The sequence below is a fragment of the Calidris pugnax genome, unplaced genomic scaffold (genome assembly GCF_001431845.1).
Source record: "Calidris pugnax isolate Ruff unplaced genomic scaffold, ASM143184v1 scaffold42, whole genome shotgun sequence".
In the NCBI taxonomy this organism is placed as follows: domain Eukaryota; kingdom Metazoa; phylum Chordata; class Aves; order Charadriiformes; family Scolopacidae; genus Calidris; species Calidris pugnax.
The window spans coordinates 11,472,251-11,543,805 of NW_015090920.1; the positions used below are offsets into that span (position 1 = coordinate 11,472,251).

Here is a 71,555-nt window from a genome sequence, read left to right on the forward strand (position 1 = left end):
TTTACATTTATACCAAGAAAAAAAAAAAAGTAGAATAATTAAAATGAAAGCAAATCTTCATACTCAGAAGTATATTTCTTTGCAACTAAGAACTTGATTTTTTCAGGTGCAATAAATTTACTGATCAATGACATGCCAGTTGCATATTGCAGTGACAAATGTATTTGAAACGGGGAGAAGTGAGTAATTTTGTCAGGGAAAAAGGGCAATATCTATACGTGTTTAAATCTACGTTCCTGAAAACGGAAGTATCAGTCACACTACCCATTCAAAGCCATTTTCACATCTTCTGTTTGGTTTCCCAAACCAAATAAAGAAGTTAAGCAGAGGTTAGAGTGACACGAAAGTACAGCGGCCCTACCTCAGTCACTGGTAAGACAGGGATTAGCCTCTGTTTCCCCTTTTTCTCCTATAAGCACTAGAAGACAAGGAAGCAGGCGTGGAGACCAACCGGGACTTCAGGAACACTGTGACGCTGCAGTGCAGGAACCTCAATAGACCAGGAAAAAAGCAGGAAACTGGTTAAGAGTTAACTGGGGAAGGGGGAGAGAGCAAAAAACCAGTAAAGGTGACAAGTAACGTGGCAGCTTGAGAAGTTTTTGTACACGCTTGTTTTGCTAACTCTGCAGTAGTAGAAGGCTTAATGTCCATTTTGGATGGACTGGGCCTGAAGAGTATATAAAAATCTTTGACAGTTGCCTGAGACTCATTTGGCCACTCATATTTGTGGAGGTTCAAATTTTGTCCACTCAAAACCTCTCTGTCCACTTTGTATCATGCCTCTTGTTACTTTCTAGCAGGGCCAGTCTGGCTTCCTAGGCAAAACTAGCAGCACTTTTTCCTTTGAGAGCACAATATTTAAAATACTCATCTTTGAAAAAGAGGCTGGTTTACACAACATGAAGCCAAGAGAATAACAATTGTTACGAGCTACTTAACATTTTAAAGCTTCTGTTTTATCTTGTGTGGAAGCACCCAAGCGCACCAGGAAACACTGGGAATTACAGGGTTGCACAATATAGTAGCATTTTACTCATCTAATAGTTTTTTCACGAGGACTTACATGCCCACAGACTACAGGAACCTCCTTTCAGTACTCTGTAACTTATCATTACAGCCGAGCTGACACAGAACCTGACAGCTTAAGATAAAGAAAACTTCCCTGCCCAACCAACTGTAATTAAGAGCAACATTTTAAAAAAAAGCGACACAAGACAGAAAGAATTAAGATAAATAAATAAACTAAAAAAGAACTGCCTCAAAATGTTAGCAGCTACCAAGCAAAACCAGGAGGATTCAAGAATTTTCACTTTCTAATCCATTATTTAAAGAGTATCTATATAGATGCATATGACATTCCAGCAAGAAAAAGTAGAAAAACTTAACTCCTTCAAGAAAAAGCAGCAAGACTCCATTCCTTCATAGCAGACTCCCCAGATCAATACAACACAAGTGATCTATCCTCACTAAAAAAAAAAATATTTATAGAGCAGTCACTTTTGAGGGGTTTGTTTTTTTTACACTTGGAAAAAAAAACAATTACAAAAAGCTCCATTTGACAATGATTAGATGCGTTCTGTTCTAGGTGGTGATCGACACTTAGGTGGCCAGGAGATAAATGTGGAAAAAAAACACTAAAAAAGAACTACCTGGGTTACTCAGGAATAACACACCAGACCTGACCTCCTGGTGTCCTGAGCCCTTTCTTTCAAATGTAGACAAAAGGCACTACCTGCTCCGTTTGCCCTCCCTGTGTTCAGTCATAGCACTGGTATGCAGAGATGTTACCACGGCCTTCGCTCTTCAGACATCGTGACTGAGCATCAAACCAAAATCGATTGCCTCTTGGTTGCTGGGGACAACGGGCAGGCTCCAGTCAGAATGACTGCTCCAATTCCACACAGTAAGACACAACAATTTTCCAGGACTTTTTTTTTTTCTCCATATGAACACCATCAAGATTCAAAGATGCACCTGCCGGTAACATTTAGAGCCATCTGTTGAAAGCAGCCTTTCAGCTAACGTGTGACACCCCCAGCTGTATGACAGACTGCTGCAGATGATGAAATAGCCTCCTCTTCTCCCAGAGGCAACGCTCCAAAACTCTACCACCACCTTCCCATCCATCAACAGCAAGGGGGTGATTTTTTTTTCCAATTACAGCTGGACAGTCCTGCAATACACTCTGAATTTACTACAGTACAACACACCTTTGCTTGGATATACAGCAAAAAGCAGGAAAAAAATACACAAATTTTGGACCCTTTTAAGAGTATAAGGGATTTTAAATATGTCCAGGGAAATTCTAGCACAATGAAGCCACTGAAAACAAGAACATAAAACCAGAATCACAATAGTATCTTAATTAGATGATAGGAGCTTATTTTCTTTACTATGTACTGTATGTATATAAACATAACCAACAGTGATACTGCTTTCATGTGAAGCTTTTATCTTGTACTGTAGATTAACTACTCTTCTTGTGCTACGATACTAGTAGGAATAGAAAGGACTACAGGATGACAGTGAGATACATTTTGAATTCCTGTTAACAAGAAAGAAAAAAACCTCACACCTAACTGCTGGGATTTTTAAAATTATTTTTATTGAAAAACATTAAAACCAAAAAAATGATCAAGGTCAGTTTTACAGTAAAATTGAGTCATACAGAATGGCTTCCCTGCTATTTGGATTTAGTGCAGGAACCGTATTCCAATATTTTTGTCATGCAAGTGCGGGATTAAAACCACATTCTCATTTAACATCAAAATGGATTATTAATAACACTTTCTTTAGCCTTAAAATCTGGTTTAAAAAGTCAGTTTTCCAAAGGTTAAAAACATTTACACAGCAAGATTCCTCCCCTTCACAGACCAGCTGATAGCTCTCTGTGTCTGATAACTGGCAGAAACAGACCACATAGCTCATTTTTCCTTTTTGTTATTCTAACCTGAGAAATTTGTTAAATGCTTCTTACTGGGCTGTCATATTTGGCAACATTACTCTAGTTACATAGCAAAGTGTGATTTCTCATTCTCATTAGAGACCAGTCTTTCACTACTTATCCCAAAAGACACTCTCACAAACAGGAGTTACATTAGCATAAATCTGCTTCTGTGAATAGTATGCCCTTTTGGCAAGTTAAACCTTGTTAGTAATACCAGCAGAACACTAACCTCAGGATGTCAAGTTCCCATCAGTTGTGTAATTCCTAGTATTGTGCGCTTTGAAAATATTTACTTTGGCGTGTTAATACTTTGTAGCATAGAGAAGTTGATTTCTTTTTGTGCTTACTCCCCACCTTACAAAATCTGCCTTTTCTCTTTCCATTTATTCAAGCCCTTTCCCTTGCCACCAGTCATCTCCCTGTCCCAGAGCTGCAACAGAAACAAGACAGAAAGCACACAAATACATTTAAAAAGTGAGATCTAAAAAAGTTGCTGAACAGCAGAGAGTGGTCTTGTAAAACACTCTTAGTTTATGAATGAGTTTGTAAAATGTAAACCTCATAAGTACCTTCAATGTAAATACCTTTAAGTATTCAACTTTAAATTTATAAGCTTATATTTGATTTCAAACTTTCCAACATTCAGTGTTTTACTATAGTTAAATGTGCTTCACACTTGATAAGAACATCTATAAAAACAACATCGTCTAAAGAAACAATGAAAAACCACTTGAAACAAGCAATTAAATGTCCAACAGAATATAACAACTTCTGCATTTTTCAGAAAATGTCTCTGTTAAATAATTTGGATTATTACAAGTTGTTGCACTTAGGTTTTACCTGAACTTATCTGATTTTCAAGTGAACCACAATTTCTTCCCAGCTAGTAGTCCTGTCTGCCAGACTAAAACTCAAGAGAATATACACGTATAAAATGAGCTTTGTTTGCTTCATACTCTGCCTATTAAAAACCATCATGCTAACCATGGAGATCAATGAATAATTTGAAAGGTGTAGAAGTCACATATCCCAAGAAATGGATGGATTTTTCCTAGTTTGTTTCTGAGTATCTCTGGTCATTACTATACTAAAATTTAATATTAAAGTATTGCAGTTTTCAGCTTCTCTGCCAATTAGTTTTAAAAGAATGTTATATGAGATTAACACAAAATAAGGTGTGGACAGATCCCACATACAGCTGATGCGTGATAACTTTTTATTCTACTGTAATTTGTTGGCGTGATTGATCCCCAAAGAGGAAACAACGTACTTGTGATTTTCTTAAACGTGTTCATAATCCTAATTTTTTTTTTCCATTCAATTTAAAAAAAAAATGGTGTTGGAAATAAGGAGCTAACCTAAATGTTTTGATACTCCTTAGTCTCAAATACATTTTTAATATTACACAGTGAAACTGTATTTTGCATATCAGCACTGAATGCACTTTAAAAAGGACCTCTGTCGAAATATTTCCAACAGGTCTTTATAGCACCATATAATCTGCTGTTGATTTAACTGCTTAAAATCAGACTTTGTGCCACTGCTTCTAAAGAAAAATAATTACATTTTTATTTCCTCTAGCATTCAAAAAAATAAAGTCTAGAAGAAAAAGTTTTTGTTATCCAACCGAATATATGTAAACAATTTATTACTAGACACTCCATTTTCACTTATTCCAGTTTAGTGAAACTGATCAATGAATTGCTACATGATTCTTCTGGAATGGCACCGCTTAATTCAGTGGCAGAAAGAAATCTCATGGACTTACTGAATGAAAGTGTCTCTCTTTCTCTTAATTGAATTTTGAAAGGCTTTTTGCAAGATTTGATGCTGCCCCTTCTATTATAGCTCATTTTCTATACATAATAGAGAAAATCAGTGACAAACACAAGAGGTCGAGTGCTGGAAAAGCCATAGTACAACACAGTAGCAAGGGGACAAGGAAGCGAGAGGAAACCAATGTACCCGGAACAAACTAGAAATACACTGAACACAAGACAGCATCTTAGCCCTACAGCAAATTTTACATTCTTTCAATACTTAGATTGGTCTGTTTTCAACTGATACACAATTCAGAATTTATTCAGAATTAAAGGAATACACAACGTGATTAAACATGAAGTACATGAACCATTCATGCACTAACAAATGCTGCCTTTTTTTTTTTCCACAGGTAAAGCTGAAGCAAGTGTGTCAGAATGGCATTTGGTTGAAATGAAGGTAATGCTGGTACTTTACCATTTTTGATAATTGTTACCTACAACAGTCAAAGTCAGTGACCATCTACTCAATGTTGCAAGAGGCTTGTTTTCCAAATATGAGTTCCAGTAAGCGGAAGTACAAATGACATCAGTTTGAATACATTATGAAGACTTTTAAACTGCGTATTTCTGAAGAAAGCGGTCGAATGCATCATAAATCGCTTGTCTAAAACAAGGAAAAAAAGAAGATAATATGTGTGATTTAGGAAAGGGCAGATATAAGTGTTGTATTTCCATATATTTACTATCATCAGAATTTCATAACAGCATTCAATAAAAATGTGATATTAGGTAGTCTTTTCTTCCTCACACATTTTTGGGATCTCTCACTTCAATCCATTAATATATTTATGTTTCAGGAATAACTGGGATTGCTTACCAATTTTACTACAAGTGCAAATGTTGACAGGAATTTTCTACTCAAAGATGTCAGGAAATGGGTCAAAGACACAATTTATATAAAGGAACTGCATTTATAAAGCTCATTTACATAACTGTCTTCAGAAAAATCAAGGCCTAGTATTACAAAGGCAAGAGTTTAAGCAAGTCCTACTCATTTGTAGTCAAGCTTATATTTTAACTCTGATCTGCAGTTGCATAGGTTTTTTTAATTCTCAGAAGATAACATTTGCAAAAAGACAACAGCTGCACAATACAACATAAGGGGTCACTGATTAAAAATATTTTCTAGTGTCCAGTGAGCAAACTAAAAGCTTTTATAGGAAAAGAAGAGTGAGACGGATCATTCTCTTGCCATTGGCTTACTGAACAATCCGAGCTGTATTGCCCTTCATCTTTGCTCACAAAATGGAAATTTTGACATTCTCTTATTATTTCAGATCTGATAACTAGTTATTCAAAGCAGTATTTGGTATTTGTTGCTTCAGAGTAATTAGGGACTTGCTTCTAGAAGAAAAATTATTTGTCTCAAAATTACGCTTTTTAGCTCTCAGCTATTTTTAGACTTTCCTGTTTATCTTACCTAAAGAGTCCTTGTTTGAAGAGGTAGGCACTGACATGGCCTCCCTCCAGATATCTAATTTCACATCCAGGCCAGATTTCTTGAAGACTGCGCACCCCAGTTCGAGGAATATATGCATCTTCCTTAGCTTGTACAACTATGATTAAACTTGGGTCAACTGGAACTAAGAAAAACAAATCAAAATTGAATTAATCTAACATAAAAAATAAAAACAAATCAGCTAAAATTTCTGTTGCAAAATTTCTATTTCTAAAAAAATTAAAGTTATTCTAAGCTTTAATAAAATTGCATTTTCTAAAGTCTCCAGCAGAATTTATCTGGTTTTTGACATTACAGTAGTGAGGCCATCAGTAGAAAAATGAACTAATCAACCGCCTTCCCTTCCCTTAAAGCAGAAAACTTCACAAGTCTTTGAGGAATGATAGGAAAATTGTCTTTCCTCTTATCAACAGAACTCTATAGCATCCAAGTCAGTCCTCCAAGTTCTTTTTTTTTCCAGCAAAAAGAACTAGGAGACATCTGAAATTCAGTAGAGTATAAGATTTGTATGATTTTTTTTTTTTTCCTTAAGGAGAGGAAAAAAGAAAACTTTTCACATGGAAGGTCAGACAAAGTGCGATATATGTCCACTTTCTTTTCTATGTCCTACATGTTTTAGTTCCAACATATCGTTATATATATTTATTACTCATAACCAGAATTACACCAATCAGATTACTAACAGGAATAACATGACGTTGAGAAAAATAACACCAAAATGATGTTGCACACAGGACAGTTACCTCTTCACAAAGAATATATTTGACATAGTAAATAGTGATCAGCCAAAGACCTTGAAAACAGGGTGTCACAAATAATTTAGACCCTCTCCTTTCACACATAGATCACGAACAGAGGACAGACTAAGTCTTCCATTCATTCCAGAGAACTCCAGATGTGCACTCACCAGGGCAGAGGGTGAGGAAACCCCTTTCAATGAGCTCCAGAAGACACCCCTGTTTGCATTGGCCTGCAAGCAGGGCCTTGAAAACGATTTGTCCCAGAGGCCAAGAAAGCCAGGTTCATCAGACTTAAGGCTCGCTGGGCTACAGCTCCCTCTGTATGCTATGCTTGTCCTGGGAAACACTATATTCACCAGACTGCAGCATCCCAGAAGGACTTCTGTGCATTTTTACTGGTCAGACTTGTCTAAAAGTACAACCCAAGCTTGGTTCTCAGCTATATTGGCTACATCCCATCTGACCTCGCTACCAGATTTCTGCTTTACGAGATTTACTTGAATCACCTTATTGCCAGATTAATTAGATCTGGATATTACTCACAGAGATGTTTTGTTCTTTTAAATATACAATTTTGCACAAAGTCATATCTGAAAATAGCCACAGCAAGGCAGAGAAAAAATAAGCAAAGATACTGAAAGGCAAATTTTTAATTCACTTTATCAATTGGTTGGCCGTTAAGAAGAAACAGAAAAACAATTAGGAAATGGAGTGGTAAATGGATGCTCATGAATAACACTCAAGATCTTTTCATATTTCAGCTAAGGTGCTAGGAGGTTTACACATTACAGAATGAAGAAAGTACCTTTCCTTCCATCATGTTTTGTTCAGTTTTCCAAACTGCACATTAAAACAAATAAATACATACCTGAGAAGTTAGCTACATGGGTACATTCATCCATTACTCCTTTCATGAACCTTAAGGATTCTCTCTGTAAAGTGTCACTCTTTCTTCTTTTATTTACCCTGTGCCCTTGTTGGCTGGTTAAGTTCTTATTGCTATTGCTACTAGTTGAAAATGTTTGATTTATGCACTGCATTTTAGGAGAATCTTGTATTAAGAGTCTTTCTGATGAGGCACTTAGAGTACTTTTACTCGTGGTAAAGCTGTGAACAGCTTCTTTAGAGACAGTCTTGTTTGAGGAATCAAAGTTGAACATTCTGGATGTCATGTCCACATCCTCCAGACTGTCCACACTGTCTGGGAAGTTTTTAACAAAGTCTTGTCCCATCTTGAAAGAATCCGTCTAAACAGAGACAACAGGTAATTTAATAAGGGGTTTTCCTTTAAACCAGTTGGTTAATCTTAAGATCAACACAATACTAAAAACAATAAAGAAAAGAAGAAGATACAAACAGCACTGCTCACATGACTTGTCATTTTCAGACTGCATGTCACTCAATTAATTAAATTCTAATCATCATAGTCTCTTGATAATTCAGTTCTACATTTCTGTTAGCTTAAAAATGCAGGAAGTACTTATATATAGTAGCTAATGATACAAACATTTGTCTGGTTTTTAATTCTGTATTAAACTTTGAATTTATAATTGCAGTCATTTAAGCTTAAATTTCTGAGCAAATAACTCATAAAAACTATGCATTTCTCAGATTTTTTTTTCCAGTCTCAGAAGAGCAGTAATGTCTTTTTGACAAAGTATTAAAAAATTAGCACTTACAGCAATTTTTCATAGACATGAAGATAAGCAATAGCAGTAAACATGTGACCAGGTCTAATGTTAGGTTTAGAATTGAAAAATCTACTGTCTCTAAATACTAGGAAGACACAAGCTGAACGTCTTGAAACATTTCTTCTTTATTTTAAAATCATATATTCACTTAGATTGGAAAGGACCTTGAAGATCATTGAGTCCAGCTGTTAACTTAGTACTGCCAAGTCCAACACTAAGCCACATCCTTAAGGGCCATGTCTTTTAAATACCTCCAGGGATGGCGACTCAACCACTTCCCTGGGCAGCCTGTTCCAGTGCTTGACAACCCTTTCCGTGACAAACTTTTTCCTAATATCCAATCTAAACCTTCTCTGGCACAACTTGAAGCCATTTCCTTTTGTCCTATTGTTTGTTACTTGGGAAAAGAGACTGACCTTGCATCTCACTACAACCTCCTTTCAGGTAGCTGCAGAGAGCGATAAGGTCTCCCCTCAGCCTCCTTTTCTCCAGGATGAACAATTCCAGTTCTCTCAGCTGCATCTCATAAGACTTTTGCTCTAGAGCCTTCAGCAGCTTCACTGCCCTTCTTTGGACATGCTTCAGCACCACAATATCTGGTAGTGCCAAGCACAGGGGCACAATCACTTCCCTAGTCCTGCTGGTCACACTATTTCTGATAGAGGCCAGGATTCTATTGGCCTTCTTGGCTACCTGGGAATGCTGCTGGCTCATATTCAGGTGGCTGTGGACCAATATCCCCAGGTCCTTTCCAGCCAGGCAGATTTCCAGCCACTCTTCCCCAAGCCTGTAGCGTTGCACGAGCTTGTTGTGACCCAAGCACAGGACCCAGAACTTAGCCTTGAAAACTTTGTCTGCTGCATCAGTGTGCCTGGAGAGTATTTTACTTAAAAATGGCAAGTGCCTAAGTAACTATCTCCACCCTAACCTCTCTTCTCCTGTCATAAATTACTTGAAAAAGGACTATCACAAAGCAAAGAATCTCAGGAAAAAAAGTTCTTTATGAGAACCAGCTAGAAGACAGTGTTGCAACATATAAGCAATTCTCAAAATGTTATCACTCCAATCTAAAAGAGGGGTGAGGCAATGAAATTCCCATCAGCAAGAATCTTTCAAAAAAAGTCAAAGGCAAAAAAACCATGCAGACAATAAATTGCATTTCATCAGGAGCAAGCAGCAAATTACAAAAGGTCTACCTCATGGTTAACTGCCTGTGCAATAAAAGTCTAAAACTGAGGAAAGGCTACCATCGCACACAGAAACAGAGATACCTAGAACTCTAAACAAACTAGAAAAGTAATTTAATGTTGCTACATATTAACATATTCTACAGCATTGTATAATTGGAAGCAATTGCTTCAAAGGGCAATAAATCATGCTTTTATATTCACACACCAGGCTATCAGCTTTCCAGACTATAAAGCCAGTTAGTGGGAAATATTATCTATACTTTCAGTGGTTTTATTGAAATCATTTTGTTGCAGACTACACTAAGTGGGATCATGGAAAAAGCTTGTAGCAAGGAATATACTTAGCACACATTATACAACAAAAATACTAGCTTCTGTTTTTCAGAAGGTTTTCCTTCAAAGATTAAATTTATCAAAAGCATAAGGAAACAAAAGACAAGCATGTTTTAGCTAACAATTGGCTGCTTCTACTGGAAGTAAAAAGAATTTATATTATTTGTTAGATTTGCACATGTAAACATTAACAAATAGGGAAAATAAATTATACTTACACCACAGTATTCAAGCATTTGAATGATTTCTTCTTCATAAACAGTTTGTGTAAAATACTGTTTCTCTAGCTCTCTCCAGTTCACTGCCTTGCTCAACACACCCTGAGATTATAAACATAAGCGTCCAGTACACAAGTAAAACTCAGAGATCATTCTAAAATAATGATATACAGAGAAAATTGATCTGTTCCTCTCTGTGACTTGGATTTTTCCAGTGGACTTCTGCCCAAGTTTCCAGATAACCCTTAGAATTACTGGAATCAAAGCATAAGCATATATTATAACATAGGACATGGAAACTGACCTCCCTTTAAAAAACAAACAAACCAACAAACAACCAGAAAAAAAAAAGAATGCAAAAATCAGTTCCACTTAGGGTCTACCCACATCTAGACTGGGCTAAACCAACATTGGGTATCAAAGCCAGTCTATTCATTCACCTACCCCAGCAGCTGGAGTGAAAACAGATACCCCTCATGGTAGTAGCAGTATTATCACCCAACTATTTCAACCAGGGTTTGAGCAGAAGAAGTCTTGTTTTCACGGCTTGCTTCCTCACCTTCCCACATTCAGATCAGGACTCTAATCATTATCCCAAAAACCAGCCCCAGTCTTTAATTTGGCACATGACCCCCTGAAGTAGCTCAAAGCTACCTTCCTTATCATGCACTCTATATCCTGAGCAGGAAGGGTGGGTTTTGCTGCTAGTCACTAAGAGAGGCTGAAGGGTGATGAAATGCCCTAATTGAAAAGGTGAACATGCCCAACCCAAATCTTTTAACTTACATAGCTGATTACATTCTAGATTATTAACAAAAATATATGTTAATTACCGTAGTAAAGACTGCAGAAGCTGTTGACCAGGAAAGACATGGAATCAGTGGCAACGGTTTAGGCCAGTTTGTCACTGCCAGTGAAGCCATCTAGAATCAAAGGCACTTATTACATATTTTAACACTGAATTCACAATATGGGAGAAAGATATATCTCACCTTCCATTTATTTGTTTACAAGGCATTGAACAAATACACAGTGTCAAAGTAGTTAAGGATTGTGGCAGTTGTATATATTTTCACCTATTTTAAAACACAGCCTATTCTTCACTGACTTCCCTAGCAATAAACATTGCCATGGATAGGACTAATTTCAAGGTGGAATGGATTTTTATTATAAGAATTCCCAATGGAATATTTATTTTGACCTTTTAGTTGTTTAAAACCATGAAAAACATCTAAACCCCCTTTTTATCAAGTTCTTGCAAGCTTATTTCAAGGCAAAATGAAGGCAGTCTATGGAAGGACTATTTAAAACTCTATACTTTTAAAGTTTGTATACTGGAAACAAAATGTGGAAGAGAAGTAATCCAGCATGTTAGGTAGACTCTTTTTCTGTCCTTTAAATTACTACTTTTACATCAGTTCTCAGAATGCATTTTTGTGAATACTCTGTTTATCCCCCCCCCCAAAAAACCAGCAAAGAAGCTTAATGTAGAGAAGTTCCCCTGTATGGTATGTTCTTGCCAAGTTTTATTTGATTGCTCTAAACTGAAAAACAGTCTAAACCCCCGGACACAAAATGTTGTGTCTGTGCCAGATCTTCTAATAAATGGATGTATACAACTGAACTATAATTCTAATTGTTTTTTATTAATAAAAGGTTAAAAGAACACCACATACCTAGATTCTGATAGCCAGAAAATCTGACTTCTCTCTTTTTAATTCCACCTCTCACCATCAGCAGAACTGAATTAATGCTACCTACCTTCTGTTGTAAAACACATGCTAAAGATGATCAACATAAAAGATTATTTATTTCCCTGGTTTTAAATTGTACCAGAAGTCCTGTAAGTCAGGATTAGCCAAAAATGTATTTCCTGGACTAAGAAAAAAGATTTCCAAGCTGTTTCCAAACTCAGTCTCTCAGATCCTGCCTCTTTCTACACCCATGCTGTACATCACCATTGGTACAGGATACAGTACACAGTTATTACCATAGCATTTGCACAGCATTTGAAGCGTCCTGCAGGGTTAGTGGTGCATACACCAGTTTGAGAATTCCAATCCAATTTACAAATAAGACAGGGAAGACATGTTTAACACAAAAATTGTTGTTTCAACGGAGTGATATTTAAGTAAATCAATGGTGCTTTGTACATTTCTGACATTAAGAGTTATTAAATTGTGCTTTGGAGGAAAACTATTTTCCTTACCAGTATACAATACCATTACCAACATTATTTATTTATCCCCAACAACAAACAAACAAGAATCAGCAAAACAGAGGTACGGTGTTTTAATAAGCTTCTACCTATACCTCATGGATCAATGATTAACTGCAGAGACACAATAGTAATATTTTAACTTTGTGTTAGTCTTTCAAGCATCTTATTAATACACTGCTGGTTTAGCTTAAATATGCAGAGTGTCACACACAAAATATTATCCATTTCATTGCAGAAATCTTCTCTAATCAATACCAATGATTGGGGAAAAAAAAAAAGTTGAGAACAGAACTGACGCCAAAAGTCACCTCAATTACAACATGCCTACAAAGAGGAGACATTTCACACAATGCATTCAAACAGAAAAGCTTTAGCAAGAAGAACGGAGGAAAAGAGGAAGAACCAGCAATTGATCAGTACAGACCTTCTTTCATAAAGTATTTACCTCCCCCCTTTCCCTTGTGGAAAAGAACATAATTATGTGAAACGATTATATTCGTATTAAGCCTGTCAGGAGCTGGCTGACAAAGGGCTCTACGATTTATCAGTATTTATTGAGGATTATACTAATTCAGCACCACAGAACACGAGAATTGCCAACAAATTGTTTCTCATGACTCTAAATGTTTATTTTAAAGTACTTCTGAGAGGCACACTATAAAACAAATTGTTTCTGTATGCTAAACAATCAAATGAGAAGTTAAAACAATAATTACTGAACAGGAAATATAAAAGCTTACATGTCCTCCCATGGATATTCCAGTCATCCCTAGAGGTCCATATCCTTCTCTCTCTAGCCAGTGCAAAAGAGCTGCCGATTCTAGAACAAGAGCTCCTCCCATCACAAACAGGTCCGAGACATTTTTTAAACATGACCGTCTTTTCTCCCCAGAAAAGGAAAATATAGGATTTATTTTCTAAGATTAGATTTTGACAGTTCTCATCATTCTAAACATACTTTTATACAAAGCCTGATCACATTCCCAGAGAATTTTGGAGCTCAACCCCTGTTGATTCAACAGGAGAAAAAGCTAGTCCAGATTCTCTGGCACTTGCACTTTTTCATCTAAATGAGTACTAGGGATAGACACCTGCTAAGCTTCTAGCATAATATCACTGACAGCCTGGTCTTCTAGATATTACCAACATTACAATCTCATTCATAGTAACCTTCTGTCCTGTAAAGTTATAAAGGATCTTTTAGAAATAGAACTGAAGTGATACAGTCCTAGGCATACTCTATCTCATTTGAAGAAACAATTCTTTTTTCTTTTTTTTTTTTTCTTATTTACCTGTTTTACATCATTGAAAAATTGCACACAACATTTGAAGAGTAATCAGTATGTCAGCTTTGGAAGCACTCATCAGTGTCACTTGTAAGACTGAAATTGTAAAGTGGGAAGTTTGTCACGGTACTGAGAAATTCATGTAGTATACTACAAAGCATTAAAATACAGAAGAAGAAAAAAAAAAGTAGAAAGCTATTCGGCTGAACCACCTGATGGACTTTCAAAAAGGGAAAAAAACCAACGTATTTTACAGAGCAATTAATACATCTTTAACTTGGGGAGGGGGACTGTGTATTTTCAGTACCGCACAGTCAGGTTACAAAAGACTACTGGCCTGTTGTGCCAGCGTACAATCACATTTGAGTCGCTCTGGAGCACAAGGACAAAGCTTACCGTGCGAGCCACAGAGCCATGAACAGAGCTGCTGCAGAGCAGTATTTATAGACTAGCGTAATTCTTTCCTACAGCTTTGTTAGGAGAGATTCCTCAGCCCTCTCCAGCTGCTGTACTTATTAAACACTGTTACTAGCACATTAACTGAAACCTCTGCTGCTGGTTTGTAACCTTGTATCAAAGAGGTATTACTGGTTGGGGTATTAGACTGAGCACTCCCCTTCTAAATTATCCTGTGTATACTAAGCTGTCAAGCTAGACAGCCAAGAACCAAGTTAGAAATACCCTTTGTCAAAAGATTTAACTTATTTTTCTACATCGGATCCTAAATAACTGGAAAAAAAAAACCACACCAATGGATGTATTCCAACACACACACTCTCTTGTGACTTTCCTCTTATCTTATGCTTTTAAATGCAGTAGTAAGTATATAAACATTAAGGTTTCCTATCAAAAAATAATTTTACAACTATCATCTTAGTTAATGTAACTCACTTTTTTTTTTAGTGGTTTTTATGTCAAAATAAATAAAATTCAACATCTGCTTTGGAAAAAGCCTAGAAACTATTTTTTTAATTAAAGTTTTCTTTTTTTTTAAGCTGAAATCTAAATAAAATCTAGAATATCCAAGAATCTGTAGTGTGCTCCCAGTGAAGTAATAATACAATGGACAGGTTTAAGAACTCAGCTGTAAAAAAAAAAAAAATAAAAGTCTCTTTCTATGCACCTTCTACTCATGTTAAATAACCAAGTTATGATTAAAAAGTATTAAAACACCAACTCGTATTTGGAAATATTGGTAAAGTGAAACCACAGCTTTGCCTCAGACACATGTCCTATTGAATTCTGTTTGCACTCCAGGGGTTCAGAAAATGTGAAAAGAAAAGAAAAACAGGACTGCCTAACTAGGCTTCTAAATTCACCCTTAAGAAACCAATTGAGGGAGCCAAGTCCTGTAAAATACTGAAAATTGCAGTTTTCACTGACTAACAGACAAGCAACATCAGATTCATTTACACGTGTGACTGCGGTCCCCTTAAATATCTTGGGAAAGCACACTCCTAGCAATTGTAACAGGAAAGTACACTCTCTGAACAAAGCTTATTCACAGTTGACTGAAATACAATTGCAGCATTTGTACATGCACAGTTGTGAATTACAACAAACTGACGCTTGCATTCACACTCATCTCACTCAATACCCCAAGTTCATCTTCTGCAAACTTTCCTGATCACAAGAAATAACAAAGCAGTCTACCAAAGAGTAGACAACTTCACATTAGCAGGTTATAAGCAGTCCATGCTTGAGATTTTTTTTTTTCTTAATAAGCTATCAAAGTTTACACTATTTTGTGCTTCTTGAGGAAAAAAATAAAGCAGCAGTATTTCGAAAAGACAGTATCCACGAATGTAACAGTAATACTTACAATTGATCCTTAGGTTTTCTGCAGCCATGTAGAAGACTCAAGTTAAAGAAAGTAAAAAATTTCTATATAAAAACTGGAAATTAAAATAAAATAAATAATATACATAAATACCATACTGCTTAATTAAAATTTGGAACTTAAATTTCAAATGCTGAACTGGAACTAAATCAAGTTAAATGTAGTTTGGCAATGTACTTTGCAACATAAGATTTTGTTTTTGTCAGGCATATGGGTAGGAAAAAAAGTGTAACCAGAGACCCTATTTAATAAAACAGGGTAAGAGTGTTATAGAAGTTATGAATGAGTTGTTGACAGAACAGAACTTAAGTTTTTTTTTTTTAAAAATCGTAAATGGTAGCAATAAGTTTCTCAGAAGTACCTGAGGTACCAAAGCGTTGCATTGAGAAGGGAAGGCAGGAAAGGTAACTTTCTTTTCTGTCATTAATACATTCAGAAGTCACATAGTATAATACAGAATGAAGTCATGGTTTTCACTCCGTCATGACTAAAGAAATCCTATCATTACTTTGATGAGCACACAGATTCATATCAGAACTTTTACTCTAATGACTACAGTAGGAAGCTGCAGAAGACATTTTCAAAAAAACTAGAAAAGCAATATTTGGTGTAAAAGTATTATATTAACTGTTTTCGCGCAATGGTCATACTTTGTTTCTATCCACTGAAAAACCCACTGGAAAGCGATACGCAATGTAGATACTATACCAATGCAATGAGTCTTCTACCTCTGTAGAGAACACTGAGAATGAGCACGTTGCTTTGCACAAAAGGATATAATAAGGATTTTCTAGCAATAGGGAAGCCATACAGGCTTCTTTAATCATTGGGCGTGCCATTAATGTGCGTCTCCTCCAGAAGTGCTAAAGATAAGATGTACAAACACATATTAAGATAAAATGTGATTATTTAATTTCTTGATAATGATCAATTTTACATTTTACATACTCACATGATCTCCAGTGCCTGCTAAATGAATGCACACAGGTCTGTGCTTGCTATTCCATCTTCTGGGTATGATGAACTGAAATCTATGAGAAACAAACACCTATTTTAGCAAAAAAGTACATCTATATAGAGGCTGTGCCAGATAAATTAATCTACATGACAAATAAAGACAGAATAAAGTATTTTCGTAACCCATGCAGGCAAACTGCCAGCGATTCAGCAATATTATTTTTCATAAACACATCCAGCAAAGAAAGGAATCTCAAAGTAGGACAGGATAAATGCCAAACAAGAAAAGAAGCCAAGCTGAAAGATCATGTTCCTAAAAAAGACCACTACCTCATCATGAGAGTTTAAATTTTGTGGAGTGGAGAAATGGAACTTCAGATGAAAAACGGCCTAAGCAAGAATGACTACCTCTCCTAGGCAGCATTGTTACTTTTCTCCTGAGGGCACAACAGCTGAAATTGAAGATTAAGATGAGCAATACATTTAAATTAAAAAAAATAAATAATTAATCAAAACCCAACCAACCAAACCATGAAACTATTCTATACACCCAACATCAATCACCTCATGTCTCCTGCTGCTACTCAAGTTATTTACAATCTAACTACTAAGGGGGAAAAAAAAAAAAAAAAAAAAAAAAAAATCACTTCTAAGCCACTAGTATTTTCCCCACAAGATGGAGCACTGCTACCTACAACAGTGGTACACTTCAGAAAAAAATATTCACACCATGTACAACCATCTTAAGGGCAATTTGTAGAGCATTTCAAAACTGTAACAATACTGTCCAATGCAATGGTTAGCATAACTTGACTACAAACTGTAAGAGAACATAGATACAGAAACAATTGTTCATTTCTAGCATCCTGCTCATTTAGAAAAAAAAAAGCAAAAAGAAAGACCTGCAGGGCATTCCATGGCTTTGTGCAATATGATTTCTACACTCAAAACAGGCCCAAAAAGTGCCCTAGCAAAGGACATACTTTGCTATGGGACTTTTTGTTTAAATTTATTTACACACAGATTAAACTACCACATGAATAGGACTTATTTTCACTTTTGAGATCAAGATCTATCTCAACACATTAGCACAAAACCAGTTTGAAATATTTTGCAGATAATTTGTATTTCAATAAATTAGTTTCACAATAAAACTACTTGTAGACCATTCTTATTTCTCTGCAGTACCAGTTTCAGAAAGAAAATACCACTTGGCTTCTCTTACCTTGCTACAAGAGACTCGACTGGCAGGATACCTGGGACATAATGAGCCATTGGGGAAATGAAGTGCCCCTCAAGGATTTTACAGTCGGATTGCTCCTCAACCTACAGAGAGAATGGAATAATAACAGCATATTTCATATCAGCGTTTAACTTGCTCTGAAAGCCAATCACTTAAAGTAAAAGAATTTGTTACAGGATTAACATGTACTTAAAAAAAAAAAGCAAACCTGAGGTTTACTTCAAATATAGGGATACACATTACCAACACAGTCAAAACATTTGTTTCAAACTTTGCTTTTACTAAATGGTCTATTAAAAGAATCAAGGAATAAAGTATAATATTTTTCCCATTTTAATGAACTTCCACAACACATATTAAGTTTTGAGCATTTTTTGAGCTTCAAGATCTGACATCCCACCTCCCCAACTGTTTTATTACTTGGGTAAAAACCAAAACACTATCTGTTCAGCCACTGCTTTATTCTCTCAGTTTCCTTCCGTTCTCCACTAGGAGCCAACATGACTGCTTACTATCCCATTTCACATATTTAGCCATTGCTTCCCGATTCTATCCACAGCAGCTCAATTTTAAAAATAAAAAATAATTAAAAAAAATCAGACTAGCAAACTGTTAAAGCATTTAGCTTGCCATATCATTGACCACCACTGCATTTATTTGACTTTAGAACTACTCCTCATTTCTGACCCCTTATTCACACTTTCTAGATTGAAAAATCTTGAGGGGAACGATTACTTCTATGCACACCTCACTCAGAAGCACAGGACCTCCTTTTTCCAATCAAGAGCATTTGAGAACTCACACCACATTGATTTCTTTTTCCTCTACAGCCTCACTCCTCTCACAGATAAACTCTAATGTTCTCTAATGAAGAGCATTCAATTCTTTTATCCTACAAAAGCAGTCCGGTAAGTCGATTTCACCTTTAGGAAAATTTAAGTTTAATTAAACTGCATCATCTCTTGCTTTTAAGTACCTTGTCAATGAACACTGGGTAATCTTTCGAAACCAGCGTCTGGCATTTTTCCCTGTTTCCAATAATCTTTCTGAATTCAAATATTCTGTTGAAAGGAAACAAGTAGAGAAGATTCAACTTTTAATCTAAAAAAAAGAGAAAATATACATATATAAAATTTCAGGAGCTAAAGCAAGCCACTAAGAAAATAAAAGTTACAAATCCAGGTTTACATTTAGAGATTAATCGGGCTACCATAGGGTAGGTATATAAGAATATTTTTAAGTTAAAAAACCAAAAAGGGCTTAGGTACATTGTTTGCAATCACACAGTTCTTAAATAGCATTTCCCACCTGATATGTTGAAAATTTATGTCATTTTTCAGGGTCAAATTAAGACATGGCAACTTCCTACACTCACACATCCTTGTAGGTACATTATGGCAACACAGACTGAACTGGTGAAAAACAGCCTGGAATGCCACTATCATCACACAGCTGTCAATGACCTAACTAGAAACAAGTCACTCGCATCACTTGGGGAAGTTCACGAATGACACAAACCGGAGGGTGAAGCTGACAACTGGAAGGTAGGGTTACCCATTCAGAGCAAACTGGATAAGCTGAAGGAACAGGCCAACAAACATCCTAAAGCTCAACGATAAAACTGCAAAATCTTGCACCTAGGACAGACCAGCCCCATGCAAAAATACAGGCTGAGAATTTCCCAGCTAGGTAGCAGGAGAAGGCATAGGGTTTCCAGTGAAGAGCAAACTGGACACGAGTTAGCAGCACATCTTTGCAGCCAGGAAGATCAATGGCATACCCTCTGCATTTAGCAAGGGAGCAGACAACAGGTCAAGCAAACGGGGTTTGCATTGCCCAGGGAACAGAAAGCCGAGGAGCAAATCTAGTTACGTTCTTCTGCGATTTAAACGGGCTGCAGAGCCTTACAGAGCAAATGAAGCAAGACCTTCCTCAGAGGTATACAGGGAGAGGACAAGAGGCAATAGTTGCCTGTTGCAACATAAGAAACTCCTACTGGAACACAGTGAAAGATTTTTTTCAATGTTAAGCACCGGAAAAGATTACCCAGGGAAACCATGAATAATCCCCACCCTCACGCGACTTTGGAAAATCAAACGGATGGGGTGCCAGGTAACTTGAACCAACTAAGAAGTTCGCTTTGTTTTGAATAGGTATTTGGACTAGATGCCCTTAAGATGGCCCGCCCAACTTTAAACACTCTATACTAAAAATTAATTCCTCATTCTTATGGTTGTAAATACACACAAGGATGGTACCTGACCAACCAAAACAGCAGATCTGGGTGAAAAGTACAGAACAATAATCTAACAGAAATTATCATCTTCCCAACATGAGAGAAAACCAAACCAAAAGGATGGAAAGAAAGTCCAGTTTACCACCATATCAAAAATAGCTCTACTATGTACCTTTTGCTTTTCTTATACAGAACAGCAGGTACATGAAGCACTTGAGAAAAAAATAAGGGCAAAGGTGTGAGACGCAAGTATGGAGGGCAAGCTAACGAAGAGATCCCGAAATCCTCTAAAAATACTGCATTTATGTATTTCCTCTGTAGTTAGGAGGATACTGAAGGTTAAATCTTGCATGTGTTGAGAAATTTCAACTCTTGGTAGTGAGTTTAAGATAAAATATTAGGATATCAAGTCATCACATAAGGGCGTGCACGTAGTCTATAATATAAGTCAATCTTAGTTAATGCTTGAAGTATAACAAATTTAATTATTTCTTCTAATGGAGCTTCACAGTGATTTGTTTAAAAATAATTAAAAAAAAAAAATACAGATGATGCTGACACTGTTTCTGGCATGATAGGGCATGCAGAGTAGGGAGTGGTACTTTCTCCTCCCACTAGCAGTGTGAGGAGTCAGGAGGAGGTAGTATTCTTCCTTCTTCACCCAGGTGAAGCCAGGCTGCTGGGGAACAGCTCACCTTTTTCCTATACAGGGGCAATACACAGAACAAGCTCTCCTTCCACTTGGCAGACCAGCAAGCCTGCCTCCTGTTTCCCCCACAGGTTGTGATCTCACCTGAGAGATTTTTTTCCCCTACTATGAAAAAGGAGGGGCCATAGCTAATCCCATTATTACTACCAGCAATGCTGCTTTATCACTGTTTGTCATTAGGGTGATTATCCTTACAGCCCCCACACAAGAGAAAAACCTTGCCTACTACTGCAATAGCTGGCAGCAGAATTAATCAGAAGTTCCCCTACGTATTAATGGTGTTGGTGGGAGACGGGCAAGTGAAAGTTCATCATGTCTCACCAAGAGCCTAAAAGTTTTTAAAAGAGGGTTTTGATAACATTACAGTGTCCCATTTTGGATATGCACACACATAATAGCACACAGAAACGCTGCAATCAAAACAGAACCCACATTTTTTTTGCTTTTTCCAACAAAAACTAAACATATTAAAAATCCAACATTCTCATTTCGCAGGAAAGTCTGCTTCTTGAGAGAAAAAAAATCAACTGAAGCCATACATACAAAGCAATCCAAGTGCCATTTCAAGATTAGATGATGTAAAGCTAACCAATGTTTCACTTGGACTTAAAATCAAAAACAACCCCCCACATAACTCCACTGCTATCCACAGTGATTAAAATTTCAGGGTTTTTTTTTTTAATTTCTTTATTGATTGTTTCAAATACATATAAATTATCTTATTAAATGCAGATTTACCATTTCCTATTTAAATACTACATGATGCACAATATACATATTCAGTCAATTTTTAAACTTAAATGCAAGTGCTTAAGTATCAAGTGCTACTACTAATAAAATATATAACTAATAAAAATCAACAAATATTTAAAAATTAAGAGGTACTTCCTTTTTTTGTTATTTTCAAGGGAGTTTACTACTTTGGGCTATGACAGAAACTTCTGATTACATCTTACACTTTTAAAGCTCATTATTATTAAGAAGCTACAGAAAAGTGGCAAGATCCTCTTGAATGTTAAACATAACAATTCCTCTGCAACAAGTTTTGGTTTTAGAAAACACTTTTCTGAGGTGCTGCTTGAAGTACATAAACATATATGTTTAAGTTGGAAAAATGTAGTTGGACACATACACATTCTCTCAAGAAGAACCTCTTTAAACACAAACACTTAGCAAATCCTTTTAAGATTCGTTTCAAATCCAGCTCCTCCCTTGGTATGGAAACACATGATTTCCTGAACAAAATGAAGTTTAACACTTTTTTTAAAATACAGGATACTAACACTTGTTGGCACTTCAAGTGTTGCCTTTTTTCATTTAATATAAAGCACTGTTTATGCTGTTATTTTTTTAACAAGTCACCTTTTCAGATCCTCTGGCTTTCCCCATCCTCTGATGAAAAGTTTAGTGAGGAGAAGCTTTCTGTACAAGACATCTAATTTACTTACACCCATTAGCAGCAAACTGACATCTAGAAAAAAGAACAGGTAAAAACAAGGCATTTAAAGATGTTAACTTGAGTGGCAAGTTCATTGATTGAAACAGAAAGTAGATTATTATTCTGGTATCTGTATTAATGAAGAGCCATACCATTTTATTGCAATGAAGTAAACAAGTATCTTATCTACTTTTTTTCCATTTTTTGCCAACTAATTTCTTATAGTTTTGAAAATTATGCTCCCACTCCCTTCAGGGAAGAAATCATGCCATCAAAATCCTTACAGTACAATTTTTCTTTCAGAAAACACACTAGCTCAAATATAGCCAAAGTCAACAAGGTTTTAGGCAAGTTATTATTTTCAAAGCAATACTTACTGAAGTGAACAGGGAGCCACTACTGTGCTCTTCCAATGAGGAAGGAAGGAAATTAAAAAAAAAAAAAAGAGAATGCAAATCTGTTTTTTTGGTCAGCAGGATACAGCTTATTCAATTAAAAAATATCCAGGATCTGTGTACACCTAAGAAAAGAACAGATTTAATAATCACAGACTTGGTTAGTAAGTTACCTTTAACTATTTTCTAGTGTTTCCAGATCCCTCCATAGTAAATGGTCTAAATAATTTCATAACACTCCAAAATAGTGTAATTTAATTCATGGTGGTTTGGGTTTTTTTTTCATTTTAATCCAAAGTTCATTTACTCTGCCACACTTTAATATGGTCATTTTTAAAATAAACTTGTCTGAATAAAACAAGTTAAAATTGTGGTCAGATTAATAAATACATTCCTTTGTACTTCTAAGAAGCCAATACTTAAGAATCAATATACAGAAAAAAGAAAAACGCTTTAACACCTAGAGTAAGTTACTATCAAAACAGAAATTATAGACAACTTAAGGTACTTGAATACTAGAACAAGCATCCTAGAAAACCACAATGGTTATAAGTTCAGTCGTTACAGGGCAGAAAGAAATACCTGAAATCACCAGGAACTGAAAGTGGGGCCCTTCTATTTTAACACTGTAGAAAGTTTTACTTCCTACTTCACCAGTCCCAAACAGCTGACTGTAATCTTATTATTCTGATCCATATCTGCTTGGTCAATACAAGCTTTTTCCTTGCCCATTCTGGAGATATCCATTGACCTCACATGCTGTTGGGGTGTCAGACAGGAAGTGTTTGCCAGCCTCTGCAAGGTACCTGCTCTGCTTTTTGGAGTAAGGAAACAGCTTGGTATTTTCCTGGTGCTAGAAGAGAACTGGGAGGGGGAGACAAGGACAGGAATACAGAGCAGACTGTATTCTGGGCTGAGAAAACACTTGAGAGCACACACAAGAGTAAATCTATGCTTCCAAAGACATACTAAAACTAGATTTGCAGCTGTATCAGTACACTGCTTACCATTAATTGTGAAAATAAATTTTAATTATTGATTTGATGCTTAACAAAGCAGCCTTGCATGTTTTGTTTAGTTGTTTGTTGGTTTGGGCTTTTTAAAAATAATTTCCAAAATAAACACCGAATAGAGAGAAAACATGGAGATGTTGATTTTGCTGTCAGTTCAAAGGCTGGCCTGATGAGCTCTCTCTGTTGCACCAAGGGAATGCCAAAACAAGTTTCTAGATGAGTGCATTATATTTAAATGCAACATTGATTGAGGTGAAAGGGTTGTCTCATCCTGTATTCTATTTCATTGATTGAATAAAGACTCTAAAGTAATTCAGGATTTTTCATTTAATCAGATTCAAGATGAAACTATTACTGGAAAGAGTACAGGAAACACTAAAACAAAAAAATATTCCAAGTACGTGAAGTATGTTGTATAGAACTTCTCAGAAATACTACTGAGATACAATTGGGGTCATCCTCCCATTTTGTTTATCTTAGTAACAAAAGGGTAGGACACGCTTCAGTCACTGCCATCAACGTCTACATGGAAAGACAATTATAAATACTTCTACTGTCAGAAAAGGCAAATCCAACTGTTGGAGACTGAAGTTTTAGAACCTCATAGTAGAACTAATGAGTGTATTTTTGCAGTGAGAGTTTGAACTTGAGAAAAGAACCACCAGAGCTTCAGAATGTGACTGGATTTCCACCATTTGATACCACACGTCACATCACAATCCATTTCTAAGACGGGTCAGCTGGAAGCAGTGACCTGATAAAGATGCTGTACAGTTGTGTGCCCCAAGAAATAGTACCTGTGTTATGAATATTCAATAAGTATATTGCTAAAACGGTAAGCTTTACATAATTGCAAGTTGCAACCAGAAATTCTAACAGATACAAAGGCACATTAAGAAATGACCTACAAAAAAAACCCAAACCCCAACACCCACATTTTAAAATATTATTTTCCAAAGAAGACTTCAAGGAAACCTAGAGGTAAATTCTAACTCGGCTCTTGCTCTGGGAAGACAGTTTTTCTTTGCTTCCAGAACCCTCACACTGCATACTAACTATACTTTTTTGTTTTGTACACTTATTTCATAGAAACAGACACAAAAATTAATCCAAAATCCAACACATAAAAGGTCAGCTATTCCTTTCCATCCAGTGTATTCAACTTCAGACATAAGAAAAACAGCACTGGAAAGTACATGAAGACTTCATTAAAGGCCCAGTCTACTGCTTCTATACATAGAATGGTTTAGGTTGGAAGGGATTTTAAGACCATCTAGTTCCAACCCCCCTGCCATGGGTAGGGACACCATTCACTAGACCAGGTTGCTCAAAGCTCCATCCAACCTGGCCTTGAACACCTCCAGGGATGGGGCATGAATATTAAACAGCTCCCACCAAGAAGTTAACCGGAAAGAGCCAGGAAGGTATATCCATTTCAGAAGGCTGATTCCTTAACTTCCCTGCCCTATTACTTTAAAAAAAAATATCCCTCTTCCAATTAATGTCAGGTCAGGCTTTTTTTTTCTTTTGCCTCCAATAGCAGACGATTTAAAATTTAAAAAAAAAATGAAGAAGCCACGGCGACCAGTCAGAAACAGGCCCCACAGTAATTTCACCCACAGAGGAGCCTGTGGGTAAACAAAGGGGCCTAAGCCAGAAACTGAATTCCACCGAGCAGCTGCCCACCGGCCTCTCCTCTCGCTCCCTGTGCGGTTACCTGCGGACGGGCAGCACAACCCGAGCACTGCCTGGTACGAAGCGCAGGGCTCCACAGACGGTGCCCTGCCGACCCGCAAGCTGCAGGTGACACCCCCCCACCTCCCACTGAAACCTCACCGGCGGATGGCGGAAACCCCAGAGCCAACGGTGGGAGGTGCCCCCGGCCCAACGCCCGCGCCCCCTCCAGCTCCCGGGGCGGGTGGTTAGGACACCCAGCCCGTCCCCACAGCCGGCTACCGACCCCCTCTCCTGCCACAGGACGAGGCGATCCCGCCTCAGCCGGCGCGAAGGTCACTCACTCACCCCTGGGGCCGGGCGCTGAGGCAGCGAGCGGGCGAGCGGGAAGGCTGAGGGGAGGAGAGGGGCGGGGCCAGCCTCACGCGCGGGCGGGCGGGCGCGCGCACGTACGCAAGCGCTCAGCCGGGAGGCGGGTGGCCCCGCCCCCTCGCGCGTGACCCTGGGGGCGGCTCAGGGCGGTGTTGGAGGGCGGGGCGGGAGGCTTGGGGGCGGGGGTGGATCCCGGGCACGGCGGTGCTCGGGAGTAGCTGAGGTATGGCGGCCGCGGTTTGTAGTCCGGAGGTGTCTGCTGACGGGCAGGACGAGCCTTTGCTGAATGCCGGAGAGGTGGAGGAGGAGAGCAGGTAGGGGATTAGTTTCCTCCCACCCCCAATCCTTTCTGAGGCGATTCCTTGCGCCGCGGGGAGCTGCGCCAACGGCCGCCTCCGGTTCCTCACAGGCGGGAGGGGGGCGGTTGAGGCGATACCCCCGTGAGTTGCTGGAGGGTGGGAGACGAGTCCGTCTTCCCTTCTTCGTGGGTGCTTTATCCCGCCAGAGAAGCGCAAACCTGAGGGAAATGGCCGGGCTGGGGAGCCGGCGGAGGGCTGACAGATGCGGCCGTCTTCCCCGGCCGCGCCACTGGCCTCCCGGGGTCTGGGGCCGGGCGGGCGCTGGATCCTTCTGCAAAAAAAAACCCGAACACCCTGGCTCGGGAACTTCCATTATCGTGGTGCTGAAGTCTGGGTATTTCGTAGCACTCTTCTTCACTTGTTTTCTTCCTTCTGTCAGGAAAACAACAGTGTCTTGAATGTGTAGGGGTGGCTGCTGCTGCCCTCTTCGCTGGAGTGTTCGCATACTTGAAGCGTACTGCTGGCTTTAACTCAGATCTTGAAAACATAGCATACACGTAGCATATACAAGAGCTTGACAGGCTTTTTCCTACTCATGACGGGCAATAGGATTACAAAGTGCACTTAGAAACGACATTTATGTGGTTAAAGTTTTTTGGAACCAAGACGCTTCAGTGGTGTGAACATTTCTGAAGAAACAGATATACAAATCATCCTGTGGAATAGCTGTATTTGCTTTAAAATCGTGTGTGTGCCTAAGCCTATGTATGAACCTACATAAACAATGTTTGTAACCTATGTTTGGGCATATATAGCCCAGGTCTGCATTTTTTGGACAGAGATTATTTTGTTTAGAATACTTCAAAAGAAGCAGAGAACCCTGAAATGTTCTTGTTTCTGAAAAAGTGTGTGGGTCTCAGAAGGTGCGTTTGAATTTTAGAAAAAGGAACTTACTGCTCACAAAGTTCGTAACTTCTGTTTTAATTCTTTTTGCAGCCCTTACAACCTTCAACAGTATTTTTACACTATATTTTCTCAGGGGTAAAAATAGACTGGCCATACCTTTTCCCCTAAGCAGTAGTTGTTCAGGTTTGGGGTTTTTAAAGTCACAGTTCTGAGAAGACGTCTGGGGTTTTATGGCTTAATACACACCTAAAGCCTTTACATAATATCTGTGATGCTCCAACGCATCTATACAAAGAGATTGCAGAATTGAAGGTCTCTCTAGATAAAGATCTCTTTGTGTAACATTTGAATGCAATAGTACGTGATAGTTTTTCTACTAGTTTTTTGATTTGTCGATGTCGTATTTTTCAGTGAAAAATCAGCTTGCTTCTAAAACAATTTCTTTGTATTCTTTGCTCTGTGAAAGTCCATTCCTGCATAACAACTTACACAACTGTATTGAGAGGTTTGTGAAAAATGTTTTCAGTGTCCTGTGGGAATGACTAGAAGAGTACCTGGTAATGATTTACTTTTCTCTCAACTTTTGGTTCAAAAACAGGGATGTTGTGGAAACACAAGAGCATTATAAGAGCAGGTGGCGATCCATCTGGATTATGTATCTTACTATGTTTCTCAGTAGTGTAGGTGAGTAAACTCAGGTGGAGTTCAATGTTATTTCCTTAATGAATATATATTGTGGTTTGAAAATTGCAGGGTTTTCTGGACTGCAACTCCATAGCTCCTTTAATGCTACTGTTCTTTCATAACTTTAAAAAGGTGCATTTTCTGATGCTTCAAAAGAAAAGATATGACTAGCAAATCAAACAAATAATTACATTTAATAAGATAAATTAAATATTACTCTGGGTGACATATTACTTAAATCTGTGCTTTATGGGTGTGTAATAGTTCGGGGTAAAAGGTAGTAGCACAATAAGGTTATTGCTCAGAACCAAACAAAACAAAGGTCACCCTTATATCGTCCAAAGTGGAACTTCTAGGGAATGAAAATAGAAGTAATTAGTTCTTAAGAGGTAAGATCTTTGTAGTAGTATATGTAGTCTATTTCAAAATGTGTATGAGAGCTAGAGTGTAGAACAATTTACTGTTGCATTCCTAAATAGCTGCCCCTGGCAACAAGACTTCTGTTGACTTTTGACTTCTGGTGATTTTCTGTGGGCCTAGAAATGATCTAGAAAATCATAGGATACTTAAGTGGTTATTATTTTTTAATTTGATGAATTAAAATGTATTTGATAAATGAATACAAATATGTCAGTATATCAAGAAATTCTTTTCACTCTGGGGACCTTGTTGTCTTTCCATTGGGAGGAAGAATCCCATGCAGTTTGCTTGGTGCATCAGTGTTGTTTTTATTTAGCATGTACACACACCTATAAAATGTCCTTTTTAAAATAGTTCCTCCTGTTAGGAGGAACTATCACTTAAAAAAAAGCATATAGTACATATTTTTTTTCAGGTGACAGACTGATGCACAGTTTTACACTATAATACACTTAGTGGCAGAAGAATGAACCTGTAATAACTGTTTCATTAAAGCAAATACTGATAAACACAGCAAATGAAGTAACTTCAGTTATGTTTTTACTGTTTTGCAGGTTTCTCAATTGTAATTATGTCTGTGTGGCCGTATCTCCAAAAGGTCTGTAAATATGGTTGTTGGGGTTTTTTTAAGTAGTAAGAACAAGAAACTCCTGCATAGAAAGTATGTAATACAAAACTTGGCATTTTATTTATGAAAAGAAACAGCAAAGGGAAGCGTATGTTTATGGGACTTTTATTTTGCCATCCACTTGGACAGCTTTCATTATTTCATGTAAAATCTGTCAGTTGATTTCCTGAGTTGATAAAGGTACATCATAACTCAGAAACATCTGGTTTTCCAATATAATTTCACTGTTTTCTTGAACAGTGAATCAATAGAAGTTTCTTTAACTGAATTCATTTGTAGTGTTAAAACATAATATACGTGGCTTTCAAGGCTTGTAAAAAAGGAAGCTGAAGGTAGAAGTTGTTGTGTAAATGTCAGATTGTTGCACGTAGACCTTCTTGATATTCTTAACAGGTAGTTGCCTGTGTTTCTGGATAGTGCTTTTAGGTTTTTTTGGTTTTTTCCCCTCTATGTTGCATTCTTCTTAAAAGTGGCATAAAAGGTCTCTAAAACTTTAAGTTAATCTGTGCTAGGATTTTACTGTTCCCAGAATTGTAGGAGGCAACTTCAAATGCAAATTTGGAAGAAAGCATCCTGGGCAGGGTCCTGGAGGTATTGTTAAAATTGAGGCTGGTGCTGAATTCTTGGAAAAGAAAAGAAAATGCGTCATCAGCCTTGTAAATTGGGACAGATTTGGGCATGTGCAGAGGTGACTTAGGTGACTCCTTGCTCCTGGCATGTAAACTGTGTACAGTACTGCTTAAGTTATGTCTGCAACCTATAACATCAGCAGCGCTGTATGAAAACTATTTGAGTTTGCTGCAAGCGAGCCTTTTCCAGTCTCAGGAGCAAAGCACGTTTTATTGGTTTGGCACATTGCTGCAGAGAGTTAGCCAAGGTTTATTGCCCCAGACGAAGTACTATGTGGAAACAACTGCTTCTAAAACCCAGAGTGGTGCTTTTATATTGAACACTGCACAATGCCATCGTGAGTACACGATAGCTTAGGTTTGACACTGCATTGCGTAGTGCCATGTACCCTCAGAATTACACGTAGATACTCTGGTACTGATCCTAAAATGGTTTTGTTGATATTATAATATACTATAATACTTTTCTCATAGAACTGATTAATTTGTTTCTGCAGATTGATCCGACAGCAGATGCGAGTTTCTTGGGCTGGATAATAGCTTCATATAGCATTGGCCAAATGGTCGCCTCTCCCCTCTTCGGCGTGTGGTCCAATTACAGGCCAAGGAGAGAACCTCTCGTCGTTTCAACTACTATTTCAGTAGCTGCTAATTGTCTTTATGCCTACGTCCATTTACCTCATTCACACAACAAATACTACATGCTGACTGCACGTGCTCTTGTGGGATTTGGAGCAGGTAACCACAGCAGAATTTACATTTCTGAAAATTATTACATTCTATGCCTAGTTAATATGATATTTTGGTACCAGATTTACCATTATGTGAATGATAACTTACTACTTAACGAAGCAGAGTGAGATGATACTAGTTTATAATAAATTTGTGTAGTTGTGCTGTAGTGTATAAATATTAGAGGGAGTGCTGGGTTTTATTTTCTTGCAAAGTTAGAAAAAAACCCCTAAAATAAATGTAACTGGATAATGTAAGAATATAACTTGGTTTTTACATGAACACTTTATTGGTTTTGTTTTTCTTAAGGAAACGTGGCTGTAGTTCGATCATATATTGCGGGTGCCACTTCTCTTAAGGAAAGAACAAGTGCCATGGCCAATACCAGTGCCTGCCAAGCAGTTGGCTTCATATTAGGACCAGGTAAAGCATATCTTCTTTCCTCACTTCTCTAATGGTTTTTAGGATGAAATTTGGCATCAGAAGTAGGAATCCTCAGCAGCTGTATGTTGGCGATTTTAAGGCAGTTTGTCAGTGGTATCAAAATTGAATAAATGGGGGACACTCATATGTTTGTGTATAAATGATATGTTCTTGTCCAAAGAAATTCTGGTTGGTTGTGGTTAAAAACCAGCTGTTTTGGATTGCTGGCTACAGGAAAAACAAGTCCCAAGATGCTCTCTTGTACCAGTACCGCTAAATAGCCTATGACCAATTGTGCTTTATTGATGGAGACAGAATTTAACATTGCTGTACTCAAGAAAACATTTCCACCTTTCTGAAATGACTGAAAATTTCAGCTTGCTTCATATGTTGTAGAAAATAACATCCAACGGATCCTGTAGTGATAATCACAAAGTCTTCATATTGGCAAAAATTTTAAGATAATAGCACAGGTATTCCAGAGAGCTAAGGGAACAAAGAGCTCAAGGTTTGTTTGTTAGATGAGGTTTTTTCATTAAAAAAACACCCCACACCTTATTTTCTCTTTGGCTTGCCCTTAAAAAAAAGGATAGTCCAGTCCCAGGAGCAAGGCTTTCCATATAGAAGGAAGAAGAAAAAGTAAATCAGCTGTCTGCATATGGCCAAGAAAGTTAACCATCGGTACACTTAGAATTCAGTTCCAGTTCTTTAAGTGTTGTGGTGTTACTTATACAGTGTATTTGTTTGTAACCAAGTAGTTTTCTGGCTAGTTGAGATCCCACTGGTATTCCTCAGTTGATTGAGAGTAGGATTCTCAAAATGTGAAGGGTTTGACAGGTATAATATTTAAATTTTACTTGGCAATTAGAGCAACTTTGCTTATCCAGTATTACATGTTTATTGTATATGTGTTCTAATATTTTATTAATGATTCTTAAGATTTTCTTAATGCATTTATCTTTTTAAGTTTTTCAGACGTGTTTTACACTTATTGGAGAAGAAGGAATAACATGGAAATTAATTCATCTTCAGCTGAACATGTATACGACACCAGTTTTATTTGGAGCTCTCTTAGGAGTTATTAATATTATTCTCATCTTTGCCATATTCAGGTAATCAAGTCAAAAAAGAGAAATATTCTACCTTGTTTTAGTAGGTGGCTTGTAACAAATAATAAGCTGCTCAAAAGGACGAGTAGTAAGCCTGAAATCTGGAGTGCTAAAACTATAAGCTGTTATTAATTTTTCAGGGTTTCTGCCTTCTTTAATGCTTGTATTTTTCATTATGCTCATAAATGAATCATACTGATGTTACGGCTAGAATGTAAACTGATAAAGAAAGTTAGAACTGTTAAGATTATTAGCTTAGCCTTGATGTGTTTTTAATTTTGATGGTTTCTGGCTGTGTTTTTTCTCCTAAAGAGAAGCAAGGTTAGCTTTTCTGTAGGTTTCTCACTGTCTGTGTCGTTCCTTTGAGAATCTTGAGGGGGGATTTTTATTCATTATCCCATTAGTGGCAGTGAAGGGAGGGGAGAGATGCACACAGATACGTCATATTCTCCTACTAGAATATTTTCTTTCTTGAACGTGGTGGTGTTCACTGCAGTCAAATGCAGACCACACAGATGATGTTTAAAGGAGCTGGGAATAATTAGAATTTAGGATTATGCCATTTAGAATTATTTTAATAGAAACTTGACGCAATAGTAGATCAAATATATTGATTAATGAAAATAGTTCTAAATTTCTAGAGAGCACCGAGTGGATGACATGGGACGGCAATGCAAAAGTATCAATTTTCAAGAAGGTACCTATGTTTTCTTGAAAACTTATTCTGTGATTATAATTTTGAAGTACTGTCTTATTACATACAAGCATTTAGAAGTGTTCTAAAATCTGGTGCACTGAGAACTCGAGATGGAAAATAGGCTACATCTCTTTGTAACTGATCCAGAATATGGACATAAAAAAATCTCCCTTCTACTCTGCGGTCATACTTCTGTTCTATATCATGCTGAGTAATATTGTATATCAGCTTTCACGTACAGCATCTTAGTAAAAGGTGTACATAGTATAAGTAAATTTGGTTGGTGAGACTAAAGTACGGTAAATGTCACACATACTGCAACAGTTTATGTTCAATATATATCCTTTTTCTACGCGGTTGAAATTTTTTAAAATGTTATGAGTCTCCCTTTCACTTGAAGAAGTATATGAAAGTCATTTTAAACCTCTTTTTAAATTGATAGAAGTCACTGGTTTCAGTGTTGTATTATTTTTCTGTTTTAAAAGGGAACTGTATGTGTGCACCACACATGGGGGTTTTGTGTATGAAAACACTATCCCCAGGTTAGAGGAACAAAGTCTCTGTGGTAGCACAGAGAATCCACTGTGTATTTTTGACCTTGCAAGAGGAACAGAGAATGTGTTGGTTTCCATTGTTAGAAGAAGTTTGCTTATTTTACTGTCACTCAGGATTTGTCAGTCCCAGCATTACAGTGGGACAACAGATTACACAACCCATTTGGAAATAATTTTCCCTCATCGTCAGAGAAATTGCAGTTTCAACAACACCATTTTGATTTTAAAAGATTATTCTTAGATTGTCAAAATATAACTGCCTAGCCACCCATCAACCTGCATGTCAAATACTTAACAGAGTAAGGAAATCATTACTCTCTTTGATTTCCGGTGGTGTACAAAAAAGCTCAGTTTGCAGTTTAGATTGTTCTTTTCTTTCGTTGCAGAAAGTGGTGGTCTGGATCAGGACACAGAAGGAAACATTGACCATGTTGCTGTGGTAGCAATCAATGTTCTTTTCTTTGTCATCTTGTTTGTGTTTGCTGTCTTTGAAACGTAAGTTTGTCTCTTTTCTCTCAAAATGCTTAGGCATGTAGCATGGTTAGACTGGGTGTGCAGGTAAAGGCTTTTCTGTTGCACTCATTTTCTTAACTTCTTCATAAATAGAAGTCCAAAACCATATGCAATGAAACTGATGTGTACTCATACAGAGTAATAAATTAAAGATCAGTAATAACTGAAAATATGTAGCATACAGTTTTTGGTATAGGAAACATGAATGTAAAAGCTTTTGAATGGATGCAAACCCATACCCTCAACTTTTTAAGCGTTGAAAAAAAGAGTTTAACTTGGGCTACCTAAAATCTTCAGAGAAAACTGTGTCTTCAGTTGAGTACCTTGTTCTATACTTTTTATTTTAATTTTGTGTAGTTTCTTAGTGGGATTCTGATTAGCTCCAAAAGCTCCAGTGAAACTCTTACTTCAGTAATGATTAAAACAGTTGTTTGATATAGTTGGTGTAATTGTATTCATAAATATGCTATTTTACATGACTGGCTTTTTTTTACCTAAAGAAGTATGTTATTCACTCCCAGATTTTCTGTGTTCAAGAAAATAAGTAAAACAACAATATTACCTCAGACTGAAGTATACTTCACTTTTTTAATTTATCACATTCTTTGAGGATATAATATTTATTTTCTAAGTACTTTTACCTCTAACATAGCTGAAATTTCTTTTAACAATATGGCTTTGTCTTAATTGCATTATTTTTAGAAAACTGAGTTCCTAGAGACTGGTTTGTTGCTAAAACTGAAAAATATTAAATGTTTATAATTTGTATACTCGTAGGGCCTGATTTTTTTTGTCTCTGTTATTCTTGCTTTGCTTTAACTCCATCATATTTTCATTAACTATCAGATGCTTCAGAGTATGGGTGGTGTAATACAGCTGTGAGTTTTGACTAGTTGATTTAGTTTTAGTTATTGATGTGTGAGAGAATCAGTGTATACCTAACCTGTGTGTTCTGATGTGCCTGTCAGGAGGAAGGGCTTCTATACCATTATGTTTGATGTTTGGGACAAGATATGAATGGAAATGACTGTATAGAAGAAGCTTTTTTTTAATTGATGTAATTTTGTTCTGTCAATTTAGTATAGCTACTCCACTGACGATGGATATGTATTCCTGGACCAGGAAACAAGCCGTTTTTTATAATGGAATAATCCTTAGTGTGGTTGGCATTGAATCGGTTATCGTTTTCATGGTGGTTAAAATGCTATCTAAAAAGTAAGTTTTTGGACTTTATCAGAATTTTGTTACTTATGGTAGATACGTGTGAAAAGCTTTATGGCAAGGTCAAATCTTCAGTACTTTAATCTTTCACTTGTTAATGAATTTGTGTTTATTATGATAATGAAGTATTTCCAGTTTTGACATGAACGTGATGCTGTGGTTGTTCTTTATTCTGTTAACGTACCCTCTTCCTTCTCTGTCTTACACCCTTGAATCACGAGAAAACAGGGTTTAAGTTACTGGGATTTTATAATTTTTGTTGTGAGTCTTTTGGTCAGGCATCTTTTCCACAAACTAATGGGCTATGTTGTTAGCACCTTCATAAATTTTACTTTAATTAAATGATATATTTAATTGTAATGTCATTGTTCGATAGGACTGGTGAGCGTGCCATACTCCATGGAGGCCTGCTAGTTGTCTTGGTTGGATTCTTTATCTTACTGCCTTGGGGAAAAAAACTACCAAATATCCAGTGGCAAGGTATAATTCAAGTCATACCAAACTATCATTGTAATGTTTTATTGAAAGCTTTTTGTTGTATTTTTTTTCTTAACAGTATGCATAACTTGGTTTTACAGAAATAAAGAATAACTCCATTCCCAGAACAACTTCCATTGAAATGCTGATGCCTTTCTGGAGTTTGCAAGCACTGGAGCTTCCGTCCAACCACACAGCGGAACCCGTGGGCTGCCCCATCACACAGTCCTGGTGCCTGAACACTCCAATGATCTACCTGGCCCAGTATATCACCTCGGACATACTCATAGGATTGGGCTATCCGGTTTGTAACGTCATGTCCTACACTTTATACTCAAAAATTCTAGGACCAAAGCCTCAGGTAAGCACGATGCCTAAACACTTTATTTCATTTGCGCCCTCTTTATTGGAATGATGGATCTAGCTGAAATTCCTTTTGTCATTAGCTGTATAATAGCATGTTTCAAGTGGGGCAGATGTTTCCAGGAACTCTAACCTTTTCTAAAATCCAAGGCAAGTCCCTAGAGGAATTGGAAAGTAAAACTTGTACTACAATATATAGCAAATCTTACAGCGTGAAAATTTCAGAACGACTAAGGCCAAAGCTTGTGACTTTCACGACTGTCCTAGAAGAGTCATTTTTGTGACAACCAATGATATATTTGCAGTATCAATACAGGATAATGTTTTTCTTGCTAAGTATTTTATATAAAGACTACAAATGCTGTGTCCAGACCACAACATATGTGTACCTCCAGTTATTGACATTTTACAGTGGTGAAATACATGGCAAGCTGATATTACTGCTTAACAAATATTTTCTTCCTTTTTTACCACTTAGCTCATTTTTTCCATGTTATATTTTGCTGTAAGAGACCAAGTGCTTTGGGCCAGAATGCCATGTTATTAGAATCCTATAGGAGTATGGAGCTCAGTGGAGCCTTCAAATAAATGCTTAGAGAAGCTGAGTAGTGCTCTTGGAAACCAAGTACTCAGTGTCTTAATGAGTTAAGAAAGATAAGCAATTGCTTAAACACTTCTGAATTTTCTAATTAGGCTAATTGGTGGGAATTATTGGCTAGCCAAATAATTCCTGTATCACTAACATAAGCTTTTGATCCTCTGTAGGGTGTCTACATGGGATGGTTAACTGCCTCTGGAAGTGGAGCACGGATACTTGGGCCTGTTTTTGTGAGCCAAATATACACTCACCTGGGACCACGCTGGGCATTTAGCCTAATCTGCGGAGTTGTTGTAGTCTCTCTCTTGCTCCTGGAGATAGTATACAAGAGACTAATTGCATTTTCTGTCAGATACGGAAGGATGCAAGAAGAGAATTGTTAAATATTTATTAAAAAAAAAAAAAGAAAAAAAGTAAACCCAACCAGAACTAATACTTTAGTTTATTACTACTTTTTAATGAGGAGTACCTAACCACTGACCTTGTTGGCTGAATACTGAAAACTGTAGACCTGTACTTACACATTGACAGGACACGTAGCTTGGTCGTATCCTAATACATGGTCACACCTGCTGCAACAGAGCTTTTGTGTTCAGCTTTTCGAGCAGTGGAGAAAGGGATGTGAACAAGTTCGATCAATACAATGGTGCATTTGAAGTGTGTACAGTGTGTAAGTGATGCACCTGTGTACTGAATGCAGCTGTGAAGGTCACAGGTTATGTGCATCCTTTCCAGAAAGAAGTAAAAGAAATATTTATCTTGATTCTGTGAATCAGGATTAGTAACTGTTTTGTAACTACAAGATCAGTTGATCCGCATGCACTTTGTATGGAAACATCACTACTTCAGTGACCCTTCGGTTTGCTAGCTTCCAAGCACTGGTTAATACAAAATGTCTCACTTTTTGGAAACTGTTACATGTGGGTACATCTTCTCCAGGATTTCAACTGAAATGTGACAGGATTGTGGAGGGAAGGAGGTGCCTCCTTCGTTAGCAGTTTGTGTGGGATTTGGGTATTTAAGTGGATTAAGAGCCATTGAAAATCACAGCCTCAGTGGCTGTTACTTGAACTACAGTGAACCATGTGTGCAATTTTTCTCCTACTGTTTTGTTGAATGCCTTTTTGTAGCAAGAAAGGTAACCTGCACAGTGTTGAATTAAAAGCTTTTCTTAACTTTACTACAAGAAGGAAACACTAAACATGATAGTTTACACTCTTCTTGTCATTGGTGAGAACGCTGAGCAACAATTGTTAATGTTATGTAAAAAGGAGGAGACTGGCTCCTTGGGTGTTGACTATTATTTGCAGGCTGATTTTTTTCTCATGTGGTATGAGAAACAAGAATTTACAATGTTTGAAACGTTCAGGGTTTATTTTTAAAAAGTGAAGTAATAATTTTCCTTCATAATGGGGCCTAAGCTTATCTGTACGGGTTTGTTTTATCTGTCTCAGTACTACTGGGGAAAAAATATCTGGAATAACTCCAGTATGAGAGTTGTAACTGCTGCTTAATGTGTCTAATATTTGATGCCTACTGAATTTATTAAATGTAATTAAGTATTCCTATGTAATCAATTGTTCAAGCACTAAAAGACTATTGAATTAAAATATTATTTTTTCAATACTGACTGAAGGGAATACAGAAATTTTATTCTCTCTCAGGCTTTCCTGCTGCAGAATCACAAAAAGTTATAAGAAAGGACCTCGTTTTTATAAACATTTCTTCTATATGCTAATTCATAATAAATAGTACCAGAAGTACCATTATTTTGGTGGTGAAAACAAACTGCAAAGTGAAATGCTTAGTTACAGCAACCAGAAGTTACTTCAGTCAAGAGAAACTGGTGTTACTTTAGACATGAGAAATGCAAGAGTTCTCAACGTGGCTAACACAGGTGGGATTTTGTGTGGGTTTGCACTGAATGTATGTACGTTGTAGTGTTTTGATTACTGTTGCTTTTCAGGCTAGCTAACTTCCAGTTTAAGAGTGAGAGAATGTTTGGGTACTTGAATCTAGTTTTATTCTTAACCCTTTAAATAATTACAGGTAAAATAATCCAGGTCTCCTTTTCTGCAGTGCATACCCGTAGAATACAGAATATCACTAAAAAGGGGTAGCCCATTCACATTAATGTGCATAATAATTGAAATCATCATTATATAATACTTAAAATAAGAAAGAAAGGTTTGAAATTCTTTGGCCCCAAGAATTTTTATTTTATTTGTTTTAAGCTATGACTTGTTTGTTCTGGGTTGTCATCCTCTTACTCTCTTACAAAACGTGTTCTTGTATTCAGAGGTAGAGCTTCTGGTTTTCCGTTTTTATTCCCGTAAGCAACGGTGTAATGTAACTGCACTGAAGTCCCACCGTTCCTTACAAGCCCCCAATTGTTCTTTCCAAGCATTTATGTCTTTCTGCCCTCTGCTGTCACCCTCTTAGGCTTTCTTCAATTATTTGTACGTTTAGCTTGCACATCAAGCTAGATTATATTATGTTAAAAGGAAAGACAATGGGTGTGGCTGATAACACAAGTTTTTAACATGCAGTGCTGACCCACATCCTAGCAAGGCTGACTTGCTACTTATAAGTCAGTTGATTTAAGTACTAAACCAAATTGGTTTTTTTAAGAAAGTTGTATTTCTGTTTGCATCTACAGGTGTATTCAAAAAACCCTTTAGAGTCTGCAGAAGAGCTCTGCGTACTACTTCGTTTATCAAAGACACGTAGTAGGTGTTTTACCAAGCAGTCATTCCATCACCATACGAGGTACACTTCTTAACTGAAAGAGCAGTTTTAAGTGCTACTTGTATGTCTTTCTTGAGGTCTATAGTGCTAAATTCTTTATTTGCAAGCTAATTCCTTGATTGGACATGACAAAATAATCAAGATTGTTTCTATTAGAGACTAGATGAATAAGGAGAACTGACTTGAGGTCAAGGTTATTTCAGCTCTAAGCTGAGCCTGCAGATTTGGAAAAGCTGTATTGAAACATCTCTCCCCTGAGGGTTTTACAACTGGGTTTATTGTGCCTAGTCCATATGTGCCAGCCACCTTCAGCTCCTCTGAAACTCCATCATCCCCCCCGTGACACCTTTTTGGATCCCACTCGTCCATGCAGACTCAAGCCTTTCTCCTGCCTTATAATGATGTTGGAATATTCTTTAAGTATGAATATAAGCACCATCAGGAGAGTCAGCATGCTTAAAATGCTTTTAAAAAAAAGCAGCAAGCTACTGTTAGTGCTACTAAGTGTGATTTGTAATGTGTAAGACAAGGTAAAAGTATCTAAAGTTAACTTTGTGCAGCAGTTTTATACCATTTCTCCTGAAACTTCACCCAACCCCTACACTCCCACCATAGGATGCTGTAAGATACCAGATCAGCTCCTGTTATAAATTGAGCTTAAGTGTTAATAAGAAAAGGCTCTCAAGAAACCAGTACTTGAACATGAAACAAATAGATCTGGACAATTACCACTGCATTTATTTTTTTTATATATAAAATGCTTGTGCAGGGAAGTTAAAGCTGCTGTTACAAAAAATAAAAACAAACGGTTATAAAACATATACATATTTACATATATTACTTATAAGATGTAAAAATATAAAGTTATTTACAAATACTTCAACAGCACAGATGCATTTTCCTTGATTGTTGGCACTGAGCAAGCAGTGGGGGAAGTAAAAAATATAACAGATTCAGATTATTTCCAAAACGTTGATGCTATCTAGAACCAAATTGCTCAAAGTTTTGCTTGAGCAAGTTTATCCATCATTTTGACAAAAAACATGTTTTGTATGACACTTTACAAGCCATTTGCTACATACAAACAGAACAACCCTTCCGTTCCTTTTTTCTTTTTTTGGAAGAATTTCTGCATAAGCTGAGTAAGATCAGTCACAGCACTTGAAAGTCAGTGAGAGTTTATTAAGCTCTTGTGTCTTGACACCAGGTTTGCTTTGATCAGTGAGGACCAGCCGGATTGGTAAACATCACAAGAATAGAAGACAGACAATGCAGCTTCTCTTTGATGTATTCTGGCAACTTATCGTCTTCTCCATATCTAGAAAGGCAAATAAGCATAGAAAAATGTAGATACTTGAAATAATTAATTTTATTTCAGGACAGTATAATTATTTCCGAACTTGCCTGTAAATAGGTAAAACACTAAGTCAAGTAGATTTTAAGTGTATCCAGACACATTAATTGGAGTTTGATTGCTTAAATCTAGCCCCCCGCTTCCCTATATGTATTTAACTGAAAAAAAAGTGTTTAAGCAACATTTAAAGCTGCAATAATATCTGAACAGACTGTATATTACTGTCTAAGACGTTGCACAGAGAAAGCATGTTACTGAGCAACTGTAATTGTACGGGGAGTGCCCACTGTCCAAAAGATACACAAAACCTCACCCGAGCACTTCAGGTCTCCGTGTCAGTGTTGACATGCTAGCTCCCTAACCTAGCAGTGTCTTGAGGGAAAAAAAAAAATAAAAAAAAGAGTATTAAAGCATTACTTTTCTCCCCCTCCCTCTTTGGAGGGCTATACATGAATAGTGGCTGGAGCTAATCAACTGAGAAGTGATTGAAAAAGCTAAGTTTTAATACTTACAAAACAAAATGAATAGCAGCTACAAAGCTTAGCTGACAGTAAACAGAACTATTTCTCTAGCAGTTAATAGACTCACCTAGTTGTCTGGCCATCTGGAGACGTGTAAGTGATAGAAGAAACACCTGCCTGGGCTACCAGTTGGGATCCATCATTAAACTGAACCCATACGGCTCCACTGGTCAGCTAAGGAGATTTGAAGACATAAAATACAAGATAACATACCTAGAATTTTTCTAGTAATTGAAGATGAAATTATCTCAGAATTGCTGCAGTGATTTAGGAATCTTGGTCAGACTTTTAAAAATAAAAGTTGCATGTATTCTACTTCGGAGTAAGTAGTCTCATGCAGTCTCAAGAATCAGACTTCCTAAGGTTTCAGATACTCAGCTTTAGTCATCCTTGCCAACAACAGTTAAATCAAGAAGTACCTTTAGCTCAACTACTCCTACACCAATTTTAAATAGGACCAAACATAGGGTTTTTTGTCAGCTATTTTTTCACAGCTATTTTTTTCACAGCTGTATGCATTTTAAAGTTTATATATATAAAGCAAACTTTTTTGTTATGACAGGAAGCTTACTTCATCTGGACTGCAGAGAAACAGGTTTTAAATCTAAAGCTGGTCCCACAGAAAAGCAGAGAAAAAATTTCTGTTAAAAACACTTTGTCACAACACCTTTACATCTGAACAGACAGAAGCTTAACTAACAGCTTCCACTTTTTTTACTAGAGTCAAATCTAAAGACAGAACACATTAAAATAGGCAATAATAACCCCAGGAAAATTGTGACAACCTAAATGCTGAACAACTATTTTGGCTTCTACTTAACGTAGTTCAGCACGGTATCTAAGACACTTATTTGGAAGAACCTTTCTACATACCAATTTTTGGATTTGCACTGTAGCAGAGCACAGCTGAATGTATTCCTCACAAATCAAGTTCAAAGTTAAACTTGAGATGCATGTTTTTAAGTCATTTATAGGAAAAAAGAACAGACTTCCCCCCCACCCCTTATCAGCACTCATTTCTCACCTGAGAAGCCCAACCAACATTTTTCACAAAGACAGATTTTAGAAGTTGGGCTGAATTTGGACTGCATTCCGTTTGATGAACAGAGGAGCATGTACCTTCAGCAGTGTTAGTCATAAATGCAGGCTTTTCAAACGACACCACCTAGAACCCAGAAATGCAGAGTATTAGCAGCCTTAGTATCAATCCAACCGATTGTGTACCAACTACAGCGGTCAATTAGCACTTGTTTTAATCTTTTCATACATACAGACAGATTTAGCCTATATGCTTCATTTAGCAGTATTATATTATAAAAACCCCACAGGATTTCATATGACTGACTATCTCAGTATCATGACAGTTTTTCTACCACTTCTCTGTACTCACAAAGGAATCACTTTCCCTAAGCAGACTTTTTCTACTTAAACCCTATTTTTCCTTACTGACTGTCAGAAAACCATCTTCAGGAAAAGCATCCAGCACATGTTAGATTCAGCCCTCATTCAGATGACAACTTGGCCAATATTTTACAAAAATGTGGACATTGGTATTAATTGGAAATAGACTATGAAACATGAATAGAAGAATTATACAGCACATTCAGAGTCTGATACAGGTTTAGAGAGACAAAAGTGATGAATGAAGAGTAACAGAGGAGCAAACATCAGAGGCCTTTAGGACACCACCACTACTGTCTAGGAGAAACACCTCTGCTTCTAGACAAGTTCTACTTCTTCAATACATCCTCCCATAGTCCCAGAGCTGACAGAGGAGGTGGTGTGTTTAGCAGTATTTAAGAGTTGGGGTTCAGTGAAAACATGCAAGGGGGTGTCTCTGAAATAGGAGAGCTCAGTCAGGAAAGAGATCGGGGTCCAGATAATTAACAGAAACCTGAAAGAAAAAAATAAGCTGCACCTCAGGATATACAGATCTAGTTCAAGTATAAAACTGCTAAAGAGTCAAGAATAACATGGAAAGGCAACCAGTCACCTGGAGAAGCTGTGTCAGGGCTGTGATGGAGCAACTGAAGCTTGGTGGGTCTTTTAAATGAACTAGATGAAACTGCACACAAAGCCTTGTTGGCTATACATATATCTACACTTAACACTTTTTTTTTTTTTAAATACACACTAACCCTTGATTATTTCAGAACAGTAGCCTCAAGTGCTAATATCCTTCGTGACTACTATTTGATATACAAGCCTGAGGGCACATCAGAGCTCACCAAAACAAACTGAAGACTCTGCTGTGTAACATAGGTAAGCAATTTTCAAATTATGTTCCAAGGAGTCATTTGTGTTAAAATTTTAGAGGATTTTGATTTTCCAGATGATTTAAATCCAGATACCAAAGTTAACATTTCCAGTCGAGATGCTCACTAATAAAAGCCTATGGCCATACAAATGTAATTCCATTATAAAACAGCAATATTTGAATTCCTACTGGACAGCAGTCTCCACGGTATGTTCTTGTGTACTTACAGGAGGAGTACAGTTCAGGGTTTGAACTGGAGTAGAACTGGCAGCTATATTTTTATCCAGCACCATAACTTCTTTTGAACAGTTTGTATTGTCCAATAATGGAGGTGCTACAGCCTGTGGAGATTCAGTGTTGCCAGGTTTTCTGGAAAAATAATGACACAAATTGGGAAAAAGTCTGACCAAAAGGGACTAAAGAAACAGGTGAGGAGACATAGCTTTTCCTTCAGTTCCTCATGAACTGTACAAAGCACTCGATAGCATTGGTCTTCAACATAATTGTTTTTACACATGCAAACTGTTAGCCTGGTTTAGTGTAAATCCACAAGTGTATGTTGTCCTAGTATCAAAGGAGGCTTTGCAGGTCCAAAATAAGGTGTTCATACATGCCATCAAGTTACTATTATCTTGCTAATGACTGTCAGCCTCTGTTAAACAACGCCGGCCACTGCAAGCATTAGCTACTTAGTGGGAATATTCAAATGCAGAAGTATTTTCAAGTGAAAATATTACCTTCCAACAATTATTGGAAAAAATGGAACACTTTCACTCCTTTTTTCTTCTTCCAAAACAGCAGATTCCAGTGCAAGGCATATACGATGTCCCTAAAATTAGAAGGAGCTTGTTAAACTTTTTAGTTGGAAAGGGTGCAATTATTTCATACGTGTTTAGCAGGGCAGGTGAGTCTACATAAGGAAATGCTTTTTTCAGTGAATATCAATAATAGCTGCACTCATGTACAATGAGACTCCATCGTAACTTCAGCATATCTGGTATTACGCTCTTAATAATGTCTCCTTTCCTTTCAGCAGGACTAGATGGGAGATTAGAAGACCCCTGAATTCTATTCTAGAAAATAACAGAACATAAGGAAGACTGAATAGGAAAATTTATACGGTATTTTACTGTTTCCTAAGTTCATAGACAAAAAAAAACAACCACAAACTACGCTTATGACTGCTAATTGGGTGACGTGAAACAAGAGATGCAAAGCCCAGCAGGTATGCCAGTTAAACACCTGGCAGGTTTTTGTGTTTGGGTTCTTCTGGGGAGTTTGGGGTTTTGTGTTTTATTTGGCTTTTTTTTTTTTTTTTTAAAGTTGCATAAAGCAGCTTCATCTGTCCTGATTAATCCTTTTCCCAGACAGGCAAACATGCTTTACACACTAGTAAGAATTTCCTCTAACAATCTTCATTGCGAGGCATTGTTACACTTACCTTTACATTAGCATTTGCTCTTCCAAAAAAACCCCACTTTGTCATCCCTCCTTATTAATGTAATGAAAAATATGAAAAAAAACATCAGAAGCACTTTTGTTTAAGAGAAACTGAGTTTTCAGAAAGTTACTCTGCACTCGAAGAGGTCTATATAAAACAGTTTACCTCATTTGCATGATCCATATAAGCTTGTATTTCCTTCTTCAAACCTGCTTCGCTTTCTCCTTTCAAAGTGAAGGATTTCCCTGATTTTTCAATCACTCGAGTTATACCAGCTGTCTTGTGTATCTTTGCTCCTGTAAGAAAATGCAAAAATTTCTAGTGTGAATTGTATAAAATACCAGCATCTATAAAACACAGATTTCTGCCATTACACTTCATTAGAGTAGAATGTATCTCAGTGACTTAAGACTAAAACCAGTCCCGTTTGATCTCTCTGTCTACCAGAAATAAAAAGGTCCTTCAGTTGGGACTGCGATGTTAACAGAATGCCCTCTGTGGCCAAGGATCACTTTGTAAACAGGCCAAATTATTAATAAATATACATTTATTACATATTTTTAAGAACTACCTTTCTAATGATTCATCTGAGACAAAATTAACATCTCTCACAGCATTGCCAAAAATTGGCTAAGTGGGCTCTATGAATACTTGAATATGGCTTTAAAAAAAAAGCTGCCCATTCTTTCAATAGCAGTTCCACACCGAATCACAGAGCCGTTATGTCATTTTTTTTTGTCCTAAGTCCTGTTAGAGTCCATGTATGCATGTGACAAATCACACTAGTGGACAGCAGTCTATAGGGAGAAAGAATTGTCAGTGCAGTCTAGTTTATGAAAGGCAGAGTTGGAAGAGGCAGCAAATTGCTTTCTGCAGTGAGTGCTCTTGGTGATACCATTACCTCTGGTAACAACGGGAAGCTTGGAGCCGGGACGTACCTGTCACTGAGGAGGTTAACTATCAAACATAGATGCAAAAAAGAGCTCATGCATAAAAACAAGGCATAATTTAAATAACACATTTGCAACATGTACTCCCTGAAGAAGATATCAGTAAGGAACTAACAAATTAAATAAACTGATCTGCAAGTACTAGAATAAAGGCAGAGTAGCAAAAAAAATAGTAAGTGTTTCTAATAATTTCTTCAACCTGAAGCGTTCCTTGTTTAGAGTTTGGCAGTATTTTATTGCAGCTTTAATAACATGACATAACTATTTGCATAATTGCAAAAATTAATACATACCATCATAAAAACAAATTTCAACATCTGCAGTGGGTGAATTTTCCATCAACATGCACTTGGCGTATCTTGTGTAGAACGTAACTTTGGGGGTTTTTGTTCTTACCAACTGCACAAACTTAGCTGCATACTGGTATTTTTTCCAGTACTTTTCTGGAAAAGAGTATTTAAAAACTTGTATCAAAACCTCATCAGATTAAACACTGTGCACCAGCTTAGAGAGAAGTAATTTAAAAATATGTATTTTATAGCGTTGCAAGTAGTATTTAAGTACTTTACAGAAGAATGTGCAAAGAAACTGACTTGTTTCCACCAACTTTTACAAAAGTGAACATCTTCAATAGCTTCACCTGAATAGCTTCAATTAAAGCATTTCAGAACCTAAACAACATTGTAAAGTGCTGCATATACCATTTAATTTGATAGCATGGTCAAGCTGGCTTCAAGTAAAACCTGTCTGTGATCTCTAATTAGTAGAGAAGTCTGCTTGTCTCTTAAGATCTTAGCTTATATTTATTTTTCATCTGCCTACATTAAATACTCTGCCGAGACTTTCAAATATATATTTTCCTCTTCCTCCCCAAGTTATGAGTGTTAGGAAGCATCAAGTAAAGTTGATGTCTTAAAAATGACTTGATAATATTTCTTCCACTCATATTCAAAATAGCTTCCAATATGAATGAGGAAAAGGTTATGAAAGCTTTAATTTTACTACACTGCATTGTAAAGGGGCAAGTGACTCCTTATAACTTCCCTACAAAATGAATTAAAACCTGTGGATTTACACTTTCTCGTGAAGGTTCAAAATAGTTTCCAGTTAAACTGTAGTTTGAATCTTATTCTGAAAAGATTTTTATCTTCACAATTATCTTAAAAGTAGTGGCTAGAAGCTAAAAAGTCCCAAACAAGATTCACCTAAAAATCACATTAGTCATCATAATTTTAAAATAAATTTCAGGTTACCTGGCAAGTTGTCAAAATTATACATACAGATGTCTTCAGGAGGAGCAGGTGGTCTGTCATCAAGAAGGAAACCTCTTCCTTCATTTGGATGATAAACTGCAATCTACAAAAAGGGGAAAAAAATGTGTTTACAGTTGCAACTTGCTACAGCACTCCCTACTTTTAACAGGTATGGAAATAAGTCATAGCTTAATTACCATAATTTACCATGAACGCTCTATTCCTTTAAGTAATTATTTAACAGGAGCATTTTTTCAGCAATACTTCACCTATTCCAAAAGTTAACTCCAATAACTGCTTGCTTACCTATATTTGTATGGCTGTACTATGGCGGGATGGGGGGGGGAATTTATACCTGTGCATGTGCAAACATTGCATTTCCAAACAAATAATCATTTACATGTCTAGTCCAAGCCCTTTATACAACAGTGAAGAAACTGAAGACATACCACATTTCCGTCACAAGATATTCTGAGAACTTCTTTCACAAGTTCTTGTGAATGGTGTTCTTTTATAAACTCCATACACACTTCCCCAGTATCTAGAATGCTCACCTAAAATACATTAAATATACAAGTTAAACAAAAAGACCTTTACTTCCTGGTAATAAAAGATATCATTTCTTTCCACAACTGCTTTTAAAAATCATTTTCTTCCTCAAATGCATCGCAAACTTATAAATGCTTCTTACCTTGGCTTTTGCTGTTACTGCTATTAAAACACAACAGTTCAACATGACTGAAGCTTATAAGCCCAGTCAGTGAAGGTGTGGCTTCTTAGGTGACAAATCAAACAAAGACAGGTCAGCTCTATTATGTTCTTTTTTTAAAAAAGAAATTGGGGGTGGGAAACAGCAGCATGAGTGAGACTGTAAGTAATGGAACAAAAGGGTAAAAGATGATGCCAGGAACAAGCCACCCAGAAAATTTACGTGATCAGTAAGGATTAACAGAATTTGTTTTGCTTTCCCACCAACAAGAAAGGGATAAAACAGGACTACAGGAAAAAGACTCAAGTTTTTACTCGAGAGCAAGACTGTTTACATTTCTAGTCCAGTTATTTATCAAATGTGTAAAAGTGTTTTACATAGTCAAAATTTTAAAAGCAACTGTACAGCCAAGCAGTACAGAGTTTTAGAACTGTAGGATGCATTTAATGTTTGTTATCTCTACCTACAGTTTCTTTGCTTGTAAGCTAAAAGCAATGCCATCTCACTATTTGCCAAAAATTAAGATGCATCTTACTAATATAACTTATTATAGACTAAGTTTTCTAAAAACAAATGCTTCTAGTTTACCAGATTGTTTTTTTAATGAGATAGTCACACTATATTTAAGTTGCTTCTATATTAAGACCTGATACATACCACTGCATTTTTTGTTTTTTGCCTGATTGGTTTTAGCCTGTGAGCACTGAGAGGTGATACTATACTTCGCAGTGTAGGTTTCTGATGTGCTGGTGGTTCTTTGCCCCACGTTTGGTTTTGTTCTGAAGTTGACCAAGGGCCACACGTAGAAGATGATAGCTGAATTTTCTCAGGTTTGCAGAGAACTGCAGGGACATATTTTTTTGGGTTTCTCTGGTTTAAAGAACGGGGACAGTCGACGGATGCATCATGATTCCTTTTGTCTTTTAAGGTGTTCCATGCATTTCTCGATGCATCTTGCTGCACATCCAGATGATACTGAAAACCTCCACGTGCATTACTGTTGCCAGTTAGCTCTGCAGGTGGTCTCAGCGGAACTGAAAGCATCAGAAAGGTACATTGTAGATTCAAAGAGTTACAGTCAGAAGAAAAAAAGCTATTATGTTTTTAAAAGCTTTTTCAATATATCATCTTAGAAGGCTGGCTTAAGTGGAGAATGGGATTTCTTTACTCCTCAACCCAAATCATTAGGCTATGACTTCAGTACCAATCAATACCAACGCTAACAAAATTCCAGTGCTACTTAAACTGTTACTAGATTTCAGTTATGATGACCTTCAGTCTTAACACATATCAAATCATTTTGCAAAACCATTTATAAATACTAATATTTCAAACAGATATTTAAACAAGAATTAGTTGACAGGAGATAGTTTAATCTGTTGAAACAGTTTACTTGCTGCTCAGATAACTGCTAACAGCAAGCTTCATTTAAGTTTCAACATATCTAACTAGTGTTTTAGCATCAACAAGAAGTTTTCGTAGTCAAGGTATTAAATACACAATCTGAAACCCTTGTTTTATTTCCAGTCACTTGTTAAGAGACAAAAACCTTTTTTTATATTTAAACTTCCTATAAAAATCAAAAGTAGGGAAGCAGTTAAGACCTTGATCAACCTTCACCTCACCCACAGAAGTACTGCACTCCTCCTGCCATGTTGCAGAACAGTTGAGAAGGGACTAAAAATTAAATAGGACTAGTCAGACCATATGTTACACGATTCCAATTCTCTGTAGACAGGAAGGGAAGGAATCCAGTAATATCAAAACAAAAAAAGGCCAGAATGGATTTGTGATTTAGTCTTATGATTAAATTACATCATTTACAAATAACGTAACATGATGCATGACGAAGAACACCTCCTTCCCTTCTGTGTCTTTTGTCCTTTCCTCCACCCCTCCTTCTGCAGCCTAATTATCTCATTCACTGAGGTCCCATTTTCTCTTAAGGCATATTTGCACAACTAAATTAACACTACTTTTGAACCATCTGACAACCTTTTGTCATGTACTTATACTTACACATTTCAGGTCATAGCTGGATAATTAGGGCATGTTCTAGAATTGTGTTTTCCTCTTTTTTTTTGCTAAAATACTACAAGAGAATGACCTCATTTTACGAAGCTAAGTATTCAAATTCAATGCACAATTTCTTCTCTCTTATGAAGTCAGTTGCATACAGTTCATTATAATGACCCATCAGCTTAAGAGGAACACTAACTAAAAAACCTTCTTAAATTAATTCCTACCTCAGGAAACTAAAATGTTACAGTCTAGTCCAAGAGAGAAAACAAAACCGTTCTTTCAATGGGATAGATCTTTCTTCAGAATGAGCCTACAGATCAGTAATGCTGGAAATCATTTGCCTCTTTCAATAATGTGTCAATTTTTTCAGTGACAAATCAGTGTAGAGCCTCTCTCATGCTTTTAACTCAAAAAAAGGTTGTCTACAGTAGCCTCTGTTAGCTCCATTTGCTTATATTTAGGCTGCCAGCGTTATACTCTGATATCACAGTTACTTTGCCATACAGATACCCCTTCAGTCATGATTTTAAAGAAATAAAACAGAGGAAACCCCACAGAAACTGTTGCAAGTCATTAATCCAACTTGAGTGCAAAAAACAGACAACTGATTAGTAACACACCATTTGTTTGCATGCTTCCAAGCCACTGCTGCATTGTTTCAGCCTGGGACTTCTGCTCTAACAAACCAACCTGGGGCTTCATGGGGCAGAGATAATTCGAGCTGCAAAATAAAAGTTATACATGTAATCAAGATTACATCAAAGATACTTGCACAACAAAAGTTAGGACGTTAGAGCTGCAGAAGTCACAACACTTTTAGAACACATAAGAAATACAGGTGGCATTTTGCAGCTCTATACAGCTTAGGCCATGGTTCTTTTTTCATGGGGAACATTCATCGGATAGAGCATAAAAAATAAAATACTGTTTCCAAATGGAATGAAAAGTTATTACTAATTTTTAGCACAAATTTGAGCTTGTTAGCATTCACCATTAGACTCTTGGAACTGACATGTGAATGAAAAGAGCCCCTGATAATACAGCCAGCAGTGGCTGTTCTTACATCTAGTTCTTAATTCACAGTATAGGAGACAACATCAGAGAAGACACAGGGATGACACCCACGACCCCAGTGGATCTCATTCAGCATAACAAATATGCAGCTGAAATATGTAGGCAATCACCTAAAATAATTCGAGTTTGTATAAATACAGTAAATCCCAACGATTATAAAAATTTTTGACCATCTTTTTAGAAAATTACCTATGTGTAGTCAGAGATGAACTCAAGCTATAATCCACATGGTTGAACAATAAAGAATACACACAAAAATAGTTATGGCAGAATCACTATCTGTTGTAAATTCACACTAATGTCGTATGAGATTTTCTGTCTCCATGGCCTGTACCTGTCTGTGCTTTCTGTCTGCAACAATCACTACTTTAGCATTGGTAAGGACTCAGTTATCACCTGAGACCCTCACCCTCCCTCCCTCAGGATATAAACATCTAATTTAGGTCTTACAACCTTGCATTTAAGATCGCTGTGCAGGCTAACTATAGATGCAAGAGGCTCTCCTATACATAACTATCTTAACTTTGTTTGTTCTTTTTCCTTTACCTTGTCTAAGCATAACAGAAAAAAACCAACCAACAGAGCAGCAAGTAAAACCATTGGTACTCGCATTCAGAATGCCTTCTACACTGGTCTGTGTCTCTTCTACAAAGAACAATTAGCAAAGCTCTCTACTACAGTTACTGCAGGGAAAGAAATACTCAACTTGCCACACATGGAAATAAGTGAATAGTTATTGCCAGCATAAATAAAGGCTATGATCTATCTACCTGATGCGCTGCATCTATGAACTTAAAGACAGGGACAGTGAGAGGATAAACCTCTATAGAGCAACAGCATCAGTGATCACACCCTCCTGCTTGGTATTCAAGCTACAAGCATAGATACTTTTGGCACTTATTATGGCTTAGCTACAGGAAAAATCATGCAATTAACATAAGGCAGCTGTAAATTTCATCTTAATAAAAACTGATGCTTACTGTGGTTGATCTTTTACAGGTGGAGATATTTGACCATCAAAAGAGCCAGAACCACTAGAAGTCTTCTCCTTAAATATTTCTCCTATGTCACTATAGCTGTTTGCAGGTGAGAAGTATTCTGTATTTTCCCTTGTTCCTACTTTAGGCTTAGAAAGCAGTTCCATAGAGTGACATCTCTCAGCAATATTCAGTATGCCTTGAGTCTGACTATGGGATGTGCCAGACCTATCTGAAGAGTGGGCTCTTCGGAGGTAGCGGGAATGTGGTCTCTCTTCAGCAAGCTGCATGGTTCTTCCCCTACCAGTTATGCCAACTTCTTTTCCCTGAATTCCCCACTGATGAAAAGAACCACTTCCATCTACTGATAAAGCATCACTGGAATTCTTGTTTTTAGGGAAAAAAGTAATTTTATTTGGGAGTGGTTGTCCAACTAACAGTTTCTTCTTCTCCTTCAGGCAACCACTGGTACTGATGCTGGAAGAGCCTGTAAAGGTTGTAGAGATGGTAGCATTTCCACTGTCCATGGAATCTTCTGAAGTTCCTGAATCTTTACTCCGTGTTGAGCTACACCTGGACATAAAAGGATGATCCAACACTGAGGAAAGACTCAAACGATCTGCTGGATTTTTGCGAAGTAACCTATGTATAAGGTCTTGCGCCTCTCTCGATAAGAAGGCTGGCATTTCATAATCTGCTAATACTACTTTATTCAGCGTGTTCTTGACTGTGTCAGTGTCAAAAGGTGGCTTTCCAATAAGAAGAGTGTAAAACATACAGCCCAAAGACCACACATCAGATTCAAGTCCATGTGGACTCCTTGTGGCTATCTCTGGAGAAATGTAATTTGGAGTTCCACACATGGTGTAATGCTTTTCATGAGGCATTTTCAGCTGAGTTGCTAGTCCAAAATCAGCAATCTTGACATTCATGTTATTGGTGAGTAAGATGTTAGAAAGGGTGAGGTCCCGGTGCAGTATTCCATGAGAATGAAGGTACAGCATACCCGTGATAATTTGATGCAGGAAGTGTCGGGCTGTCAAAACACAAAAACAGATGGTTTAGTCATATAACTGGAATCATAGCTGTGAAAATAACAACTTTTTGAAGTCCGCTATTGGTCTTGCCGTTATATTTTTTAAATAATGAGGATGTTAGAAGGATGTTTAAGTGCCATGCTAACAAGATGGAAATTAACTTTCTGCTTTTTTGCTTTAAGCAATACAGCATGACTATGTTTTAAAACAGTTCATAAGAGTTCTGTAATACAGTAATCAGATTTGTTTCTTTGCTAACAGAACCATGTAAACAGGACTAGAGATTTTCAATTGGCCTAAACTTTTTAAAATTAAGATTCTTAAGAATTTAAAATGTTAAGTCACTCCACACTTTCAGAAACAGCAACTACACAAGATCAATCAGCTTCACTATGTGGAGATTACAGAATATACAAAACAATCTGGATTATATTTGTTTTATCGTTAGCAAACTGGCACAGGTACTATTATTTCAATTTCTCAAAATCACGATACTGGGATAGTCCTACTGCTCTATTACATTAGAAATTCAGGGAATATTCAAGAGCTTTAGCTTACAGCAGGAATAACAAAACCTCATCCAGGCTGAAACAGCATCATTTATCATGATGTTGCAATTACAGCAATTTTCAGAATGATTTTCTCTAAAGCAAACAACTTACAATCCTTCTCCTCTTTGCAGAGGGCAAAGACAGGCGAGTAAAAGCCATTAGTAGTAACCATTCCTCAAGAGGAAGAGACTTCTTTATCCAGGTCAGTGGTTTCATCAGCTTTTACAACTAAGATACCATCAGATGAACTATTTTTGCTGGACCAGATCTGAACTAAACAGATGGTGCCTGTACCCCTTTAATCCAGTCCAGTGATCCGGGTTCCATAAAATATGTATAATAGTTTCACAGAATTAGATTAGAAACTGATAGAGAAGCAGGTAAACTGGAAGGACTGTAGAAGCAATGACCAGCATGGTAAGTCTGGAAACAGTAGAGGCAATAACCACTGAATCTGGATCAGCTTGTTTGGCTGTGCCCTCAAACATTATAGACAGCACCTTGCATTGCTATCTTTTTTTTTTTTTTAATTGCACTGTTCTGGTTAGGCTCTCAGTGGTCCATGTTCTAACTGAAATCCACTCACTCAGCTGCAAGAAAGTGAAACATTAGTAAATTCCTAAGTGCAATTAAGTTTTGTTTTTTGGGTTTTTTTTTTTGCAGAACTGCTTTCTCAAAACTTTATTTAAAGGACTAACACAGCCAATTTAAGAAGTTTTAGAATTATTCTTACAATAAACTCTCAAGGAAAGATTGGATTTTTCAGTACTTTCTATAGAAATGAAAGTAAAACCACAGTAGAATTTCTCCTCAGTTGCCAGTCCTTCAAAAAATCTAGATGGATTGTCAAATTGGATATTTCCTTGCTGGCCCAGCCTTAAAGCAACACTGTTACCTGCATTATCTTCATTTCCAGACAGCTTGGAACACAAGTAATATTGTTGGAAATAGTTACTAAGGCAAACTATAATCTGGAAGGCTTTCTAATTGGTGACAAGTAATACAGTAATACTGAGGCGAAGACATGCAAAGCAAGCAGAGCTGTGGACGTGAAGTTGCCAGTTTTCCTCTGTGGACTTTCCCAGTCTTGACCTATACTTCAACAGAATTTTATGTGCAAAGGTAAGCTCTACCTTTTACATACCTCTGCCTTGTAAGTTCACTGCCTATTCTTTTAAACCTCAAATAGCACAAACTATCGTAAAGTGACATAAACAGAAGCAAAAGTATACAGAAATTCACAAGAGTATGTGTAATAGTAATGAGATTATCGCTTATCACAAGATTTTAAACTATACAAACTGGTTCAGAGGGATGGTAGTTTTAAATATCCTTTCACTAGAAGTAAATATTTATTGAATAAGCCAAAATATTAATACAAAAGAAAGCTACACAGAAAAAATATATCTCACCTTCTTCTTCTGAAAAGGGTTTCTTTCTGTTCTTTATGTATCTGCTCATTTCCCCATTGTGACACATCTCAAGTATCAAATACACGTAGTTGCTATCCTCAAAGTAGTTATAAAGCTAGAACATAAAGCAATAAAAAGATTTAAATACATTTTGTAGATTACGTGGCAAGCCCCATATACAGTCCCCTACAAAACCACAGTTCTTACCTCAAGTATAGATGGATGCTTTAGCTGACAATGTATCTTCACCTCATTTTGAACTCTCTGTACCATTCCAACTTTGTGCATGGCTTTTTTATCTATCTGTAAATGGATCACAGAACATTTTTCAAGCACTGCAACACTGATTACATACACATTAGTTTCAAATTAACTTGAAATTTTAGATGTTCAATGTGTGTTTGCCTGATAAGTTCTAAATATAAGCAAGTATTCACATAGTTTAACCTACTACACGCTTTTAATGAGCAAGTATCATTGATAAGTGGAAGAACACAACAACTGTCTGAAAGCAGACAAGTTTAACATTTTCCATACTAATATTAATCAGAATTTTTTCCTGAAATGCTTAAGCAGTGAAACCTAATTCTGATTTTGCCAGGCAGATATGCTAAATATAGTTAATACCAGAAAAGTTGCTCAATAGCAGCACTATAGATAAGTGAATATGACAAAACACCTGTTACGTACAAGTTTCCTTCACAAAGTTTGTCCTAGCAGTGAGGGAAATTTTTCAAGGCATTTTTTTCCACGACCTCTCCAGCCACAGTGATTCTAAATGATGTCTTTGTGGTCACAAATTTCTGAATTAGAATTATAGGGCTGATTGGGTGTGGACACGTTGAAGATTTGGGCTTAGGTTCTTTTAATAGCACTGTAAACATTTAATAATCAATACAGATATTTGGTTGTGCTGTAGGATCAAATCCTAATCTAATCTAAATATCAGTTACATACAAATAAGCAATCCAGGTACGAATGCCCAACTGCATAACCTCAGCCAGCTGCTGGTTAACTTGCTCGTTTGGTCTCTGGGAAGACAGAGGTTTCCTTGGCCGGCTTCCTTACCATTTTGATAGCCACTTCCAGACCGGTTTTCAGGGATATTGCTCTGTAGACCCCTGCGAAGGAGCCCTTCCCCAGGAGGTTCCCCACCTTGAAATCCTGCAACACAACAACAAACCACAGCCGTCATCCCAGCCCAGGCTTTGAAGAAGAGACGGGGAGGCTGCACACCCCCGATGCCGGGGGCAAACCCCAGGCGCCCCCAGGGGGGTACCTGGACGGAGCTCTCCGGGGCTCGGCGGCTCAGCATCATCCTCCTCGCCCGGGTGGCCGGTTCGCACTGGCACTGCCGCCACCCGGGGGCGGCTCGGCGCCGCCACCTTCCCGCCCTCTCTCCCGCCGCTCGGAGACCCGCCCCCGGCTCCCGCTGTTATGGCAGCGCCTGGGCAACGACCGGGCAGCGACCGCCACTCGCCCCGCCAACACCGAGCCCTTTCACAGCCCAGCCCCAAGGCAGCTGCCCAGGGCCAGCTCCCTGGGAAGGAGCTGCGCTCGCCGCCCCCGACAAGCGAGAGAGGGACGAGCCCCCACCTGGCCCGTCCGGGCAAATGGCGGAGCGCCCAGCGGGCGGCCTCCTCACCTCTATTTTCTCGCCGATGCAGGTCGCCATGGCGCCGGCCGCTCTCCCCGCGTCCCGCTAGAGGCTCTCCTCAGGGCCGCCGCTCCCCATCACGGCGCCCTCCGCCGCCCGCCTCGGCCCAGGCCCGTTCGTTCCCGGGCCCGGCGGCCGCTCCCCTCCCCCAGCGCCTCCATTTTGAAAAATCGCGCCGTTACCCACCCCTCCCCGCCCCGCCCCAGGTCGAGGCTGCGTCTGACGCAATCGCGCACACTAGGGGGACGCGGCGCATGCGCAGGGCGGTGCGTGCCCGTTTCCCCGGCAGCCGTTACGGCGCACGCGCGGTGGGGCGGCTGAGGCGTTGGTGGCGGCTGAGGCGGAGGGTGTCCCCTGTGCCCGGTGGCTGTAAAATACCCCCTTGCTGATCGCCTGGCGTGGCTCCCGGTATTACTCCTCAGAGGAGGGAGGGTCTCCAGGCTGCTCTGTGGCCCAGGGAGAGCTGGGCTCCCTGGCGTCCCCGTGCTGAGGTGGCCGTCGAGGTGGAAGCTCTGGGGCCTGGCAGATGGGCTGAAGCGAGTAGGCGGGGTCAGCTCCTGCTTGATGGTGGACGAACGTGAAGTGTCCTAGTAAAAGGAACAGTGCTGCCCTGATGTAGGTATCTCCCTTGCCAGAGAGGTTTCGTTATTCCTGGATTATTATTTTTAAATAGCTGAGCTAAATCTTAGATTGGATTCTCATAAAGTTTAAGGGCTTCCCTTTGGCTTACTGCCTTACACATCGAGCACAAAGTGCAGTTCTTCCATCTCCCCAGATACAGTGTCTAGTAACGGAGATGCACGGTGTTTGTCTCAGACCAATAGGCTACAAACAACAGTGGGCTTAGGAGCAAGGCTGCCAGCGTGGCCTGGTGCCCTGCTGTCCCCTGTAGCATACCCACAGGGAGCAGCAGCTGCCTCCACCTGGCACCCTGAGGAACCTGTAGCTGCACAGGAAACAAGCCCAGAGCTAGCTAAGAGGAAGAGCTGTTGGCTGGGGTTTGTCCCAAATCCCTCTTTCCCAGGTATTCAATCCACTGAAGGAAGAGGTGCAAGCTGAAGCTTTAAATCCTCAGTTCCCAGCCTTTTCTTGAAGGTGCATTGCTGTATTTTTTCTGCAAATATCTGAAAAAGTTTAGGCTAGTGAGATTTTGTCAGCTGCTGGTGGTATTGTGTTTAGTAGACTGCAGGAGCACAGGTTGAGCAACTGCAGAGCCTGGTTTTAATTCACTTTTCTGCTTGACGAACCCATTGGAGGGTCCTCTGATTTTGAGGCTGTAGTCCCAAACTAACATACTGGGATAGTGACATAACTTCAAGATAAACACAGTACAAGATGGTAACTAATTTTATCACCAGGTACTCCATAGAGCACTGAGCTGAGATGCGATTCTTTGTGTCTAATGCTTCTTGGATTCTTTCTGTACTGTTTTGTATGAAATATAAATGTTTTTGAAAGCAGGCTTAAATACGAATGTTAATTGGGACAAAGAGGAAGTAATTTTTGTATTGAAACACTACTAAGTGCTATAATTGGAAGGGCTATAGCACTATTCTGGCACTACTAAGTGCTATAATAGAAGAAATATGAGTTTCTGGGAATGGATTATGGTTTGTGGTGTTTGTCATCAGGTTGTATTTCTCTTCTAAAATGTATGCATAGTATTTTAACCTGCATATATTGTATATTAAGGGGCACGGGGCATAATACAGATTGCCCTTTCTTAGAAGATATACCAGTTTCTTACTGATGGAAAGTATGTGTATGCTCCGGAAAATGATTGAAGTCGATCGGGACAGAAGGGGGAGCTGTCGATACAGCAGGCACAGAAGAAGGGCCTGGGCTCTGTACAGACGCATGAATTTTCCAGCTGGAAGAGAATTCCTCTTTTTGCTCTTAGCAGGAGTTAATGAAGTGTTCTTTTCTCACGATCTGGGAGTGGGAAAAGGGTACTCGGTACTTTAATGATCTTGCACGGGGAAACATTTAGCAGTAAGACCTCTTTCTGAGACAATCTTTTAAGGGACCAAGTCAGCATTCTCCTACTTGTATTGATCTTAATTCTTTGCCATTACAAGTGACTGCTTCCCTTAAAGCAGTAAGTTTTGTCAGCTTTTTGTGATATCTTTTATCTCTTTCCTTTAATTGACTGTAGCATCATCTCTCCAAAGACCTTATTTTTCTAGCCTTCACTTTTATGACATATATAACTGGAATAACAACATATTTGTGTCTTTTAAGTGTGGTAAAATGTTGTTCTCTGCTCACTACACATCTTCATTTGTATAGACAAAGTTAACATTCTTGCTGAGTTACAGTTTAGTTAGAAAATTATCAAAGTCAAGTGGTTTTGAAAGTAGAGCCAGAAAGATTTTACATTGCCTTTAATGGAGTAGAATCTAAGCTATAGTGGAGTAGTCAAATTTTTTTGAACCATTCATTTGGAAAGGGAATGGTACAAAAGGGAGAGCAGACCTGTCATGTATAATTTCATTTAAATTTGGTTGTTTTCCTTGCTGTGAGGTTCTACTCATGTTTTGGTTTCTTTTACTTTGAGTAAAATACTTTAAGTGCATCTGAGACTGTTCAGTCATTTCACAGCTATTCTATCAGCACTTCTCAGCTGTGTTTCTGATGTCCCAGTGCTGCTTTCAGCTGCAAGCCATGCTTTTGCAACCAAATCCCTCCTGGGTCTTTAATCTTTTTCAAAGGTATTGCAACTCCCACTTCTGTTAGTCTGTTCCACTCAGAGGATTTGTGCCAATTGTACAGTGGTGGTTATTGTTGTAATTACTGTTAGAATATAGTGCAGCTTTTCTTTTAATTGGCTTCTACCACAAGAAGATGTGATGAGGATTAAGTACAGGCAGAACCAAGAGGCAAAGGCAGAGCAGCTGATTTAATCAATTTGTGAGTTTAATTCCTAGCGACATTGTTTTATTTTCAAAAAATGCTCTTTCCAACTGTTTTTTTTTCTGCTGAAATAACTTCTGAACTGTGAGTCAGAGTGGAGTTTTAAAAAAACATGAGTGAAGAAAATCAGGAGTGAGCCTCATTCCATCACCTGTGCTTAGTGTGCTCTTCTTGACATAAATCTTTAACCTGAGGTACTAATGAGTTACTTAGCAGAGCCCTAAATGATATGCCTGTTGGCAGACCTCCAGACCTACATCGTAATAACAAACTCATCCTTTCTAAGGTCCCTGTTAGCTTGCACTGAGCTTATTTGGGGCTACAATCGTCTTGTCTGTCTTCCCTCACATGCTGGCTGTGATGCTTTTTCAGCTGAGTGGCAAAGTGTTTTAAGAAGCTGAAACAGCTATAAATGGGTTCCCTTTTGCCAGGGTTAGGTTTTGGTCAGTGTATGATTGTGCCAACCCTAGCCCTGGTACAGGGGAAGGGGCAGGACTGCGTGATGGGAGCGAGAGGGAGGGTGGGACAGCAGCAGCTCTCTCTTGGGTGTGCTAATGTTGCTGTGGGATTCCACCTGGTGGTAGAAAGCAGTGAGATAAGGCTGAGGAGAAGAGCACCCTGTATTCTTTCCCTTCCATTACACTGTACAGTTGCCTGATAAATCTGCTGTTTCTGTATGTGACTTTAAAACTACCAAGTGACTTTTTAGTGTTGTATTTTTTGTAGAATATATGATAGAGTCCTCTAGCTATGGAGAGAAAGAGTTTCCCACATTGGCTGTGTCCTTGGGCTCCTTCATTTAGCTTTTGTTTATTATGTCAAAGTAGTAATTAGACCTGGTCAACAGCACTTTATGTCTGATGTGAAATACAGCAATGTTTTTGTGACAAATTTCTTTTTATCGGCTAGGTGCCTTCACCTGATGTCAGGCATCATTGATGAATTTTGTTTCTGCAGTTAAAGTGAATTTAAAATGTGAGGGAACATCTTCAGGTTTCATTACCTGACCAGTTTGTTTACATTCTCATGTGCTTTGCTATTCATAGCTTGTCTATTAAAAATGAAATGAATCTGTGGGCAAGTATGCTCTCAAACAATACTTAGACTCAACTAGTATAGTGAATTGGTGCAGGTCCCTTGCACAGAATAAATTTTCCCCAATTTTGGAGAAGGTATTTGCTCTTCCATTTCTTATTTTCAGCTAGTTGTTCAGTTGTTTGTTTATTTCTTGCTTGACATTCAAATGCAGTACTATTTAAGCTGGCTGAAGCAGACGTGACTATTTGTTTCCTCCCTTTGTTTCTTCTGCTGTGTGGCAGTACTGTTCATGTGGCTACATGCTGAACCAAATCAAGGAATTGGTTTTGGCTGGGAAAAAGATGTGGGGTTTTTATTAGTCTGCTCTCTGTAGCACTTACCTCATGAACAGCTTGCTGGCTACTTCTGTGCCGGGGGAGTGCTCCCAAAGAGTTACTCTGGCTAGGGCAGGCTGGCATCCAGGATGCAAGGAGGTGCACTGGTTTAGCACTTCACCTTCTCCAGTGCTTGCCAGCTTGTGACTGCAAACTTGAACAGTTCCCCCATGCTTGCCAACTTTCGCTGTTGGAATGAAATACAGAGGTGGCTTGTTATCAAGCTGCACTTTCTGCATGTAATTTCCCAAGAGCCTCCTTCTCTGAAGGAGTCTCTTGGGAAATTACATGCAGTCATCCAGTTCTTAATGGATGTAAAATGGATTGTGGTAAGTGTATGTGTCAATTGTTGAGAATCCTTAAATGTAAAATGGAAGCTGTGTGACTGATTAAATAGACCTGGTTTGTGGAGCTGTGCAACATGAAGAGTCATCACTGGTTTAAGTCATTAGGGTGGAAAATTAGCAAATATAAGACTTCCCACTTCATTTCAATGCTAGGTTTTTAACCTGAACAGTAATGAGAAAAGTTGTGTGAGTGAATTCATGTGCCAAAAGTATGACATACATATTGACTTTGGGGGCAGACTAAATAGCTAACAGCATACAAAATATGCTGCATAACTAGACAGAGAACAAAATTTGTAGGTAGAGGTAAAACCTTTTTAGATTAGCCACTGCAGCTGGAAAAGTGCACATGCTTAAGGGCACAGGCCCTGGTTTCTCTGAAGTTCTGTTGCACAGTGTGTAGCATATTTGGGGTTGTATGGTAGTTAGGAGGTTATAAATAGGAAGTCTTCTGAAGATGATCAAGTTCCTTGCATCAGACTGGGAGGTAAGTGTCATTGTATAATTTGGCTTCTTTTTCTTTCATGTCGCATAGTCCCCATTAAAAAGGGAGCCAGACAGTCTCTGGACTTTCAGCAACTGGGTAACTGCTCCTCCAGTAGTTGTCAAGCCAGCAACATGCCAGTGAAATGATACTTTCCTCTGTCTGATTACAAAGAAAGTTGAATCGCGTTGTTGGGCTGAATTTATGACTGGAGGGGTCAGCATCTGCTGTAACCAGAGCTTGCGAGACGAACTAGTGATGTAATAAATCCCTTGCTAACTCTTTTTATCAGAAAGTATCTAATCCTGTTCTCCATGCTCAAGTGTTGAAAGAAATGCTAACTTAAAGTCTTCTTGAAATAGTTTTAAGACAGTAATTGGACTCCCTTTAAACAGGGCATGCAAGCCTCCTTTCAACTTTCTTGTATGCACAAAATGTGAAGATTTTGAGGGTCCTTCATCAGTGGAGAAGTCTGATTAGCAACAAGAGTAAAAAGGAACTGAGTATGAAGGATAGTGAAAAGCAAAACTAGAGTACTTAGGACACAGAAATTGGGAGAAAGAGGGGAAGTCATCCTCCCTTCCTGCCATTCCACTTTGTTCAGGTGTCACTGTAACCTTGTAAAGCTGATGGAGGTCTCGCAGCCTTCCCTTGGAGAGAAGGGAGCAACAGCAGATTTTTGAGTAGAAGGTGAACAAGAACTGCCTGGAGTGCTGTAGCTTGCAGCAGTGGTGATGGTTTAGCCCACGTTCAGAGCATTGCATGATGTATTGGTGCATTCTGTCTTAGACTCAGTATTAGGCAGTGAAAAGGCTTATTTTAAATCTGATGTCTCTTGGCTGCACTGGCTAGTTTTATGAGCATGGATAATTGTCTCTGCTATTGCAATCCATCTGTATGTATCTCAAATGATGCAAATCAGCTTTGTCCTTGAACAAAATGGCAGAGGTGCAGTGTCAGTGGGATTGCAGAAATGTTTGTGCAGGTAGAGCTCAGGTGTTTAATTAGCTGCTTGGTCGGGACATCTCATGATATCTGATTTGTTCTCAATAAAAAGGGCAGAATTTACCTCAATTTGCATTCTCACTGAGTCAGAAAAGCTAGTAGAAAGCTTGGGTGACAGAGGCTGCTCGTCATGCTGTGTCTAGTATTTATTAATTTAATAGGTATATCATTAAATGAGACTGCAATGCATTTGGGCTGTGTGTGGTTGATATCAGTTGCTCTGTAGGGTAAGAAGCAGAGGATTATTTTAGAACGTTCTTGTAACTTGCAAATAGAAGTTCATCTGTACATGCAGTCTCTGGATAGGTTATTTTGTGCTATCTCATTATAATGAAAAAAAAGAAGATTGAGTATCCTGTAGCTATTTGGTCCTGTTTGTTTTACACTGACACACAATCAGGCATATGCAAAAAACGTGTCATGCAGACTGAATGATGCAGAGTTGCTTTGTTCCAGCTAATTATGTTGTTCTGACCACTGATTCCAGTACTCGTGCATAACTAATAATATGTATGTGATATGGTTGTTGTTCTGTGTGTTAGTTGAGATTGTAAGCAGCCAGTAATTAGACAATTTCTGGAGAAGTATTTAATAGTCAAAATGTGAAGATAATAAAATTGACCCATTTGTTATTTTTGTTTGTGACTTTAAAAGGTTTTGCTGGGTCAGACTAGGAACAAACGTTTTATTTTAGCAGGTCTTTTTCATTTTAATTTTCTCAATTAAAAAAAACCCAAACCTGTTGGATTTCTGGTTGAAACACTTAAAATAAGAAAGGCTGATGTATAAAGCCTGAAAGCAGCCAGAGCATTTGTAAAGCTCTATTCAAGACTATATGGAGACACCTGTGGGGTTCATGTAGGCAAGAATATGTTTACAAAATAAACATGTTCACACACCAACACTGGGAATACTCTCAGAGAGTGCTTGACCACAGGGCATAAAGTTACAGTTTACAAATGATAATCTGTCATCTTGCTTGCATATTGGCAGCAAGGTTCATGGCACTAGTAGGTACACATATTTAATACATATATATTTATTTCTTATTGCTACTTTTGATAGATGCAGGGAAGCGTTCTTAGATGTATCTGATAGTGTAGTGCCAGTCTAGGCAAAAAAAGTTGAGTCTCTTCAAAAACATTGTTGGTGTATCCTGGGTAAATAACCGATGAGTTATGAGCATCAGCTGTGGCTTTACTTGACAATTAGGACTAAATCAAAAAACTCACCTGATTAACTCACCTGGTTTTATGTTTTTCTCCTTCAATGACACTCAAGTGTCATGAAATATTAATTCTAACTGACATTTTTTCTTTTTTGATGGACACTGGTCCCTGGTATTATTTCCAAGTTGAATTTGGCTTATTGTTTTGTACAGTAAATTGCATCACCAAATCATATCCCACTAAGCCTTAATCACAATGAGTCATTTTTGTCAAATAAATGGAAACCAAGGAGTGGTTGGAGAGTTTCTAAAAAATTAAGTAGTGATATTTCAACGCTTTCTTTCTTGCTCCCTTCCAACCCAAACCATTCTATGATTTTTCTCCCCTTTCCCTCTTCCTGACACCTTGCAATACTGTTGCCAAGACTTGATTGCTTTAGCTAAGAAAACTAGTATTTTTGCTGAGAAAACTAGTATTAAGGCTGCTTCATATATGCCCTTGTAATTTGAGCATCATGAAAGTTGTTAAATGAGAATGATGCTTCCTATTCACTGATTTTTAGTAACTGTGTTTACAGTGGTGGGGTAGTTCAGCAGCAGGGCAATGGACAAGCTAATGCTTTGGAACTGTCTAGTTTACTAGTGTACATGGCACTAGTGTCCATTTCTCTAATAGTGTACTTACAAAAAACATTTTTGACCTCATCAAGTCCATATTTTATCCCTATAACCAAGCCAAGCTTTTCTATTCTCATGTCATGTGATATGTTCTGTGTTCCCCGGGTCAATGTGTAGCTTTTCTCTGCACTTCCTATATAGCAAAGTAATCTTTTTCTCAGCATGAGTTGTTAGCACTATTGCCGGTATTAAATCAACACTTGGTAATACTGTTTCTTTTATTAGAAATACTTTTCCTGATACTTCAGCAGATCCCATTTTTTAAGTCCGGTTATACTGAGAGTTTATAGTCTTCAGGAGATCAGCTGTTGCATTCAAATACTTCCTTCGTTGTCATTCTTCAAATTTAGAAACATCTTCTAATAGCATAATTGTTTTTGATTCACCCTCAGAGGCATGACCCTTTACTGTGTGTTACTGGATTTCATTTCATCTCTGTTACTGAAATTCTGAGGGTCATTTGATTCATCATGTGTGATACACAGCCCTCTGTTTTTGTGATGGCTTCTAATTCTATGTTTATCATTAAAGCTTATTCTTGCATCCTTCATGTTTTTATAACAGGGCCACTGATGATCTTTCAATTTTTCAGTATTTTACACCTTTGATGAAAAACAATTCTAAGCCTTCTGCTTACCTAGATTTCAAAATCTCCATATAAAAAAAATGTATTCCTGCTAAATGGAGAGATGAGCAATAGTTCTGTGATTATTTTCTATAAACAGGTTTTTAATGGTAGTTTTGCTCCTTGCAGTCCAAATTTCAAGCAGCCCTCTCTGGTTCAATGTATGGCAAGGACTTTGACTGAGCTTCAGTTTCCTTTGATCTGTTGAATCATTTTCTCATGCTGACACTATTCTCTGTAATATTTCTCCTTCTAATCATACTAGACTACTTAGACTTATCTAAATCTAATTCTGTCTCTTGTGGCCTTTTTACCCTTCCGCAGTGGAGTATCTGAATCCCAGTTTGGAATCCCATCGTTATCTGACCCTATTTTATTTATAGTAGTTCTTACATCATCAACATGTTGTACAGACTCAACAATGAAATTAATTGGGTTAGAATTTCTGCATTAATTATTAAATCATATTTGTCTTTTGGGATCCAAAGCTTATATCATCTGTGTGCCAGACATCTTACTGTAAAATATGCTCAAACCAAGAGAGAAAGAAAGAAGTCTCTCCGTGTTGCTCTGCTGCAGCTGCCATGAGCAGACATACTGAACACGACATTGTTTTCTACTCAGAAGAGAAGGAAAAGTATTGGTAGTGTGTTTGAGCAGCCCCAGCTCTGCAGTTCCATCTCCAGGGATCTCATTTCTGTATGAAGCATGTCAAGCCACAGTGACTCTGTCTTGCCTTTAGCTAGGTTGTCTCAGTGGCTAATAACCCCCACCTTAAATGTATGCATTTATTCTACAGTGACCTTACCTAACTTTGGCTTCAAGCCATTTAGCTTTGTGTTTCTTTTCTGCTAAAATACAAACCACTACCATCATCCTGTTTTAATAAAAATGTCAGGTGGTACTAGGTCCAGTGCTTTTTGAAAGTCTAAGGATATGATGTTGTATTTGATTTGTAATAGGACTTCTGACTCAACCAAGGAGTACACCTGCTGTATTTGGTGGCATTTCTGTGACCTGGTGTGACTGGTGTTTTCCTTTAACTCTTTCACATCTTGTACTTTGGTCTGCACTGATGTCAGATTAATCCATCTGTATCTCAGGTCACTCCATTATCCCTTTAAAAATAATATACTATTAACATTTTAGTAGTTATCTGAGGCTTCCTCAAATTCCAGCAACTTGGATGACTCTTTTAATAATCTCTGTATTTGAAAGAATGGAGAGGTGGAGTAATTTAGATAATAACATTTGATTATTTTTTGGTGTTTTTTGTTTTGCTCTGCTTGAAGTCTAGAGCCAAAACAGATGTTCATTTTCATTTTAATAATAAATCAATACAGTCCTTTGGACAGGTATTTCCCAGTGAGACAAATACACTACTTGCAATTTGTAATAAGCACTTTTTTTTTTTTTTTTTTTTTTTAAATCTGGATTGTGGTTAACTCAACCTAAAAACTGTCCAATTTTGCATGAATATATGCAGGTCAATTTTGTTTTATGCCGTCTTACTTCCCAGACTAAGAGAGCATATCATTCAGTTAGAAACTGAAGATCTCTTCTTGGTTAGAAACACTGCACTCTGCAATAGTGAGTAGTGCAATGTTGAAACTGTTCTTATTAGTGTATTTATTTATCTAGTGCCAAGTGTTATAAAATAAGATTACGTTAAAAGTCTGCAGCTTTTCTGATGTAATACAGAGATGGTCAAGCCGACGCCTTGCATTTAGTGGAGATTTGCTGGCTATCAGCAGTATTGTGCTAGGGATTATTCTCTTACCCAAGAAGGCACAAATGGTTTGGAGAATGACTCAGAACTGGGAAGATGGCTATGCTTTTGAAGAAAGCTCATTTAGACAACCTGGCAAAGTTGGATGAGTTTTTTGTTACTTCAGATTTAATTTTTTTAAGTTTGCATAACTTCTCTCACTTATGACTGCTTTAATATGCAAGAATGCTAGAAATAACACATTCAGCTTGGGTGATGGGAAGAAGGAAGGGAAATAAACCAGGTAAGGCATCATTCACTTTCTTAAGACAATGAAGGTGTGGCACAGGAAGGTGTTGAAAGGATCGCTGTCCGGTTCTGCTTTGATGTGTTAACTTTATATTCTAAATATTAGAATAAATTATGCCTTAGCTTCACAGGCATATGCACCAGAGATTGCTGTGACCTGCCAGAGAGTGAGCTCATCGGCAGCATGCTTGTGCAGGGAGTGTATTTCAGTATACATTTGCTGTTGAAGCAAAGAAGGGCAATCCAAGCAATCCAAACACCAGGGCTTGTCCTACAAGCCTGCCCGTATGTGTTAGCAACATGATAAAGTAAATGCAATTCTATGAGACTTCTGCACTGGAAACCAAGTCCAACAACAACTGTCAAGAACAACTTATTTCTAAAATTGAAGTTTGTATTATACAGTCAGAAAACTTTAGTGGGGTATTTCCTGGCCTAATACCACTGAAATGCGTATTTTGCTTTCATATTGATCATGACTGCCCTGTGAAGGAAGAGCCCCTTGCAGTTACTGTCGCAGTGATACCCCACAGGCAGTTTTCTTCCATATTTTTCATTCTGGATGGTAACGCTGGAAAGATTGGGCAGGGAAGGACTGATTTACCCTGAATATAAAATTGAATCAAATCCAGTTTATATTTGCAGTGGTTTTTGTTGTGTATTTTTTATTCCTTTATTTTATTCAAGAGAAAGTATGTAATCGTGGAGGCCTGGATGCTTCTCTGTCTTTCACTAAATAGAATTATGTGTTCTACAAAGAATATAAAATTTTATCAAATGAAAATTTTCTTTGTTTCACTGCCCACCCACACAAATGCTTTCAGAGTTAACCTTTCAGTAAGAGAATGGAGCTTTGCTTTCAGAGACGAGAAACCTTGTTCTTGTTATTTAGAATAATCTGTCTGATGAAAACCTGAGTGGTGAAAAGCAAAGTTTCTGTCAGTAGCAATGCCTTACCTGGTACTTGTTTCAGTCTGGCATTTCCACAGTTGAATCACTAACTTTGCAACTTGCTGGATTTTTACAGTGGTCTGCAGTCTTCACATCATACTTCTTATCTTAAATGTAGTAATGTAATAATTGCAGTAAGTACCTCTTAGAGATGAGCATAAACGTCTTGCCACTTATGTGCTTTATCTTAAAAGGCACCATGCTGAAATTTGTGAGAACCAAACCTCTGTATCTTGATTATACTGAAGTTTGGAGCAAATCTCATTAAAAGTTTTGACTCTGATGTGCTCGACTAGGAGCATATGACCTTATGGTTATTATCCACTTCTCCAGTGTCTGTAAATTTATTTTATTTTCTGAGTTATAAACTGTTGAAAAAATGTAGTATTCCTCTATGACTTGGAAGATAATCTGGGAAAAAAAACACACCAAACTAAAAAGCTCTTAGTTTTTGGCTTATGCAAGGAACATGCCACCTCAGACTTCATCTATGCTTAATTCAACCTGCCAAAATGCCTTGAGAGGAATACTGCAGCATCAGTTTATTGCAAATGCATTTTATTCATGTAAAGGTTTCAGTCTACAATTTCTTTCCATCTTGAGCATCCCAATATCCAAAGGTGACATGAGCCTCCAGTTCATACACAGGTGACATTTTACCTGTTTGTCTTCAGCTCTGTAAACCTGTTCATCTTGAGTTTCTTTACCTTTTCCTTTGCCAGCTGAGTGACTTGGTGCATTGGAGATGCAACTCCACAGATACACCTTGGTGCCTGACGATTCACTATTGTGTTGTTTTCATCCTTGCTCAATGCCAGCATCATTTCCCCCTCTCCCCCCTCCACTGCAGATACACTGTCTAACATATTAGTTTATTTAGATGTTCACTAGAGGTTTCTTTGGTGTTCCTTCTTGAATATTCAGTTGTCAGCAGTGGGTGTAACTGCCAGTGTTGGCAGCTAGTTTTATTTGCAAACATAGACCACTCCCTTAGGCACAATTCCTTTGTTAATGATGTTTCCAAGCCACATGAAATTATGCAACAGTCATGAGAGCAACTACTGTCTTATGTCCTATTGTAATCCTTTTCATAATAAGCATTTGTCCTTGTATCTGTTTTCAGAACTCAGATCTTTGCAGTTACCTGTACAGTGAGCTTACTGTAAGCGGATGAAGTTTGCATCTGATTCATAGAGTCCAAAAAAACCACTGAATAGAAACCAACTAGATTTTGGACTGCACTTTAATGCCTTCTTGCAGGAAGAGAGGATCATAGTAAGCAATGCTTGTCATAATAAATGGAGCATTCATATGTGAGCAGTCTTTTAAAGTTAAACAAAATGCACCTTACTGAGGATAGATATCTTTGAAGACATCATGGGTAAAAAAGACTTAATCTGCCTTTGTAGCATGTACTGTTTATTTTGCTCTTCTGTCAAAAGAGAGTGAAGGGATTTACCCGTCTTTGTGCTTCGTGGTAGCAGTAAAGCCAACTAAATTGTAGGAGTAGGAAGAAACATAAATGCCTGTCACATGCAGCTTAGTATTGTTAGGTGTATTGATTTGTACTATGAACATCTATGATCATTCACTGAGCTCTTAAGTATTATCTTCAGTCACAGGAAGCGCGGAAGTTCTCTGAGTGAGTAAATGATCTGAAGTGAGCATTGCCATATTCCTGGGATCTGAAACAACCTGTGACACTTATGTAACTCCAGAGGCTGGCCCAGCTATAACATCCTCAGCTTTCTATAAAATGAGAGGCTTTGCAAAAAAAGAGAGTAAGATTTCTGTCAGTTTTAGCAATAGAACTGATCGCTAACTAAATGAATGTGGATATTTTCCACCATCTTGACTCAAAATAAATTTGAAGTGCCTGCTTAAACCATGCAGCTCGTCTGACGCAAACACAGGACAGGGTTTTCCAAGGGTGAAAATGTAGTGGACTATTTTTAGCTCTAAACATATGGAGCTGTAGTTCCACTGATGGCAGAGAAGTTGTATTGCTTTGTACAAAGATTCAATTTGGTTCCCAGGTTGGGGTTTATAATTTTGAAAAACCGTGACGTTTCATTTCAATGTGAAGTGACATTTCCAGCTTGATAGTAAACAGCCTTACTCACGGTGAATAGGAGGAAAAATAATATTATTATTTTTTCACCAGTGAAATTTGCATGTTGTCAGACTGAGGTTGTTTTGTGTGTGTGTGTGTGTGTGTGTTTCTAATCTAGGGAATACTTTGACCTAATGGCTTCACAGACACACCACTTCTCAGACAGCAATGTGTGCCTAGTTTTTAGTAAAGCCTGATGTTGGGCCTGTGTTTCAGGGTGAATAAGCCTGTGTTGAGCTTTGTGCTGATGTGGCTTCACCAATGCTTGAACAAGGTAGTTTAAAACTGGCATGGGTATCTTTACAATATGACTGAAGTGTTTGGAGGTACGTGAAGCAGTATGTAGGCTTTGCTTTGAAACCCCTTTCTTAAACAAAAGCCTATGCTCAGCTTTAATTATTGAGCTTATAGTTCTCCTCCCTGGTATTCTCTCCTACTAGTAAGAGAACAGACTGGTTTTCCTTGGGAGCTTTCCATGGCATGTTTATGCCCATGATGCTTTATTGCCTAAGGCTGACAAACAATAGCATTGCTACAGTGCAGCAGAGTCTCTGTTTTTCCTTTCAGTAGCCCAAGGTTTGGTGTTTTTTTTGAAAAGTTTTTCCACTTCAGATTCCACATGTGGCTGCTCAGGAGAATGACGTTTCTTGCTTAAGCATGCTCAGAGGAAATATGTGAATTTAGATGTCAGAATGTTTGAGTTGTGAGAGACTGAGAGCTGAGTAAGCGTCTTGAGACCTGTGTAATTTTTGATGCTTTCCTCGCACAGGAAAGAGCTGTGATTCTCATTTGTCTGTCTGATGGTGAGTTCTCCAGAGGGGAGTGTTTGTTTCAGACAGAAAAAAGAACTGAAAACTTCTTCATCCTGTAACTGACCCTGCCACTGCCGTGCTAAACAGGAAAAAAAAAAAAACCAACAAGAAAAACATTATTTTCTTAGTTACCCTAGTTCTGCTCTAGTGAAGGTCCATTTATTTCAGAGAAAGAATTTTTTATTTCAATCTGCATCTTTAAGAAACAAGTCAGACTTGTCAGCCATGTGATTCAGTTTACTCATCTCTAAATCTGAAGACGTGTTTCACCCTTAGCTGAGGAGTGTGGATGGAGGGGAGTTATTTGTAATGTAAGTGAAAGAGAAAATAGTTGGTGCAAAGAATGGTTGTTTTTGAAATACTAGTTATTAAATATATTCTGGTTTGAGTAAAATCCTTGGTATGTCATAAGGCTTTGTTTCAATGACTAATACATTTTTATGGACATTCCAACTTTGAACCTTCCTATCAAGTCACTGGCCCTGCAGCAATGTCCCCAAGTCCATGTTACAGGAATATTGTGTTGCTTATATAAATGCTGTCAAAGCCATGTGGATATTTTGGTTTTGCTAATTGTGTGGGACTGCAATGCCAGCACGTGGTAGTCCAGTGACATTTACTCAGTGGAATTTCACTGTTTATGCCAGCATAAACTTTTTTAACCCTATCTTTTGTACATCTTAGTGATGTTCCTGTGTTTGTAGAGGTCCTTTTTCTGTAGAGACCAAGTGTGAGATTAGTCACTAGTTTACCATTAGAGCCAGGTTGACATCATGCCTATATTGTTATGGCAACAATTAGATCATTGGTATGTTTTCCTAATTTAGCTGATGCCTTGGTTGTAAGCGTCTGCCATATTTGTTGCTGTATGGAACATAGTACCAGGTTGTGCCTTGTTCTTAGGCAGGACGTGAGTCACTGTGAAAGTAGCTTTTTTGTTGTCTTCTCTGGAAGTTCAGTGTATGTTCCTCAGGCAGCCTCTCAATATGTTAGTTTTCTGTATTTGGAAGTAATTTCTTCCTCACTCTT

At 37.9% G+C, this 71,555-nt stretch overlaps 3 protein-coding genes across 7 annotated transcripts; 1 reads left to right on the forward strand and 2 right to left on the reverse strand.

Annotated features, from left to right (window-relative positions):
- Nucleotides 1–2,583: 2,583 nt before the first annotated feature.
- ABHD18 (abhydrolase domain containing 18) lies at nt 2,584–25,826 on the reverse strand. Of its 5 annotated transcripts, none has more exons than XM_014949838.1 (14): nt 25,762–25,826; nt 22,709–22,851; nt 22,256–22,364; nt 18,925–19,009; nt 17,931–18,031; nt 16,701–16,779; nt 16,527–16,611; nt 15,731–15,758; nt 13,363–13,501; nt 11,235–11,324; nt 10,402–10,503; nt 7,838–8,216; nt 6,191–6,353; nt 2,584–5,374 (listed from the first exon to the last, which is right to left on the reverse strand). In XM_014949838.1, the coding sequence occupies exons 3-14, from the start codon at nt 22,345–22,347 to the stop codon at nt 5,323–5,325; spliced, it is 1,395 nt and encodes a 464-aa protein (XP_014805324.1). In that variant the 5' UTR covers nt 22,348–22,364; nt 22,709–22,851; nt 25,762–25,826; the 3' UTR covers nt 2,584–5,322. The 5 variants fall into 5 exon arrangements, with proteins under 5 accessions (XP_014805324.1, XP_014805325.1, XP_014805326.1 ...); XM_014949839.1 differs by lacking the exon at nt 25,762–25,826 and adding an exon at nt 25,700–25,719; XM_014949840.1 differs by lacking the exon at nt 25,762–25,826 and adding an exon at nt 25,457–25,585.
- Nucleotides 25,827–25,969: 143 nt separating this feature from the next.
- Nucleotides 25,970–37,668, forward strand: MFSD8 (major facilitator superfamily domain containing 8). Its single transcript, XM_014949836.1, has 12 exons — nt 25,970–26,099; nt 27,589–27,674; nt 28,649–28,692; nt 29,849–30,089; nt 30,393–30,506; nt 31,474–31,618; nt 32,257–32,312; nt 33,253–33,361; nt 34,460–34,594; nt 34,977–35,080; nt 35,179–35,438; nt 36,206–37,668. The coding sequence occupies exons 1-12, from the start codon at nt 26,011–26,013 to the stop codon at nt 36,419–36,421; spliced, it is 1,599 nt and encodes a 532-aa protein (XP_014805322.1). The 5' UTR covers nt 25,970–26,010; the 3' UTR covers nt 36,422–37,668.
- A 1,836-nt stretch (nt 37,669–39,504) lies between these two features.
- On the reverse strand, nt 39,505–56,175 carry PLK4 (polo-like kinase 4). Its single transcript, XM_014949830.1, has 16 exons — nt 55,990–56,175; nt 55,413–55,508; nt 54,552–54,647; nt 54,345–54,459; nt 51,348–52,380; nt 49,914–50,014; nt 47,929–48,305; nt 47,012–47,116; nt 46,563–46,665; nt 45,603–45,752; nt 44,525–44,655; nt 43,656–43,747; nt 43,146–43,287; nt 41,686–41,826; nt 40,729–40,835; nt 39,505–40,104 (listed from the first exon to the last, which is right to left on the reverse strand). The coding sequence occupies exons 1-16, from the start codon at nt 56,017–56,019 to the stop codon at nt 40,005–40,007; spliced, it is 2,919 nt and encodes a 972-aa protein (XP_014805316.1). The 5' UTR covers nt 56,020–56,175; the 3' UTR covers nt 39,505–40,004.
- Between the last annotated feature and the right edge of the window lie 15,380 nt (nt 56,176–71,555).

Bases quoted from the DNA above. Each gene is read 5' to 3' on its own strand.
- MFSD8 (XM_014949836.1), top strand. From the start codon at position 26,011: ATGGCGGCCGCGGTTTGTAGTCCGGAGGTGTCTGCTGACGGGCAGGAC. The intron at 27,675-28,648 runs GTGAGTAAACTC...ACTGTTTTGCAG, and splicing joins TATGTTTCTCAGTAGTGTAG to GTTTCTCAATTGTAATTATG. The intron at 30,507-31,473 runs GTAAAGCATATC...TATCTTTTTAAG, and splicing joins TGGCTTCATATTAGGACCAG to TTTTTCAGACGTGTTTTACA.
- ABHD18 (XM_014949838.1), bottom strand. From the start codon at position 22,347: ATGGGTGTAAGTAAATTAGATGTCTTGTACAGAAAGCTTCTCCTCACT. The intron at 15,759-16,526 runs ATATCCTTTTGT...TGAGTCTTCTAC, and splicing joins ATTGCTAGAAAATCCTTATT to ATGGCTGCAGAAAACCTAAG. The intron at 5,375-6,190 runs GTAAGATAAACA...TCCTTGTTTTAG, and splicing joins TTCAAACAAGGACTCTTTAG to ACAAGCGATTTATGATGCAT.
- PLK4 (XM_014949830.1), bottom strand. From the start codon at position 56,019: ATGGCGACCTGCATCGGCGAGAAAATAGAG. The intron at 50,015-51,347 runs GTAAGCATCAGT...TTTATTTTGCAG, and splicing joins CCTGTAAAAGATCAACCACA to CTCGAATTATCTCTGCCCCA. The intron at 43,748-44,524 runs GTAAACTGTTTT...TTCTAATTTTAG, and splicing joins ATATGGATCATGCAAATGAG to GGACATCGTATATGCCTTGC.